At 31.9% G+C, this 70,073-nt stretch overlaps 4 protein-coding genes and 1 long non-coding RNA gene across 13 annotated transcripts in view; 3 read left to right on the forward strand and 2 right to left on the reverse strand.

Annotated features, from left to right (window-relative positions):
* Window positions 1-264: 264 nt before the first annotated feature.
* On the forward strand, window positions 265-19,015 carry LOC148629487 (leucine-rich repeat-containing protein 40-like). The gene is made up of 14 exons (XM_088552102.1): window positions 265-449; window positions 2,559-2,740; window positions 4,490-4,563; window positions 5,281-5,410; window positions 5,877-6,000; window positions 7,043-7,185; window positions 8,825-8,997; window positions 11,292-11,382; window positions 11,962-12,137; window positions 13,101-13,208; window positions 13,705-13,815; window positions 14,245-14,322; window positions 15,593-15,778; window positions 16,643-19,015. Exons 1-14 carry the CDS (start codon window positions 305-307, stop codon window positions 16,746-16,748), a joined length of 1,827 nt encoding a protein of 608 aa, XP_088408228.1. The 5' UTR covers window positions 265-304; the 3' UTR covers window positions 16,749-19,015.
* A 5,716-nt stretch (window positions 19,016-24,731) lies between these two features.
* On the reverse strand, window positions 24,732-35,933 carry LOC148629488 (adenosine 3'-phospho 5'-phosphosulfate transporter 2-like). Its single transcript, XM_088552116.1, has 10 exons — window positions 35,901-35,933; window positions 32,624-32,864; window positions 32,023-32,144; window positions 30,205-30,359; window positions 29,776-29,883; window positions 29,342-29,439; window positions 29,032-29,124; window positions 28,588-28,699; window positions 27,533-27,602; window positions 24,732-26,299 (listed from the first exon to the last, which is right to left on the reverse strand). The coding sequence occupies exons 2-10, from the start codon at window positions 32,858-32,860 to the stop codon at window positions 26,131-26,133; spliced, it is 1,164 nt and encodes a 387-aa protein (XP_088408242.1). The 5' UTR covers window positions 32,861-32,864; window positions 35,901-35,933; the 3' UTR covers window positions 24,732-26,130.
* A 30-nt stretch (window positions 35,934-35,963) lies between these two features.
* Window positions 35,964-55,818, forward strand: LOC148629489 (THO complex subunit 1-like). Its single transcript, XM_088552158.1, has 18 exons — window positions 35,964-36,037; window positions 41,068-41,141; window positions 42,097-42,157; window positions 43,759-43,825; window positions 44,167-44,285; window positions 45,965-46,013; window positions 46,325-46,420; window positions 46,641-46,714; window positions 47,407-47,456; window positions 48,590-48,698; window positions 49,108-49,239; window positions 49,603-49,703; window positions 50,416-50,533; window positions 51,305-51,405; window positions 52,664-52,879; window positions 53,353-53,621; window positions 54,055-54,242; window positions 55,043-55,818. Exons 1-18 carry the CDS (start codon window positions 35,987-35,989, stop codon window positions 55,139-55,141), a joined length of 1,974 nt encoding a protein of 657 aa, XP_088408284.1. The 5' UTR covers window positions 35,964-35,986; the 3' UTR covers window positions 55,142-55,818.
* A 6,288-nt stretch (window positions 55,819-62,106) lies between these two features.
* Window positions 62,107-65,726, reverse strand: LOC148629490 (uncharacterized). 2 transcript variants are annotated; one of them, XM_088552179.1, is made up of 6 exons: window positions 65,700-65,726; window positions 64,899-65,134; window positions 63,983-64,070; window positions 63,443-63,575; window positions 62,947-63,026; window positions 62,107-62,422 (listed from the first exon to the last, which is right to left on the reverse strand). In XM_088552179.1, the coding sequence occupies exons 2-6, from the start codon at window positions 65,117-65,119 to the stop codon at window positions 62,306-62,308; spliced, it is 639 nt and encodes a 212-aa protein (XP_088408305.1). In that variant the 5' UTR covers window positions 65,120-65,134; window positions 65,700-65,726; the 3' UTR covers window positions 62,107-62,305. The 2 variants fall into 2 exon arrangements, with proteins under 2 accessions (XP_088408305.1, XP_088408298.1); XM_088552172.1 differs by lacking the exon at window positions 65,700-65,726 and adding an exon at window positions 65,433-65,523.
* The window catches only part of LOC148629491 (uncharacterized), a 6,886-nt gene continuing 2,456 nt past the window's right edge, over window positions 65,644-70,073 (forward strand). Inside the window, exons 1-4 of one of the 8 annotated variants that reach the window (XR_015916459.1) lie at window positions 65,644-65,762; window positions 67,670-67,777; window positions 69,496-69,580; window positions 69,900-70,073. The exon at window positions 69,900-70,073 is cut by the window's right edge and continues 59 nt beyond it. This is a non-coding gene — a long non-coding RNA (uncharacterized LOC148629491). Of the gene's footprint in view, window positions 65,819-67,669; window positions 67,778-69,495; window positions 69,581-69,899 lie in introns of all 8 variants that reach the window. The other 7 variants (XR_015916467.1, XR_015916458.1, XR_015916463.1 and 4 more) reach the window with 7 other exon arrangements.

Below are 70,073 nucleotides of genomic sequence, written 5' to 3' on the forward strand. Positions count from 1 at the left end.
TTTTTTTTCTCCATGAGGAGGTATTTAAGATTATATTGAAAAGTGAAAATGTTAAAACTAATTTGCGCATTCTTGGTTTTCTAAAAATATTTGTAAAATATTTTGTTGTTATTGTCCCGCTCCCTAAATTATTGATTTTATTAAGGTTTTACAACATACTGCTATTTGTAAGTATATTTGATTAATGTCACGATCGTAATTGAAAGTACGGGAAAAGGAAAGCAACTCCAGATACTGCTTAATATTTTTGCGGAACACACCGGATTTTTTCCATTTACCGTATGTACAGATTGAGAGAATTGAGATGGCAACAAGAAGGCCTGTCAGAAATTCCAAATTTGGTTTCCAGAAAAATGCTGACAATGACCCCAAATCTGTTCACCCTACCATCTTGAAGCAAGCAAGGAAGAGTGGTCAACTAAATCTTTCGGGAAGATCTATGACCGAAGGTTTGGCCAAATTGTCGTTTGGACAATTATTTTACTGAATTTTCTGAAGTCACAGGAGTTTGAACAAACTATTCAAACTGATTTAACTGTAATAAGTCAGTATTAGGCAAATGTAATATTTTATGGCTGTTTAGAAATAAGCAGATTTTGAAGTATTTATAGCTCAAAACTGCACGTCCAGTTTTCATAACATACTTTCACTCTGTCATGTTTTTTGTCATGTTGTTGTTCGTGCTATGCTTTAAATGAGCCCTTTTAATTTGAAAAAAAAAATATTAGTGTTAGTATTAAAGTCATTGACAAGATTATAGAACTGTTAAACTATAGGCGATATTTAGTCAAATGGAATTGTCAAAAGTAATAGCACAGTCCTGAGCCTGAAACTGTCAATATATGCTGTAAATAGCTTCTAAACAAGGCACCCTGTCCTAAGGAGTTTCTCTTGTATAATAGGGTACTCTTGTTTTTAGGAATATTTACAATATTTATACAATTTATAATATTTCAGGCTTCTGAATAGATAATAGATAGTTTTGATTTATTGTTAAATTGTAGAAGTTCTACAATTTTTCTTGTATAAGCTTTAGCAGTTTTGTTTTATTACTCAGCAAAGAGTTTGGGAAAGATTTTTTTTGAATGCACATATTTTCATTAATTCAGCAGTAAGTTATAGAATTCTTAACGAGATTTTAAAGGTAAAATATCAGTAAAAATATATCATAACTACATTCAGAATCAAACTTTAATTGTTAAAACAACATGAGCATGAGTGAGGGTTTTTTTTTAACGACTACTTTACGGGTCCCACACAGACAGGAATAAAGCAACATAACCATGCCTTATACCTTGCTATTAAAAGTGTGCAAACCAGGACACAGCAAGATTTTCTAGAATCTTAATGTAAATAAGAAATAATCTTTTTTATAGGCCCATTTGTCTAGACATGAAATACATGGTATACCAGTGTCCATTCATCCGACTTGTTCACACTTTGCACAAACACTTGAAAATGCTGCCAGCTTTTGTAAAACCTTGATGAATTGTTTTTTTCTATTGATATGAGCTTCCTTTCAATGGCAACTTTGATAAAAAGGAAGGGTGTAACAGTTTTCACAGTATAACTTTTCCAAATATAATCACTTAAAAATCTAGGAGAATGTTGCATCCATTTTCGTTAAATTTTGGAAATTAGTTAACTACTATGGATGTTAGCTCCCCCTTCAATTATGACTTTTCATTTTCAAGTTTTTGTTCAAAATAACTTTAAGCAACTTTCATGTAACTTTGCTGAATTGATTTTGTTTTTTTTTTTTTTTATAATGTAAGATATATAAGCTTCTTTATATATTCTGGTCTATATATATGCCCCATCTGTTCAGGGTTCTGGTCTACGCCTCATCTGTTCAGGGTTCAACCTCTGCCAGCATATCTTTTGTCTATGTGAAGTATTTTATTTCCTAAAGATTCAGTTGTGCACACTACATCTGGTTGTTGATACACAATTTTGGGGTTACTGCCAAACCCGAAAAAATGCGGTTAAAAACTCTTTAATACCTGTTCACAGAGCTTTTCTTGTACCAGGAATGCAACAAGTTTTCTAACATGTTTTAAGTTCGTCATTACCTTTTGACAAATATTGGCTTAATTTCATCTCAATTATCCCTCTTACTAGAGACAAGTCAAATGAGAAGAAAATTGTAAAAAGTTGGAAACTGTGTACTTGTCCATTGTTTTTATAGTGTTTAAGGTATTGCCAAATTGTGTGTACAACAAAATGTCAATTTCATAAACAAATCTCTTCGATTTAAATGAATGACAAAGACAATTATTTGTTGTTTTTACATTACTTCTGTGCAGTTTTTACTCATTTTCTAAACTATCCCTCAAATAATTTGTAAAGAAAAGTCTGTTTTCATAACCAAAAAAAAAAACATCAAACATTTGCTTAATTGTAATTATGGGAAATATTGCATGATTTTAAATTAGATTGGAGAAACCCCCTGTATTCTGAGGTTCATAAGATTGCCCCAACTAAAATATTTTATGGCTTAAATATTGATCTACCAGGTGATAAAAGGCTGAATTTTGTTATGGTCCATTGTATTTCAGTACCCCCTGAAGTATGGAGGATAAATATAGATGTTCCAGAGGAGTCAAAAACTGTTTCTCTTGACAACACAGAAGACAGATGGTGGGAACAAACAGATTTGACCAAAATTATTCTAGCATCAAATTTGTTAACTGAACTCTCTGAAGATATAAAGGAGCTACCAGCTTTAACTGTTCTTGATGTAAGTGATAATGTAGTTGAAACAGTTTTAAAACTTTTATATTATTAGCTCACCTGAGCTATTGCCATCACTTGGCATCCGTCGTCGTTGTTGGTTGTTGTCATTAACAATTTCTTCAAACATCTTCTCCTCTTAAACTGCTGAATGGATTTGGATGAAACTTAAGATGATTGTTCCTTAGAGTATTCTGCACAAAATGACCATTTGGATTTCTGATCTGTTAAAAAATATGGCCACTGTTACTAAAAATAGAACATAGGGGGTCAGACAGCAGATTTTTGCATAAATCTCCAAAACTGTTAGGTTTAACCAAATTCTGACATGGGTAAAATTATTTAGCACGATGAGATCTATCTGTGGTCAAATTTTGGTGAAAATTTGCCCTTTTTGATGATTTATGCGGTTTTTTCATGTTATTACTTTCAAAAATCTTCTCCTCAGAAACTACTTCTTTGAAGTTGGTATTTTTGTTTTTACGGTATCCTTAGCAAAAAACATGGCCATCGTTACTAAGATAGAACATAGGGGTTAGACAGCAGATTTTTGCATATATCTCGAAACCATTAGATTTAACCAAATTCTGACATAGGTAAAAGTATTCAGCATGATGAGATCTATGAGTGGTCAAATTTAGGTGAAAATCTGTTTACCCATGTTGGAGTTATTGCCCTTTTTTGATGTTTTTATTAAAAATAGAACATAGGGGTCAGGCAGTAGTTTTTTGCATATATCTCCAAAACCATTAGGTTTAGCCAATATCTATCAATTGCTGAAATGATCATTATTGTAAGGCCTTCAAAAGTCTCCATGTAAGAGTTATTGCCCTTGAGAGGTGAAAAATGACTTTTTTTATTTACAGTTTTCAGCCAATATCTTAAAAACTATGATAGATAGAATGAAATTTTCAATTGCTGAAATTATTCTTATTATAAGGCCTACAACAGTTTGTGAGGATCAGTCGACTTTAATAAAATTTATTGTCTTTAAATTACGTTTTTAGCAGTTTTCAGCCAATATTTTGAAAACTTTGATAGATAGAATGAAACTTTCAGTTGATGAAATGATCCTTATGATAAGTCCTACCAAAGTCATCACACAGTCAAAATTGTCAGACAACTCCTTGTTAGAGTTATTGCCATTGAAAGGCAACAAATTTAACCAGGTGAGTGATTCAGGCTCCTGGGAGCCTCTTGTTTTATTTTTTTATGTTGTTTAGAAACATATAAAATAGGCCATACCTTAAAACAGATACAAAATCAAGTGGGAACAGAATGTCATCTAAAGAAGAGTGAATAATATAAAATACCTGTAGAAAGACTTCTTCACAATGTCAAGGACAACCTATTCATAATAAAATATTTGATAAAAGAACTCAGATGAAAAATTAAAATTCAATATGTAGTTTACAAAATATTGTTTTGAGATTTGGTGCATCTGTTCAGTAAACCTCCCATGTTTGACAATGTTCATTACACAAATATTTCCTAACTGAAAAAATTAGCTTCTTCATGTTGAGTATGTCTGAAATTATATTATCTAATTAGGATGATTTCCTCAGCTGTTGTGGTTTTAAGACTTGTAAGTGAATTTTATTGAATTTTGTGACTTTTATTTCATTTTCTATCTGAGATTTTAATGGTGTTACTAGTATCCTGTTACTATTTTATTTAAGTGTAAAAAGAAGACAAGCAGTAAAATCCTGACATTTTAATACATGTATCACATTGGGTTATTCTACTTGCTTAACAGGTGCATGACAACAGACTGGAAAGTCTACCACAGAATGTCAGTATTCTAGAGAATTTACTCAAACTTGATGTCAGGTAAGATTGTTTTGTTACACAGATTTATACATAATGAGAGAAACACTTTAGTTGTCTCTGGGTAGCATGCTTACCTTGAGTGAGGGAGGTCATGGGTTGGATCCTTGGCCAAGTCACACCAAAGACTTCAAAATTGGTAGTCACTGCCTCTTTACCAAGCCTGTAGTATTAAAGGGGATAGAGTTGTCGACTCAAAGAACAAAATAATATGTCCTTATAGAGTTGTATCCCTACCTGTGCCAGTGTTGGCCATTACTTCATTGAGATAGCACAAAAAAATCTGACTCAACATGTCAGACTAGTATGAAAGCAGGGTCTATTCAATTGGTCAATTATTCTTGTTCTGGCATGAAATATCTGTCATATGACATTAAACCATAATCAATCAATCAATATATTATGAGCATGTGTGATAAATGAAATGATGATGTCAAGTCTTTTTAAGATTACACCAAATCAAAAGTAAATATGTTACAAATTATCATAATATGAAAACAATACTGTACTACTCAGTGAGACCAGTAGGTAATGAAATTACTTGATTACATATGTTTTATTTCAATACAAATATCACTTTTAAGTTTTTGTATAACCTTAGAACATTATTATATAGAAGCTCATATTCTGTTAAAATGTTTTTTTTCTATTTGAAGTGCTTGTAAAGGTTATGTAGATGATTTATGATGATATTATGATGTTTGTGTTTGTATTTTTTAGTCGAAATAAATTGAAGGAATTCCCCTTATGTATCTGTCAATGTAGAAATTTAGTGAGCCTTCATGTGGAGTATAATGAGATAAAAGTTATAAGTCAAGAAATAGGATCTTTGAGAAAATTAGAAGAATTGGTATGTATAATATTAAACAGCCATCTACACTTAAGTAAATAAATATGGAAAGCATATCTGAAGTTTAAAAGGGAAGACAACTCAAAATTTTGCTAGTTTTTGACCTTATTTTTTGCTAAGTGCTATAGTTAAGATTATTGTGTGTTCAAATGAATGACAAGGAAAACCATACCATACCTAATAAAGCCATATAAAACTTGCTGGAATCACAAAAAATTGAGATGAATCATGTTCTTGTCAGACTACTGGGTTCACATGACTGATAGATAGTCGGTTTAGAATGCATATATGTGATTAGGTGCCTATTGGGCCTTACCCTGAAATGCATATTATCCATAGTTTTTTTTAATCATTTCTGGATTGAAGTAGATAATGTCCAAAATGAGTAGACTGCTTCCACTAGCCAAAATATATGTACTGTAGAGTTAAGTCAGAATAAATTCAATGGTTTATATTTTATCTTTAGGATATATCTAATAACCAGCTTACAGATTTACCAACACATATAGGTCACCTGACTAAAGTTAGTAAACTCAATATTTCTAACAACAAACTTCAACAGTTGCCACCAGAAATAGGCTGTATGGATGGTGAGTATAAATAATCAAAGCGCTGATGGCGTTGAACCTCAGAAGTCATGAGATATTTATAAATATTTTAAAATCTTTAAAATCCACAGATGGTAATTTGTTTTTTCTTTATTTCCAAAAAAGATTAATTATTTACAACGGGATCAGTGCTTTCACTACTAATAGACCTACACATCGACACTAATCTGATGATTTGAAATTTCAATTTAAATTCCGTTTCCTCTTTTTTTTTTGGTCCCATTTGATTTCATTTTCATTTTGTTTCTAAATGTGTGATCTTGACAATCTATTTTTAGTTTTAAACACAGCCAATCACGTGGAATCCATATATAGATATCAAAGGCATTGATAAACTATAGTTCACACTTCTATATATGTATTTGATTTTTTCTTTGACAGTGAATTGTGTAAAATATAATTTCAGTGGAATACTGTAAAAACAGGCAATGTATTTATATGAAATAATCAATTTGATTCATTTTAATATTCATCCACCATATCTCATTCGCGGTGGAAGTACTTTTAAGGCAGTTATCAACCGGAAGTCGCTTTGATTGACATCAGATGGTTTTAAGACTCAGAAATCACATGACTTCCCAGTAAAAATCAGTATCATTTATTTTTTTCTCTTTTTACATTTACAAAACTTGAATAAGTCCTGTTGGAGTGTTTAAGAATAGTGATAAATAGAACACTGAAATGTATTTTTTTTTATTTCTATATTTCAACTGAATTTCACTCAAACATGTCACAATTCTTCATTAGTTAATATTACAAGTTTATGATCATCTTAAGGACAAAGTCAGTAATGTTATTGTTTCGATTCACAAAACTGATGTAATGGAAATTGGAACTAGTGGTGAGGTTATCTTTGATTTATACATTAATGTTATCACAGAGACTGATTTTTTAGTTGTATACATAGATAATCTGACATCATCTATAAACTTACACCACTATGAAACACCAAAAAATTCCTGGACTAATTTGATTCAAACAAAATTGAAAGTATTTCCACATTAAATGTTGGTATTTTTTTCAGGTTTAAGGTACTTTGATGCTACACATAACCAGATATCAGTATTGCCATCAGACTTTGGTAACTTGATGTACCTAGAACAACTTTATCTAAGACACAATAAGCTACAATACCTACCTTTGTTGACTAAATGTCAGAGTTTAAAGGTAAACAACTGGCGTTTAGCAGACTATATGTTCATCTTGCTTACTATACCCCCTGAAAAGTGGTAGGTATATTGTGATCATGCTGTCCATCCATTCTTCCATCTGTTTATCAGTCTTCAGATCTATTATGTAACTCCTCTAAAACAAATGAATGGAATGTGATGAAATTTTCATAAACTCTTTGTTACATGATGCAATTGTGCATTCTGGGAGAAGAGTGCGGGTAGCACCAAGTGAGCTTTGCTCAAAGTTTTTGTAGTTTTTGTGTTTCATATCCTTTAACTCATAAACCTAAAAAGGATTATGATGAATATGGAAATATTATAGATATTCTTCAAAACAATAAGACAGATGGACAAACTGACATAACATTCATGGAAGTATTCCTCAGATTTCAGCTATAACTGGTAATCTCTAATGGTTACGTTTTTGAAATTTGATGGAAGCTTCAGTACAATAAACTGTGTTAGTGATTTTCTCCATAGTAACACACTCAGTTGTTGGTTATTTGAGGTCTGTCTGAATTATAATGATGTGTAAATTTTATCAGCTTAAAATTTAAAACATTGCATTGGGTTGATTTAAAATTTGGTATGCATGTTCAGCACATTTTGGTAACTGGGTTCTGTTTTCCAAATATCTTTGATAAAAACTAAGGGTTAGTTGGGCCATCCAAGCTCAATAGACACACATCTTTTACAAGAGATTGAACCTAATGCCAGACCTTGTTGAACTGGGGTAGCCCAAAGTAAAGCCAGTTTTACAAAGTGAACTCATATATTGAATTAGTAACAATAGACCTTAATCTTTGTGGTCATTTTAATAGACACCTTTACTCATGCAGTTAAACAGCTGAAGGTAGGAGATTTTTTCCTGCAATGTAGAAGATTTTTTCTTACAGGAAAAAAACTTAGAAACTTAGTGGTTGTCAACTTCCAAGGGTAAAGCTTGAGCTCTTCATAGTTTTGGGGATGAAAGTTGAGTAACATTGACTAAATGATGAATGATTAAAGCTGCATTTTTATTACTACTAAACATGATCATACTCAAATTAAACAAAGACTTGCATATCAAATTTACACTATATAATACAGAAAGAATTTAGGAAATGAACATAAGGTTATGTGAAAAAAAACTGTAAGCACATCTTTTATCATGTACATGCAGTATATTGCAAATTTGCAACAGGGTGGTCACATTATCCAGAGTGTATCACAACTTTTTTTCCTGTATAAAAATATGATAACATGTACAATTACATGTAATATAAACTTTTAGAGAACTTGTATTAAATGCAAAAGCAGTATTTTGTTATTTGAACACTGATTTCACTGGTACATGATTTTTTTATTCTATCACACTCCAATGGTCACCTACTGAAACTCATAAAATGTAAATTTTTTCCATGTAAAGGAAAACATCTTCGCCCTGCAGTTTAACTGCATGAGTGAAGGTGTCTATTGAAATAAAACAGAAATTAAGCTTCATTGTTACTAATTTAATTGAGGAGTTCACTTAGCAAAACTGGCATTTATCTTGGGCTACTCAGTTTCAACAAGGTCAGAGGTTAAGGTCAACCAGTTTTAATTCTATGATTCTCTGAAAGAGACCTCTGAACATAACATTGATTCATTTTCAGGAATTACATCTTGGTAACAATCAGCTGAAAGAGTTGACAGCTGAACATCTTAAACATCTAGAGACTCTGAGTGTGTTAGATATTAGAGATAATAAGGTTTCTGTCATACCTGATGAAATAGTGACGCTGATTAATCTGCAGAGATTGGATGTTACTAATAATGACCTTACTGGGTATGTATCTTTATCCTGATTGGTAGGCATTGAAATGGTACACTTTTGTGCCTCTATATCTGTTTATATGCCTCTTATGACTCCACTTTAAAGCCAGGATGTACTAAGTGATTAGTATGTCTGTCCTGTCATTCCAGTCCATCGCACACTGTATATACGTGCCTATAAGTCAGATTTATTGGACTAAATTTTTAACTGCTGGGAAGGGTACTGACTTATAGACAAGATCTACCTTATGAACTAAAATTTTCAGCTTGAAATTGTCAAAAGCTTGATTACTGACATAAGCATGACACCAACATTGAACAGCCTGACTGACACCGTTTACCCCATTTTTTAAATTGTGAATGTCGGTTTTAGGAAGTATGTTTTCATCTTCTATCTTTTACAGCTAAAATTTGATGCAGCTAAAGAAAATTAACTGTCTCATCTTTATTTTGCCACAGTACTGGCCTTTAATGATTTTATTAGTATTTCCCACTCCTCCATTTTGTGTATTGATTTTACCTGTGTAGACTCAAATAACCAAAAACCCAAAGGTGTAATAGAAACATGGCCCAGTAACGTACCATAATTAATGACAAAAGTAACCAATATTTAAGTTGGTTATAACATTATTTTAATGAATTTCTTTTTCCTTAAGGTAAAACCTCTTAATTTACTGACATCTTCAAAAATGAGTTGTTGGAGTATCATAAACTTTCTGTTTTATTCTTTATTATTCGCTATATTTATGATTTTAATTTGGTAGGGTCTGTACTGTGTAACCCATACCTGCACCTGTACCAACTTTTCCCCGTACCCAAATTATGTTTTGCTAAAATATTCATAATAATCTGATAACAAATTTTAGCAGAACTTAGAATTTTTCAGCATATGATATAAATGATACTGAAAATAACTGTTGTGGCTTCCTTTAATGAGATTAATTTCAAATTTAATTTTATGCAGTTGTATGTTGTAAATAATATTGGCTCCTTTTGATAGGAATGATTTGAAATTTTGTTTGCAGCTTCATATTAATGACTTCTTAAATTTTATTAGCCGTTTTTTGGAGATAACAACTCCACCAAACAGTAAAAGTAAAGAACTTTGTGTTAAGAACTTCTGCGGTTTATACAGATAAAAAGTCATTATTTAATTACATGTAGTACGTGTATAAGCCAAAATACAGTAAAGACATAAATGAAGATATGAGAAAGGTCTTCCTGATGAATGACATTTATTGTACAAACATCAAGAGTTAAATTAGAAATGGCTATCTTGTTTCATATGGAAGTCTGACTATCTACATGAAATTCTCAATTAATAAAGTATTAGTTAGTAATACATGTTGTTCCTTCATCAGGTTTAGAAATCTCAAACACAGTACTTCATAAAAGTAAACCTGTAATAGATTACAATCTCTAACTTGATGAGGTGAAAAAGCTTGATACAGAGTTATTAATCTGAATCAATTTTTGAGTTATCTGTTTCTTATGTAACCAAGTCTTGGACATGTTTATTTAACTTGGTTTACAGAAATACAGCATGATTTACAGAAATTTTTCAATATTTTTACGTTTTATTCATATTTTATTTGTATTAAGTTCCTTTTTACCTTTTAAATGTGGTTAATATTCACTAATTCTGATTTACAGAAATGCTGTATAAGGCTAAGTGCTATTATTTAAATCTTGTAGTGAGGCATGACTATGGTATTGCTTTTGTGATGTTGGTGTCCACAATACGATTTTATGTTTGTCAGTTTAATATGAACTACTTGTGTTAGGTCAATTATATTTAGTACACAGATGCATTAGCATTACTTAATCACAATTCCATATCCATTTCCTTCATATAAATTACAGTCACAGTCTACTAATTTTAAGATTTCATGTTAAGATTTGAATGTTAAGTTTTATGCTTAGGTTAGTTTAACATAAACTATTCATCCCAGGTCAATGGTATTTAGTGTACAGTTGCATTAGCATCACTAAATAACTTCCATATCTGTTTTATGCATATGCCCCCACTGTCACAATTAAATATAGAATATTGACCATGTATGACAGGCGAGGCATATCTCTGTGATAACAGTTTATTTTCTATATGTACACGTAGATAATAAAAGTTCAACTTGAATTTTACAATACAACATTTTGCCAATTACTAAACAACTGTAACTTAAAAAACTTACCTACATACATAGTCTGTTCAATCTCATCAATTTCTGAATATAAGCAGATTTGAAAAAAACAAAAATGATGATGTCAATATTGTTATATAATATACAAGTGGTTTTTGTATTGTAGCTTGCCTTATATCATGGGTACCATGACAGCTTTGAAATCTATAGTACTTGATGGTAACCCAATGAAGTCAATCAGGAGAGATATTATAATGGTAGCTTCATTTATTGTGTGTTTTAATATACACATGTACTATACAGAGATTAAAAAAACTTTATTAGCATAGAGTTTAATTGAGGAGACCTCATTATACCCCTTCAACAAGTTGGGGGTTTATAAGAGTCACCTTGTTTGTCTGTCCATCATTCTGTCACTCTGTTCGTCGGACAGTTTTGTCACAGAATTCTTGGCTCTCAGTAGACGGATTGAATTCAAATTTGGTATGTGGCTTTTTAAAATGGGTAAGCTATTTTGATTGCTTAATGCTATTAATTTCCTGTTTAAGTGGGGTATACCTAGCAACTAGATAGTGTGTGCAACTTCATGTTTTGTGATGCTGTACTATTTTATTATAGATTACTATAGATTTTAGAAGGAATTGTATTGTATGAGTCAAACCAAAGGAAAACTTATCAGTATAACAATATGAATTTAATAAAGATATAATTACCTTTTTGAAGAAGTAATGTCATTATACTTGCAATTTCAGTCACAAGTAATAGGACTAACTTTGTTCAATATTTAATATCATGGAATTAAAAAAATGCTGATATTTAACTCACTAAACTTTCAGCGTGGAACAATGGAGCTGAAGAAATACCTTGCTAGTAGAATGGAAGAACCTGATGGACCCGTCAACAACAATACTAAAGGTGTCCATTCTGGACAGGGGGAGTCAGGAATCATTGGGGGTACAGGTCAAGGAGTCAATGCACATGATGTCTTTCAGATGAAGTTATTAGACTACAGGTACAAATGTACATGCATGCATGATAAATTAGGGCCCCATAGTCCTATAGAAGTCAATCTTTCCATCCATAACAAATGGTGTCAAGGCTGTAACTTTTTTGACTTTTTATGTAGGTTTTTAATATTTTGCACCTGCATAGACCAACTCAAGACGATGTGTTGTGTACTATGTTTGGTGATCTTTTAACTTGAACTTTGACCTCAAAGTCAAATTAATGATTTTTGCATAACTGATTTGTGTAAGAAGTTCTCTGTGATAAATTGATCTAGTCGTGCATGGCTGATGTACAGGATTTTTACCACAGTGGCTCACAGCAATGAATTCCATCTCTATGATATCTAGTTAATAGCACCTTATCCATTTTATTACCTTTGTGTCATTTAATGCTCACCATATACCTGTACTCCATTGGTTTTTAAGGATAGTGAAATGTTGAAAAGGAATTCTTAATTAAACCCTTGCTGCAATGCAGGATGTAAACTGTTTTACCATTGTCTGCCAGTGTGCCTGTCTGTCCGTCTGTCTGCAGGTCATTTACCCTTTTTGTAAATGTTTTCTCTGCAAGTATTTGTCACAATCACCTCAATATTTTGAAGCAAGCTTAGGTGTGCTATATTGTGATATTTGATTTATGGCTTGTACAACTTTCTGTTTAATGACTCAGTGTATATTTTGAAGGTTTATTAAGTTGGGTTGTGGGGGTATCACTTATGGGCATTGGCTCACAGGTTTCTTGTCACACATGGTTAATTGGCATCATTTAGTACTGTTAAATGACAGGATAGGTAAACTTCTTGCTCACCATAAAATACATGATCAAGAAGTTTACCTATCCTGGCATCATTTAGTACTGTTAAATGCCAGGATAGGTAAACTTCTCGATCATGTATTTTATGGTGAGCTGTTAAATGAGGATTCAATGTTTGTATTGATTTATCATCAGTTATTTTATTCACGAACAGCAACAAGAAGACTTCTGAAATTCCTGAAGATGTATGGAGTGTTGCTCAAAAAGGGGAAGTAACTTCTGTTAATCTCAGTAAGAATACTTTCGTAGATATTCCTCAGAGGCAAGTTTACTAAAGTTAACTCTGTTGTTATAGACTTGTATACTATTTTACTTATTTATTTGTTTTAATTATATTACTTGTATGTCTGCTAAATAAAATAGTTATACATGCATAGTTTCTTTTATGTTGTGGTTTCAACACAATGAAATAAATATTATGCTATGAAATGTATTTTTTGTTTCTTTAAATAGTATACCTTTATGAATTTATAGGAATCTATAGTTTATTTCTTGAAAACTTAATCTTAACTTGTCATATGAAATTAAGTAACTCTTGAATAGGTTGATTATACATGCTTTTGTATTGTGAATATTATGAAAAATACAAGATTCTTTAAACTACCATGGTCTTAATCTTCTGTGAAATGTTGTTTTACAATAATCAATTATTATCATAAATTTTTGATGATTTGTGTTGTTACAAAAACATTTCCTAAATTTAAGAAGAAACTTATTTTTTACAGAGAGACTTAATTAACATTCTTTGATTTTTTTAGTATGATATGTTTATCTGAGTGCTTAAAGGAGTTGAACTTGGGAATGAACAAAATATCCACACTACATCCAGACATAGGATTGTACATAAAACTAACCATGTTAGATCTGAGGTAAGGATGTTTTACTGTAAACTGGAAAATGTTTGCCCTGTCTTTTTTGTGGTTTCTGTTAGCACTACTTTCATGCAGTTTTAAGTTGTATTATGATTGTCAAAAAATAAATTAACGATAGTTTGATTTTTGCATCAAGTTTTTAAAATGAAACAATGAAAATAAAACGGTAGCAAAAATTTCAGAGTTTATAGTAAGAATTTCCTATCTTTTTATAATTAGAATTTTCTGTTGATGACTATTCTTTAACAACAGGTTGTTGTACTAATATGAAGTTCTTCTGTTGATTTTTAATTTAGGACTGTCATGTGAAAGTAATGTTTGGAAGATAATAATCTCTTTCAAAATGACTGAATAACTTATAAATAAATTTGACATTATTGGAAAACTAGATATGTTTGCTGAATATGTTTTTAATACTTTTTGCAGAAATAATCAGCTGACTAGTCTTCCAAAAGAAATGTATTCACTGTATGAACTCCGAGAACTTTACATTTCATATAACAGGTTTGTGTAGCCATTGATTTCATAGTGAAAAAGACATTATTTTTTTCTATTCTAAACAGCAGACAATCATAACCTACATTTCCATTTTTTAGCTCACCTGGCCGAAGGCCATGTAAGCTATTGCCATTACTTGGTGTCTGCTGTCATTTTCGTTGTCGTCGTTGTCCATTGTCATAATCTGTCATTAACAATTTTTCAAAACTCTTCTCCTCTGACACTACTTGACCAATTGGAACCAAACTTAGTATGAATCTTTGTCAGGGTATCCTGCATAGAACTGAAGTGGGTATTTTTGATCCGTTTGAAAAACATGGCTGCTGTTAGTAAAAATAGAGTATAGCTGTCAGACAGTAGTTTTTCGCATATATGTCCAAAATTATTAATCTGGTAAGCCATGTTGGAGTTATTACTCTTTTTTGATGTTTTTTGGCTATTTTTAATGTTATTCCTTTCAAAAATCTTCTTCTCTGACACAACTTGACCTACTGGAACCAAACTTGGTATGAATGTTCCTTGGAGTATCCTGCATAGAACTGGTAAGAAAATTTTTGATTTGTTAAAAAACTTGGCCACATTACTAAAAATAGAACATAGGGGTCAGACAGTAGTTTTTTTGCAAATATCTCCAAAACCATATGGTTTAGCCAAATTCTTTTTATTGCTGAAATGATCTATATTATAAGGCCTACTAAAGTCTCCAGGGATCAGAGTTGTCAGACGTCTCTTTGTTAGAGTTATTGCCCTTGAAAGGTGAAAAATGATAATAGCTAGAATGAAACTTTCATGAAATGATGAAAAGTCCAACCAAAATTGTCGCACAGCTCCTTATTAGAGTGATTGTCCTTGTAAGACAAAAAATTAACCAGGTGAGCGATTCAGGCTCTTGGGAGCCCATGTATGCTTGCACATCAAATCTTTCCATTCTAAGATTTGAAATATATATGTAATTAGATAAGGTCAGTGCTTTTTCTGTTGTGATAATTTTCCTTTCAAATTAAATGGCTAAAACATTGTCATAATGCTTTACTTACCTAATGGACTCAATATGTAAGATTAGTTATCTTAATTTGGATCCACATATTTGTGCAACCTAATTTCTCTAAACAATGGAAATTACTGTAATACTAATGAATATAAGTGATTGTACAGTTGCCAAACTCAACAAACTTCTTGAAACTGTGCAAAAAAGGTAAGTGGTTCATATGATAGTTGCACATATACATCTGATTTAACGCCGACTTCAGCTTTGTGGTTTTATTTCTTTTATCAGATTTACAGTATTTCCCAGTGTTGTGTATGAACTGAAGAAGTTAGAGAATTTATTTGCTGATAGTAATAAAATAACATCAATAGATGCTGCGGGGATCAAAGGTCTCTCTGTATTAGCTACCTTAGATCTGCAGAACAATAATATCGACCAAGTACCACCAGAATTAGGCAACTGTACACAGATAAAGTATTATTATTATTATTTATTATTATTATTATTATTATTATTATTATTATTACAATTTTTCCATAGTGCTTAACCTAAAACAATATTATTTAAAATGCTTAACATCGCATCACATGTTTAAAAATATGCATACAAATAAAAATATAATTCATTAACACACAAAATATATCTGGGTAGTAAAACTTGTCTAGTTAGTAAAGTTAATAAAATGAAAATATTTACAAAAACAAGAATTAATTATAAATGAATCATAGTCAAATTGAGTGAAAATATTTTGAATAAATTTGGTAAAGAGTCTAAAAAAGTTTGCTATTTAAAAAAATTATCAAATAGAAGTTTAAAATTTGAAATTTTATGAAAAATTAACAATTACTAGTAAAAAAAATTGAAAAGAAATATATGTGCTACTAAAACATACAACGTACACATTATACGGAAACATATCACCAGTTAAAACAAAGGTTCAATAATCAAAAGCATGCAAACATCTATGACACTATGTATCACAAAAACGAAATTAAGGACTTAAAAATGCTTGTCGGAAAAAGTGAGTTTTTAACTTCTTTTATATAGTTATTGTTAACCTGAAAACAGTTGTTTAATAAGATTTTAATAAAAAATTCAGTAGTCACATAGAAGGTTGTCATGCTTTAAAGTTTTGTATGCATCAGATTAAAGAAAAAATAATAAATTGAATTTTAGGAATTTTTTTGTTTTTTATTCTGTTATCTGTTAGATTTGTTATCATTGGTTTAATGTATAAACTTATCCATCAGTCTTAAAAATATTTTTCTTTTGGAATGATATGTGTTGAAACATTTGTTTTCCTCATGTTTCATTTTTTATATTAAATTTTTATTTCAGGTCATTGCAGCTGAATGGAAATGCCTTCAGGAACCCAAGACCAGCCATATTGGCTAAAGGAACAAATGCATTGTTGGAATACCTGAGAAGCAGGATTGTATCATAATATTTAGTAGATGACATTTAGACTGCTTAGAACAAGAACTAGATAATATTTAATCATTCTAAGTCATTTCAACCATTGCTTTTATTAGAATATTGTTAAATTGATGATTTAAATGATAGTGCTTTTATTGATAAGTTTTGCAATCACTTTTTTTGACTTAAGAATTGTCCTTTTTGATGGATGTTCATCTGACTTCAAATATGCACAAAAGTATCACCAGCATGTTCTGGGTTTTATCATATTTATTGCTCCTTGCACTCTGATATGGTTTTTTTTTGTTTTTGATGTTTGTTTGTAACTTTAACTTTCAGTCAGTCATTTGTGTATTTAGCTTTGGTTTGGTTTACCTTAATAGATTCTCATTTAAATGTTAATCATTAGATCATAAGTCAAATACGTACATCGAACTAGAATTATTTTGGAAAGCTTATGTTTATATTATACAACAGGCATATCAAATATATGCAATGTAAAAAATCAGCAGTAGAAAGTTAAAGTGCTTGAAATATTATTTCTTATGGTGTTTTTTTTTTTCACCTTAAACAAGTGATTTTGATTTGTACTTTGAAATCAGTGGCAGATCTTAAAGAAATTAGGGGTTGTCTCAGATGATTGTAAATTAAGTTGAAAGGGCTTGAAACTACTTACGACATGAAAAATAATGATGACTTTTGACATCACCATGTAAGGCATGTGATGTACATGTATTATACTAAAACATTCTATGGTATGTAGGACCAACTATACAATCTTTAAAACAGTTTTTTTTTGTTTTTGTTTTTTTGGGAGGAGGAGTATTGTTTAGAGTGAAATGTTGCATTTCTAGGACAGTTTTGAAGAAAATGCCCCTTACTTAATGCAAAAGTCCAACAAAGCCTGAAAGTTTCCACTATTATCATGATTATCAATAACTTTCATGTCATTTTTATCTTAAAACATAATTTATTTCTCTCATTAAATAAACACATTTAACAACTGAAGACAAGATTTCATGATTTTTTTCTTCAACTTCTGTTTTTTTTTTTTTTTGTGTGTTGGATAAACTCCAATATCATCATTAGTATTACCCATTGCACCAAGAAAATTGAGTGCCTTTTTCATAGCAAGTTTTTGTATTTTTTGGGGTTCTTTACCATCTTTTCCAAAATGTTTTGTGAACCAGTTAGGTAATCCCCATTAATCTGTATTTTGTTTTCTTGACACCTCTGGGTATTGCAATTTAATCAGTTATTACAATGAAAAATTAAATTCAACTGAAATTATCCATGCATTGAGAACCTAGGACACCTTTGACAAATTGAGGTTTGGTAAGGGGGTGGTCCAGTGCCTCTCGAGATTAACCCCTGGATCTGCCACTGTGAAAATTTTTTTTTTTTTTTAATTTGGTACATGATTTTCATCCACTTTGATTCTCCAATATTTCTAATTGGAATACACAGCTAAAATAATTGAATAAAAGTTCAAAGGGGTATATTTGTTAGTGCCAGTTTTCGGCCTTGTTGTCTTGTGGAAACTTTAATCTTCTCATTAAAAAGGCTAACTAGTATTGGTATATTTTGGCATAAAAAGGGAGAAATACAGTAACACAGACAGTTGTTACATTTACTTGTCAAATTGATTTACAAAATACCATTTCTTTACAACTTAAAAAAATTCTTACAAAATTTGTTGGTTAACATATGATTTTTTCTTTCTGGATGTATTGGCTGCATGCTTTGACAAACTAAATTTTTTTTTTTTTTAAACTTGTTTTGATACAATAGTCTTTAATGGTTGGAATATTGAAGTTGTCAGCTCATGTGACCAAAATATTTTGTATAGAAAAATGTAATGAAATAAAGTGTGTTTTCTCCAATTTGGCAAAATTTACAAATTTTGGCTCCTTTTTATACTGTTTTCCAAGTTACGGATGGATGAATAAAGAAGATTTTGTTGTCAGAATACCATTAAGCAAACATTCCACTAAAGACTTAGCCTAATTCAAACTGATTTGATTCAGTTTATTTTCAAGGCTGAATTTTATCTTAACAGAACATACCCCTTTAAAGTCTTTCAAACTTTTACTTAAATATGCAAAGTGATACCTACAACATACATTTAACAAATGTATGTATAAATATATCTTTCACGGGACACTTTGTAGGTTGGAGATGTTAGGATGAATATGCAATAACTAGTATATTGAATCTTTATTGTGAACAAAAAGTAGTTATTTTTATAATGCAAATTGTTTGTTAATGAAATACACAATAAAGACATATATTGTGTGACAATGTTTTAATCTGGAAGGGAACATGACTTACAATTATTTCTGGGTTGAGCTAGACTTTTGAATGTTAGATGAACTAGTATCATCACAATTATTTCTGGGTTGAGCTAGACTTTTGAATGTTAGATGAACTAGGATCATCTTTAAGAAACAAGATTAACATGATATTTCACTACATTTTGATTGTATGAATCATCAGTGGTGCTTAAATAGCAGACATGAATTATGGAAAAGATCTGTCCCACCTATGTATTTAACGGCATACATAGTTTTAGTCTCTTGCCAACTGTTCATTTCTTGCTTTTCTGGTTAAGTTTTAAGTTAAAGACTTTTTTCTGAAATTCGAGTTAACATCACAAGCAAGCTTGTTACTCTTGTATGAAATGATACAAACTTGTAAATATATATGAAATATTATGACTATGACTGGAAAGTGGCCATTAGGGAATTCTGTATTTTCTATGTTCTTATGTTTATACCTTGCAACATATAGTGGGAGGGCAGTAGGTGATACTGTCAAGTATTCAAGTATATGTGTGTCTATCAGGTAGCTTCCAGATGTTAACTTAAGCTCTGGATCAAAGAAGGCCACATGAGCTATTGCCATCACTTAGCATCTGTCGTTGTTAACAATTTTTCGAAACTCTTCTCCTCTGACACTACTTGACCAATTGGGACCAAACTTGGTATGAATGTTCCTTGGGGTATTGTGCATAGAACTGAAGTGGGGATTTTGATCCGTTGAAAAACATGGCAGCCATTACTAAAAATAGAACATAGGCGTCAGACGGTAGTTTTTCGTATATATCTTGAAAACCATTAGGTTTAGTTAAATTCTTTTAATTGCTGAAATGATCTTTATTATAAGGCCTCCAAAAGCCTCTGAGATATCGAAGTTGTCAGGCCACTCCTTGTAAGAGTTATTGTCCTTGAAAGATGAAAATGATGTTTTTTTGTTTTTGTTTCTCTTTTTGACAGTTTTCAGCCAATATATTGAAAACTATATTAGATAACAAGAAACTTTCAATTGCTGAAATGATCCTTATGGTAAGTCCCACTAAAGTCTTCTGGAGTCAAAATTTTTGGACAACTACTTGTTAAATTTATTGCCCTTGGAAGACAAAATTGATCAAGGTGAACGATTCAGGCTCCTTGGAGCCTCTTGTTATGGTTTTGATTTTTCTTGTGCATAGTTTATTGTCCCAGGTGATTGAATGTTCCTATAAAAGGTGCCCTATTTTTCATTATGTGAAATAACTTTAAAGGATGTATCCCATTTCATTTTTTTCCAACAATGCAATTTGTTGCTAAAGCAAGTATTGGTAGCAATGATTAGGGAGATGTAAAGTAAGTTTAGAACCATATGTCAGTGAAAAGCTGGAAAGAATGTGGCCATGTGACAAAGATGTCCCTTTCATCCTTGCCATTCAGTGGAACATTATAAAGGAATTGGATGAAGCTGAAAATCTCGCACATAATGTGATCATCCAAATTGAAGCTTCAAACTATTTTTTTTTTAATTTAAATTTCACAGTTTCTATGAAAGATAGCTGAGATTTAGCAACAAAAAATTGTAAAACCCTTAAAAGCATCAAAACCTTTTCTGACAAACAGGAAGTTGATGCTTAAGTAAGGCGTAAAGCTTACACTTGGTAAAACTGATGAATATTTATGGAACAGGTGTATACACTTGCAGACAGCAGTAAAACGTATTGTCCTTAATTTGTAAAGGTTTGGGCATAAAAATCTGCTTTTTAGCTCAATTGGCCAAAGGCCAGGTGAGCTATTGCCATCACTTGGTGTCCTTTGTCGTCATCCGTCATTGTCATCTGTCGTCGTCATCCGCCATTAACAATTGTACAAAACTCTTCTCCTCTGAAACTACTTGACTAATTAGAACCAAACTTAGTATAAATGTTCCTTGGGATATCCTGCATAGAAAGGGTGTGGGGATTTTAGATTCATCAAAAAACATGGCCACTATTACTAAAAATAGAACATAGGGGTCAGACAGTAGTCACATATATCTCCTAAACCGTTAGGTTTAGCTAAATTCTGACACAGTTAGAAGTGTTCAGCATGATGAGATCTATCTCTGGTCAAATTTTGGTTTTAAACTGTTGAGTCATGTTGGAGATATTGCCCTTTTTCAACGATTTTTGCCATTTTTAATGTTATTTCTTTCAAAAATCTTCTCCTCTGAAACTACTTGACCAATTGAAACCAAACTATGAAGGTATGAATGTTCCTCAGGGTATCCTGCATAGAACTGATGAGGGGATTTTTGATTCATTGAAAAACATGGCCGCCATTACTAAAAATAGAACATAGGGGTCAGACAGCAGATTTTTGCATGTATCTCCAAAATCGTTAGGTTTTATCTAAAATTCTGACATGGACAAAACTGTTCATAATGATGAGATCTATATCTGGTCAAATTTTGGTTTTAAACTGTTGAGTCATGTTGGAGATATTGCCCTTTTCAATGATTTTGTTATTTTTAATATTATTTCTTTAAAAAATCTTCTACTCTGACATTATATGATCAATTGAAACCAAACTTGGTACAAATGTTCTTTGGTGTATCCTGCATAGAACTGTTGTGGGGATTTTTGATCCGTTAAAAAACATGGCTGCCATTACTAAAAATAGAACATAGGGGTCAGACGGTAGTTTTTCGCATATATCTCCAAAACCATTAGATTTAGCACAATTCTTTCATAGCTGAAATGATCCATATAATTAGGACTACAAAATGCTTCCGAGATAAAAGTTGTCAGATGACTCCTTGTAAGAGTTATTGCCCTTGAAAGGGGAAAAATGACTTTTTTTTCAACAGTTTTTAGTCAATATCTTGAAAACTATAATAGATTAAAAGAAACTTTCAGTTGTTGAAAAGGTCTTATGATAAGTCCTACCAAAGACTTCTTGTTAAATTAATTGCCTTCGAAAGGCAAAATTCAACCAGGTGAGCAATTCAGGCTCCTAGGAGCCTTTTGTTTATCCTGTACTTCTGAGATTTATTAAGTTCAACATGCTGATAAAATGCATGGTGCTACATTTGCATTATATAACAGAATTATATTCTGTTGATTTTTGTTTGATGTGTGATATACTTACAATGCTGAATTCCAAGGTTATTCAAGATAATAATGAAACAGTATCAAAGTTATAATAATTTTAATAAATAGCTGCAACCACAAACATAACGAAGAGATTCAGTATTTCCTTTCTGAAAAAATATGTTTTGGTTACTACTGTGAAAGTACTTTAATTCGTGGATACCAATTTTCGTGGATTAGGGAAGGAACACAAGTTTGTGGATTCTTAAATTCAGGGTTTTAAGGTTTTCAATATACACATCAATAGGATTCTCCTTTTCATTTGAGAATCAAAATTCATAGTTTGGTCTATCCCCGAAAATTGCAACCCAACGAACAATAGTGCTTTCACAGTATAATAAATACTGGTGGGTGAATATTAGTATAAGTTATAAAACTGACCAAAAAGGAAAAAAATTCAAATTTGAAGGGAGTGTGCACTGTGTTAAAAGCAATTTCTAATGAAGTAGATTCTTGTCAGCATTCAAAATATTTGAACATGGTGTAAGCCAAGATGTAGCTTCTCAAGAACTAAAAATATTGTTAATAGAAGAAGTTACAACATTCCCCCCCAAAATAGAATAATTTTCCATTTAAACTGGCAAACCATATATAAAAGTAAAAGCATTTATTTTATACTGCAGATGTATCTACTTAGAAACAGAAAATTTCTTGTTGGATATTTTCAAAGTGTTTTGTGAGGTAAAAGGTGAGAGAGAATAAATTTCAGTGAAAAGGGTCATCTTTGTCATGACTACAAATTAATGGGACCTTCAGGTTTGTCTTGATATGTAAAAAAGTAATATAATAACAATGCCATTATAAAATAAAAATACAAGATTTACCGACAAAACAAGAATCCCTTATAGAATAAACAAATGTGCATCAACAAAAACACATTGGCACAGTTGTAGCGTGTAAACATTATACATGCACAAACAAGACCATCACATTTTATATACACCAACAAAATGTAAATTCAGAAATCATTGCTTGTATAAATTGTTATGAGTTTTCTATTACTGACAAGAAAATTGTTTTGATTTTTGCTGCACTGAGAAAAAAACTCCAGAATCTTAACTAACTTGTAAAATGGAAATTCCATAATGCAAGTTGAGAGTAAAGCAAAGTGTGGTAACCCCTCCCCAAGTAATGATTACCAGTATATTTTCTTTAGATTTTGACTTAGGTTTGATAAACAAAATTATAGATATTCATTAGGCCTAAACATGTGCAGAGTTCAGTGAAAAAAGGAATGTAACCCTCACAGGAATCATAGAAGATGAATGGTACAGCTTCTATATCAATCAAGAATCATTGGCAAGGAGGTTATTATTAGTAAGATAAAGAAGCATCACATCACAATGTTTTCTTACAGCAATGAATTGTTTTTCTAGTTGCAGTGAAATAAATATGTGAGAAAAATACCCATGAAACAAAGACCCAAACTATACATACAATCAAACCACAAGCTTTAATTGACCCAAATATAATAAGGTAATGAAAGGAGTATGAGTACTTCAAACAATATTCCACACCATTATTCAGGGAACATTTCAGTTACTCACTGAAAGGACTTATTGTAATATTTTTCAGGTTACAAAAAAAGTTGAAACCTTCAAAAAAGATTTAGAATGGTTATAAATTCTTATGTTGTTAGTCGTCATATTTGACTTTATATAATAACTCTCGTATTATAGTTATATGTATTTAAAAAAATTTCTTTTGAAAATGAGAGGTTTACAAATGGTAATGTAACAATAGGCTCCCAGGAGCCTGAATCACTCACCTGATTAAAGTTTGTCTTTCAAGGGCAATAAATTTAACAAGGGGTTGTCCAACAATTTTGACTCAAGAAAACTTTGGTAGGACTATCATAAGGATCATTTCAGTGATAGAAAGTTTCTTTCTATCTATTATAGCTTTCAATAGATATTGGCTGAAAACTAAAAAAAACTGTCATTTTTCATCTTTCAAGGGCAATAACTCTTACAAGGAGTCATCTGACAACTATGATCCCTGAAAACTTTTGAAGGCCTTATAATGAGGGTCATTTCAGCTATACAAATAATTTGGTTAAACCTAACAGTTATGGAGATATATGCAAAAAACTACTGTCTGACCCCTATGTTCTATTTTTAGTAATGGCAGCCATGTTTTTTGACTGAATAAAAATCCCCCACAAAAGTTCTATGCAGGATACCCCAAGAAACATTCATACCAAGTTTGGTTCTAATTGGTCAAGTAGTGTCAGAGGAGAAGAGTTTTAAAAAATGATTGAAGACCGCGACTGATGACAACGGATGATGACGGACGCCAAGTGATGGCAACAGCTTCGGCCAGGTGAGCTAAAAATAGAATGTGAGCTTTCACAAACTAACTATTCGGTCAAAAGTAGTTGTAACACAATAGGTTTTCATAACTGAAATAATTAATTCAGTTATCCATGGATGTTATCAATATTACTGCATACAAATATTATCTGAATTTAGCAAAATTTATGAAATAACTCATTTTGCTTTATAATAGTCCTCTGTTTTTTTGTATTATGCATGCAAAAATTACAATAAAATTTTGTTTGCATAGTAAGGACACATTAAAAAAAAGTTCAAATTTATTTGAAATACTGTTTTTTTATTTAAAGAAACTTGATATAAACCAAACATATCCCTATCTATGGTAAAAGAAAACATGCAAAACTACAATGTACCACTGACTGTACTACCATAATATCTAGTCTTCCCAACCATACTTGTGGTACTCATTATGCAACATATTTTATACCCCACACAAACATTTATATTTCATAAATATTCCTCCATTTAGAAAATTATTGCACAGGGACAAAGCTTAATTTGGATCAATGATATATTTACAAAATTGATATTGTATATTTGAATCATCATGCCAGTGATACTGTGATACTAATGAAGTACTATTGTGAAATCAAGAGTAACAATAAAACTACAGGCTCCTAGGAGCCTGAATCACTCACCTGGTTAAAGTTCGTCTTTCAAGAGCAATAAATTTATTAAGGAGTTGTCCAACTATTTTGACTCAAAAAGACTTTAGTAGGACTATATTAAAGATCATTTCAGTGATTGAAAGTTTCTTTCTATCTATCATAGTTTTCAGGATATTGGCTAAAAACTATAAAAAAAGGCATTTTTCATCTTTCAAGGGCAATAACTCTCACAAGGAGTCGCCTGACAATTTTGATACCTGAAGACTTTTGAAGGCCTTATAATAAGGGTCATTTCAGCAAATGAAATAATTATGCTAAACCTAATTGTTTTGGAGATATATGCGAAAAACTACTGTCTAACCCCTATGTTCTATTTTTAGTAATGGTGGCCATGTTTTTTAACGGATCAAAAATCCCCACATCAGTTCTATGCAGGATTCCCAAGAAACAGTCATACCAAGTTTAATTCTAATTGGTCAAGTGGTGTTAGAGAAGAAGATTTTTGTAAGAAATAACATGTCGAAAAGGGCAATAACTACAACACGGCTTAACATATTACAATGAAAATTTAACCACAGATAGATCTCATCATGCTGAACACTTTTATCCCTGCAGAATTTGGCTAAACCTGACGGTTTTGGAGATATTTGTGAAAAACTACTTTCTGACCCCTATGTTCTATTTTTAGTAACGGTGTCCATGTCTTTCAATGGATCAAAAATCCCCACATCAATTCTATGTAGGATACCCCAAGGAATATTCATACCAACTTAAGTTCCAAATTGGTCAAATAGTGTCAGAGGAGAAGAGTTTTGAAAAATTGTTAACGACGACGGACGACAAGTGATGGCAATAACTCACTTGGCCTTTGGCCAGATGAGCTAAAAATAAATTTTACATACAATCTATTGTAATATTGCTTAGTAAAAAATGAATTTTCATAAACTTACATAATAAAAGAGAAATGCTGGATGAAGTCCAACAAGACACTAGTCAAAACAGTAACATAATTATCACAATTGTTTATAAACTCTTTAGTAATAGAGATCATACATTTGTTGTAAAACTAGAATACTTTTTATGTGTTGACCTTAGTCCAATAAGAGATTGGATTTGTACAAATTTTGCTGATAAATATCTGTCCCATGATTCTTTGTTTTTACTGTAGATATTAAGATATATTCCTAGCACCACTATAAGAGCTGACCATAGATATCTGAAAATAAAAAATAGAACATGAGTGTTTCTGATTCATGGATGTAAGTTATCTCTACCATAGAGGTTGTACATAATTTTGTTCAACCAAATTTTTGTTAACTACTTTTGTCTTTTGGGATGTGGAGTTCAATAGTTAAGAAATTGGACAGTATACATCACCTATTTACAAATATTGTGCAGGAGCTTACATTAACATACACATATACTGAGTTGAGTTCTGTAAAACCAAAGTGTCTCACAAGGTAACTCACCATGATAAAGCTAAATATGAAATATTGAAATATTATGCATCAAGTAAAATGTGTATACATATGACATATATTTCAAATGAAATATTGGAAATGTACTGTGTCAACATTCCTTCAAGCAGGAAGTCTGGGACAAATGGACTAGTAAAAGTACACATTTATACACCACAATTATGCTTAAAACTGTTTTATACATGTACATGCATATGTTTTATTGATGAAACCTTTAATCCTTAATATCAATACTGTAAATTCAGAAATTTTCTCCATTGTTTTATTCATGAAAGACATGGGATGGCTCACATATATAAAAACTCAAATTTTGAATGTCTACCCCCTGCCCTTGATTTATCTCCATTGGACAACAGGTGTTACAATTTTGTGATCACAATAATTAAAATAATTTTAAAGTCAGTTTTTTAAAAACTATTGTTGTTAAATTAAAGAAGTTTTAATAAAAAACACTTTGTTTTTACAAGTGTTTTGTTTGTACATTATGTAGTTATATTTGTCTTTTTTTTTTTTCACCACACATAAAAGTATACAACCATTCTAAATTACGTGACATTGTTTTCTTTACTTTTAAAATCCCCATTAACCACATTAACTTTAATTACCAGTACAAGACTTTTTACTTGTAGTTAGATCCCCATGGAAGGTTAAGGTAATAATTGACTGTAGATGTGTATTGCCTCCAAAGCAATGGTTAATTAACATTACTTTTTGACTTTATACTTTGATTTTGCTTGGTAAATATGAACTGCAAATACTGACAATACCTAATTATATTTTTTTCCATCCAACAGTCCAATCACAAAAAATTTATGCACCCAAATTTTTCTGATTTTACAGTAATTCCGTACCTTTCCTTATTAGATTTTCTTCTACTCAGCTCAATGCAATGCTTGCAGGGTATATTATATATATGTCTTGATTAAAATCAGTTATCTAATTCTATATATATATAATAATAAAAAACTTACTGAAATGTGAATGGCTTTGCAAAGAAAATGAAGGACAGTATAATAGTGATAGCTTTCCTACAGGTAGTCACTGAAATAAAGCAACATACACATATCAAACATGCTGCATTAAAAAATGTGAGGCAACCAAAGAAAAAATATCAATATTCAAGAGTATGAAAGTACACTGTATTTGTTGCATCAATTTGATAGATGTATGAATATTTTACCAGGAAGAAATACTTTGATTTAAAATTTTTGTCACAGACTATTTCACATTTTTATTGTACATTCCATCCTTTTTAATGCAAGTTGATAGTTCATAATGTTTTTTTTAAGTTCAGTAATTGTATACAGTGTCGATGACATCTTATTATCACTGTGAAAACTACTGGTCCTCTTCTTTATTGTCTGTCAATGACAAATAACACTCACTTACGGTACATAAGAAAATTTACTGAATATTTTCTGCATTAGTGATAAACAAGCCTGAATTGCTCACCTGGTTGAATTTTGCATTTCAAAGGCAATAAATGCAAAGTTGTCCAACAATTTTGACTCAAAAAGTCTTTGGAAGGACTTATCATAAGATCTTCTCAACAAATGAGTTTCTTTTACTCTATCATAGTTTTCAAGAAATTGACTGAAAACTGTTAAAAAAAGGAGTCATTTTTCCCCTTTCAAAGACAATAACTCTCACAAGAAGTCATCTGACAACTTTTATCCCTGAAGACTTTTGTAGTCCTAATAATATGGATCATTTCCGCTATTGAAGAATTTTGCTAAACCTAATGGTTTTGAAGATATATGCGTAATACTGTCTGACCCCTATGTTCTATTTTTAGTAATGGCAGCCATGTTTTTCAACAAATCAAATATCCCCATATCAGTTCTATGCAGGATACCCCATGAAACATTCATACCATGTTTGGTTTCAATTGGTCTAGTTTCAGAGGAGAAGAGTCTTGTATAATTGTTAACGACGGACGAGGACAACAACGGACAATGACGACGACAGATGCCAAGTGATGGCAATAGCTCACATGGCCTTTGGCCAGGTGAGCTAAAAACAGTACCTGTGACAGCTATTAATGCCCCTAGAGATTTGACTAGAGTTAGAACAACATTGACACCTAAGTATCCTGATGTTGAAAATATCACAGCATAACCATAGGTTTTCAATGGATACTGCAAAGAAAACAATAATACTGGTAATGCAGTGTCATAATATTAGTGACAAAAGAATAGCAAAATTTTTGAAAGGACTTAAAATATGCTAAGAAAATGTGTCAAACAATTCTCTATTGTATAAATCATTAAGAATAGCTAAGTACTGGCAAGTATGATAATGAACAGCGGCACAATGTAGCAGTTTATCATTTTAGAAGAATGGTAAATTGTTTTGGAACTGGTTTATTCTATTTTATACAAGATAAGCCATTGCAATTATCAAACTAAATAGAAATTATACAAAAAACCCCAATATATGTCAAATGTCTATTTTTTTCTAAATTACTTACATCTTTACAAAACTCAAATGCAGGTAAGAGTGTCCCAGAGAAAACTAAACCAACTAATATGTATAAAAATCCAATAGAATAGGAATACAAAACCTGAAATAAAAACATATATCGGTATATAATTCAAATTACTAGTAATCAATGCTTTAATCCTCAAGTATAATGTGACATCATTTCAAGTAAAATAACACAAATGTTAATTTAAAAATGTAATCTACATATATGTCAAATACCATAATAATTCAATAATGACTTAAACTTTATCAAAATTTAAATTGTGTGAGTATTACATTTTGTATGGGTAACATACCATTTCTGAGTTGGATGCTTGGTACTGTTTGAGAGCTTTCTCCTGAACATTACCAATAGCCCCATCAGCTAGTAATGCCAAAGAGATTAAAATAACACCTGTAATATCAAACAATAGATGAAAATCTTCAATTTTATTGCTCTCATGGTTTTATACACATTGCATCTGACTGTTGATTGTCAGATCAAAGGATACAGTTTTTCTAAGATGAGATATTTAACCTAATTAAAAGGAAAACATAAAGTTGCATTTGTTTTCATGATAGGTATATGATATCCCACTCGTTCAATTTGGGGTATAAAAAGGGACCATTAAAACAATGGTGTGAATAATTTTGGTATGTTACATTAACTTTAAACAATAAATATAATACCTACTTAATATGCACTTTACTATTGACTTGTACAATAGCACTAGTAACCCATGGTACATACCATAAGTATCGAAGCTAGGAGAAACACTGCTGTCAGCTAGGGTAAATAAAATTAATCCTACACACATACATAACATAGCTGTTACTTCTATACATGTGTACCTTTTACCTGCAAAAATAAAAATAAAATTCATAACAATTACCTGCTATTATTATTGGTTAATATGTATTTATCATAAGAAAAACTTGATATCATTAGATGGAATCCATCTCTGTTGGCTCCAATGTTATTTGTTAAGATGATCTGATGGTAGTCCATATGCCAAATCTCAAAGTCCTATTATCAAAGACTAGATATGATTTATAACATCAAGGGCCCTAATCAAAACTGTACATTATAACTAAACTTTATTTCAGATAGTACAGCACTATATTGGCTGTGGTAGTACAATGGGCTTTAAAAAATAAAATGCAAAGGGAGATTACTTACCCTGAATGAAAATGCCTCCAAGCATCACTGGTATAAGTTTACAACACTTGAATATAACTTGTGTAGGATAATTCAAGTAACCTACAGAGGTATTAGATAAACCCATAGTTGATACTGTCAAAAAAGCAATCACAATGTAAGATGACAGAGGTATCCTGAAATAAAGAGATATTTAGAAGGTAATCACAACGTAAGATGACAAATGTATCCTGAAATACAGAGATATTTAGGAGGTACCAATAATCACAATGTAAGATGACAGATGTATCCTGAAGTAAAGAGATATTTTGAAGGCAATCACAATGTAAGATAAAAGGTGTCAAGAAATAAAGAGATATTTAGAAGGCAATCACAATGTAAGATGACAGATGTATCCTGAAGTAAGAGATATTTTGAAGGCAACCACAATGTAAGATGAAAGGTGTCAAGAAATAAAGAGATATTTAGAAGGTAATCACAATGTAAGATGACAGAGGTATTCTGAAATAAAGAGATATTTTGAAGGCAATCACAATGTAAGATGAAAGGTGTCAAGAAATAAAAATATATTTAGAAAGTAATCACAATGTAAGATGACAGAGGTATTCTGAAATTAAGAGATATTTAGAAGGTAATCACAATGTAAGATGACAGAGGTATCCTGAAGTAAAGAGATATTTAGAAGGTAATAAAAATTTAAGATGACAGAGGTATCCTGAAATAAAGAGATATTTAGAAGGTAATCACAACATAAGATGAAAAGGTGTCAAGAAATAAATAGATAATCAGAAGGTAATCACAATGTAAGATGAAAAGGCATCAGGAAATAAAGAAGCAAATGCAATTTGTTCTACTTTAGATGATATAAAAAAGAAGTTTAAAGTGGTGCTGTAAAAAGTGACATAACTAATGATCACAATAAGAATTCTCTTTTCCAATTAATAAATAATATTTCGTGTAACAATATTTTCTTAAAATCAATCATCTTGTGATTATGGTTATGTTAAAAAACATTTTTTTTGCAAATTATCTCCCTTTGTAACATTAATTATTTATTATTTATTGTTTAAAGTATCCTTACTTTGTAGTCTGACTCATCATGTATCAGATTACTTTATCAAGGGAAAACATTGTATTATAATAAAGGCTTTTGTTTGCATTTTTTTCAGATAAAAAATCCTGAAGTATTCAAAATAAGTTATGTTTTTTGAATGCATGTACACTTTTCTTTAACTTTGCAAAAGATATGAAAAATATGCTGATGGTTTAATTATTATCATTCAATTCATGAAATGCTGAACTTGCTGGTACATGAACTAGACACTTAGTAGTACTAGCACTTTTGATATACATGTAAGAGAATTTTATGAGAGAGTATTATTAGTTACATAGTCACATAGTCATTTAGTTACCAGGAACAGAATTTACCCTGGTCAGTAGATTTTATACCGGGTGAGGTGTAACCGAGTCAGGTATAAAATCTACTGACCAGGGTAAATTACATACCCAGTCACTAAATGACTATGTAAAAAATTTACACTATTGATGACCTATATATAAATGATTGAAATAATCAACTCTTTGACACATTTCGTTTGATCGCCATTTTGTTCTGACTAGAAATGGTAAGGACAATAACTCAAGCATTGATGGGTAATCACTAAATAAGGCACCAGGTAAAATAAATACACTGCCTTCATGTGATGCTTATGCAGCGTGGGGATTGGCTGATTTTTTCAGAGGTGGGGTAATGAGAATTTCTTAATTTGGAATGAGCAGTTACAAGACCTGCTTTCACCATAGGTGACACAGGTAAAAAACACGTTCATCAAATTGTACCTTCTTGTTTTGTCTGCTTTAAATTGTAGTTCTGTGAGACCAAATAGTGTATACAAGGCAAACTGCACCAGGGTTAGGTACCAACCATAGGGTTTAAATCCATCCAACTTAAATATCAGTTCCTGAAGATATAATAACATTTGTATTGAATTTCAATTTGGATTATAAAAATGGTGCTTCTAAACAAAAAGTTACAACCTTTTTATAAGAACTTTTACTAGTTAAAAAGAAATAAATAATGATAACCAAATTGTTTTGTGATTTAAATCTGACAATTCTATTTTGTAATAGTGTATCAGTGATATGAAGAGAAAATCATGTGATGCATTGACTTCAGTAGTAAAACTATGTGTTAAAATTTCAGTAAGAGGGTACTGTGTAGCCTTCAAAAAGGCATTATAAAGAAAAGCTCTTGTAAAATTATTTATTTATTTGACAGATATTATGTAGGTTTAGAGAGTTATTTCAATAACCTACCACACTTCATGCATTATTTCAGCACTTTTGTATTACACTGATTTTCATGTTTATGACAAATACTTGCAATACCGGTAGCCTTTTCTTCTTATTTCAAGTATTTGTCCCATATATTCAAATTTACCTGCATGTAACCGTAGATTAAGTAGAAGAAAAATACAGCTGCAGTTAGAAGGAGAAACTGCACAGTTGGGGAAAATCCTGATATATCGAAACAAGCAATCTTTATATCTACTGCTTTTCTTGCAGGTTGTTCAGATCCAGGAACATTAATCACTGTTGAAGTACTATTTGTAGCAGACATGGCTGAATTGACTTTCTGTCTCAGTCCAACAGGAGGTGCATGTATCCTTGATGACATTGATCTAAGTTACAAATGGTACTAAATTATTACAAACAAATGCAGTTACAATGTGTAACAGAATACAATGACTTATGTTTTTGTGCTTTAATTACACTAGTAGGCTATGATAAAAAACTAGATGTGTAAATGCAACACAAATACATTTATTGCAACTGCAGAATGCTAAACAGCAGGATTGGTTTAAATTCTACAGTATTGGAATTTGATTCATGAGAACAGAAATAGCAAATAAACTTTGTTTTGAATTAAAAGAAGGAAGGACAATGATGAAAATATAAACCCCAGTCATTTTGTAATGTTAGGACATAAAAAGTTATACAAAAATTATCTATATTCTGAACTTTTTTAGAGCCAAAGTAGATTCAATCATTATTTTAAAATAATTTGTAAAATTGGTGGTTGAGTTTTCAAGGCTATGTCTGTTTATTTTTTTACTTTAATCCCATGCCCTCATAAAAATTGTATCTGTTGCAGTCATGTACATCACAGAAAACACATTCTAAGTGTCTAAATGCAACAAAAGAATAATCTTTCAATGTATATAGACATTATGTCTTTACCACAATCTACATGTACATTGTAATTGTAACATCAACCATTATCACAGGTTTTGCAAGCATATATTGGAGGTTTCTTTTACCTGCCTCTTACAATTAACACTGATGTATTACAAGGATCATATTTGTGTAAAGATTGATTTGAGAAATTTGGATTTTTAAAAAGAATGCACGTGTAAAAGTGTATAATGTGGAGAGATTTAAAAACAAGGAACTCCAGGAGCCTGAATTGCTCATCATTTCATTTTTTGTCTTTCAAGACCAATAACTCTAACAAGGAACTGTCCAACAACTTTGACTCAAGAAAACTTTGGTAGGACTTATCATAAGGATCATTTCATCAATTGAAAGTTAATTCTATCTATCATAGTTTTCAAAATATTGGCTGAAAACAGCTAAAACATAATTTTTTGCCATTCAAGGGCAATAACTCTAACAAAGAATCATCCACGAAGTTTGATTCTTGCAAACTTTTGTAGCTTGTATCATAAGGATCATTTCAGCAACTGAAAGTTTCATTCTATCTATCAAAGTTAACAAGATATTGGCTAAAAACTGTAAAAAAAAAAACAAAAAACAAAAAAAAACATCATTTTCACCTTTCAAGGGCAATAATTCTTACAAAGAGTTGTCTGACAACTTAGATCCCTGCAGACTTTTGTATGCCTTATAATAAGGATCGTTTCAGCAATAAAAGATTTGGCTAAAGCTAAAGTTTTTGGAGATATATGCAAAAAACTACTGTCTGACCTCTATGTTCTATTTTTTGTAATGACAGCCATGTTTTTTGACGAATCATGTTGCACATCAGCTCTATGCAGGATACCCCAAGAAACATTCATACCAAGTTTGGTTCCAGTTGGTTAAGTAGTGGCAGAGGAGATTTTTGGAAGAAATAACATTTAAAATAGCAAAAAAATGTCAAAAAGGCAATAACTCCAACATGGCTAAGCAGATTAACATAATTTCACCACATATAAATCTCATCATGCTGAAAACTTTTACCAATTTTAAAATTTGCCTTAACCTTACAGTTTTAGAGATCTATGCCATAAACTTCTGTCTGACCCCTTTGTTCTATTTTTAGTAACAGTGGCTATGTTTTTTGACGAATAAAAATCCTCACATCAGTTCTATGCAGGATACCCCAAGAAAATTCATACAAAGTTTGGTTCCAGTTTGTCAAGTAGTGTCAGAGAAGAAGAGTTTTTAAAAATTGTTAATGAAGACAGACAATGATGACGACGAGGAATGCCAAGTGATGGCAATAGCTCACATGGCCTTTGGCCAGGTGAGCTAAAAAGGTGCAGGATGCAAAAAATTAACAATATTGATAGGGACAAAACATCAGTAGTTTCTTATAGAAACTTTTATCATACATGTAGGTAAGTAATCACCAAATAGCAAACAGCTGATCAGGGATGATGTACAATGATGTCTCATTGGACCTACTACCATTTTATGGACAAACAATCATTTGTTCATGATAAATGTCTACTGCCCAGCTGATCTGACAAATCCTTTCAACTGAACAGGTCTTAATTTAGGGATTTCAACTGTGAGAATTATAGAGGCTTGGAAGAATTGTTAGGCTTAACTGACAATCATATCTTGCATGAACTGAATTTCTATGCTACAATCTTACTATTCAATTCCCATCAATTGATCCTAGTTTGCTACAAAAAAAAAAAAAACTTAAACTGACTATTCAAAAATAAAGGGTCTAATGAAAGTCAAGAAAAAATACTGTTGTACATTTAATGGCTGCTGTGTTGCCTCTTATCTAAACAGAGGTAGAGAGGTGTTTTCTCAGGTCAAAGTGGTGAGATGTGGTTATAGAAAGAAGATGAAGCAGATCACATTAAATAATATTTAAGATATTAGACTTAGTTGTACCAAGAAGTGTCATGAAGCTTCGTCAGATTATTTATTTTATAAACTAACCCCTATACTAACTCAGTGAAAATAGTAAAGTCTAAAAATGTATGACTGTAAACCTTACATGTACACACTTTAGTATTTCACTTAACATGCCCTTTTTGAAAATTCAACAGCATGCCAAAGTGCTCTTTTCCAGGACCTGCACCCTGCCCTTTTGAAATCCTAGCTGGAATATTGAATAGCAAGAGCACATAGCTCCGTCCCTCATAGTCATACTACGAGTCAAAGGCAAAGCCTTAAATCTTATTAAAATAAAATGTACATGTATAAATAAGTTTAACAAATCAAAATAGAATGGTTAAATACTGGATAACAACCCCACAAGAGGAGGGTTCAATAAGATCAGATATATTTACAATTACATATGTAAACTATACTAGCCTAAGTTATGGCTTAACTCATCAACTGAGAGAAAATTTTGACAACATTTTCTAAGGAAAACATCTTTTGAAGAACACCCATGAATTCATAGTCATACTTTTCTAATTTTTACAATAGAATAACATTTATCTTCTACGAGACAATACTCGTACAGACACCTCAACTGCTGACAGCTCAGCGGCTTGTTGAAAAACTTCACCGGAACTGTTTACTACGTCATCAATTGAAGAGCATAATTATCAAGATGGCAGCGCCCATGGAGTTTGATTTTTTGAGCGCTGTTCATAAATTTTCCGTAATTGGCTTAAGTTATTTAACCCTTTTGCAATATTTTATGATTACATGTACCCTTAGATCAAACTTGACGAAAGGCCCTGTAACATCGTGTTAGTTTAACAGGAGGGGTTTTCCGGTCTCACTCAGTCTCGCCTCTCGGTCATTGTCATAGACATTTTACTTTTACTGTACAAAATGTATAACCCGTACTGACCATACCAAATTTCCTCCAATCTCTAAGAATGTTTTGCAAAAGTTTCCATTAATATGGAATACTGAGTTAAGAAGAAAGTGTTTGAGATATATGCAAAAGAATATACACAAGGATTCAGATTTATAAGAATTGTTAATGAAAGGAGGATGGGTTCCCATATTTAAGCAAGATTGCTTACAGTGCACTGAATTGACTTAAAAATGATATGTGGATGAGGCTTAGAAAATGCATGGCAGTTCTGAGCATTTTCATAGGTTTGAGCCGAATTTGTATATCAAAGTTTTTGTCAAGTCAGTGCAGTGTTTCTGTGCAGTATAAAAGTGATTATATGCATTGTACACTGACCTTGGGGTCTCTGTGGTATATGAGTGAGAGAAGGAAAGAAACAAGTTTTGTACCACTTGCTTGGCATTTTACTTAAGCCTGGAAACTCATCATCAGGTTGATGCCTATTCAACAAGGTTATCAATATTTGTGGAAATTTGGCTGTTTTTAATGACGTCAACGATAATCCTGTATGGAAACGCCACTGTAGGTCTCACTTATTAGCGACAGTATCAAGAAGTGTAGAAAAATTGGCACTTCTTGTCCCTTCTTGACACTTTGAGTTTCCTGTTCAAATTTGACGTTTTTCTGTACATGCAGTGTTCAGCCCAGCATATTTTGGATAGCGCTGTATTCAGTGCTTGTGACACAACACTTGTAGATCCAGTGTCATATTGATCTGTGTATTCAAAATGTACTTTGCTGTTAATGTTTACATGAATTATTCATAGGTACCAGTTTGTACATGGTAAATATTTTACTAATGCACTTCATCTGCAGTAATTATAACTAAAATGCTGTTTTTCATTTTTCCTTTTTATATTTGAAAAACACAAAACATGTAAATGAAAAAGATATTCTATCAAATTATGATAAGTAATTCCTCTAATAAATACACACTCAGGTTTTTTCATTGATGAAAGTTTTACCTAGAAATTTTTGCTGACAGCAGACATCATTAATTGGAAATTTTAATGTTTCATTTTATTTTGGGCTTCTTTTGAATGTGGTTAAGAGCGTTCTCTATTAAACTCTTTTCTAGTCTTTATAATTTTCAATATATTTATATATTTAGAATTATCAAAGACCTTTAATTACAGGTCTATGCAATTATCTAATTAGGTATAAGCACTTGACTACTGTTGCCTTAAAATTCTTGTTGCCAATTTTCAGGAGGGCAAGAATGTGGAGCCAACATAGTTGGCCAGGGTTGAGTTGACATTGACCATAGTCAGTTTTGACTGGCTCATTGCACAGATATTTTATATGTGATAGGCACCTCCCTTAAAATTAATTTGTGACCAAGGTGGGGTGACTGATTAGGAATCTTATCAGCAATGTCATAATTATGATTGGCTTCATCTGTGTGGTCATGAGGTGATCAACAGACCATGGCATGTTTACTGCTGTCGGTTGAGCAGATTACTTTGTAGGATGTTGTAAATGACTTCGGTTCACACAGGTTTCCTGTCATATTGATTTTTACTCCTCATATTAAACTTTAGAGCTCAGTGCTCAACTCGATAGTGCTTTAAGGGCCTAGGGAGAACACTGGTTAATGTTTTGAAAGATTTGAAAGTTTTGTTGAAGTTTGAATTCTGAACCGTATCAAGTGTCAATGCCCTTGTCAGCAGAGTTCTCAGAAACAGGTCTGGATGGATCCCTGACACACAAAATTTAGTGCAGACCCAATTTTTTGTTTCAGTGCGGGTCTCTGGATGCTTACATTTTCTCAGCTGCATACACTTTAAATAACGCTAATTATTGATGGATATCAAATCCTTCATGGTTTGTTTAGCTGAATGAGATTAGCAGTAATTATCAATAAACTAGCTTTGGAACTGGTTCAGTTGATAAAAGTGACAAGTTTATTGCCTCAAGTATGAACTACAGTTCTCAGCAGGTGTCAAAGTTTTGTTTACACAATCATTACATGTAATCTAGTAATCAGGCATGTGCTCTTGACTACTCATGCATGGCTTCATTGGGCACTGTTTAAGGTCAATAAAGGTCAATACCCGATCTAAATTTTCTACTGGGAAAACTACTTTACTTCAAAATGGCAGTAAAACATTATTATAGATCTCCCACTTTGGTGGGGAGACATTGTTTTTGGCTTGTCCATCTGTCTGTCCGTCTGTCTGTGTGTCCATCACAAAATTTGTGTACACAACTTCTCTGAAACTACTGAATATGTCCCTTTGAACTTATAAATTTGCCAAAAATTCTCATAAATTACCTTGTCAGTGCAACTCTGAAACTACTGGACTGAATTTTACAAAACTTGATATGTAGAAAGAACATTATAATTTATTTTGTGCATATTACCAGGAAATTTTGATCCCCCAATTTATGTAGGAGTTATGTCCCTTTGAACTTATAGATTTGCCAAAAATTCTCATAAATTACCTTGTCAGTGCAACTCTGAAACTACTGGACTGAATTTTGTGGAACTTGATATGTAGAAAGAACATTATATTATATTTTGTGCATATTACCAGGAAATTTTGATCCCCCAATTTATGTAGGAGTTATGCCCCTTTGAACTTAGAAATTTGCCAAAAATCCTCATAAATTACCTTGTCTGCACTACTCCTCTTAAACTATTGAACCAAATTTTATGAAATGTGGTATGTAACAAGAACATCATATGTTATTGTGCTTATTACCGGGAAATTTTTATCCCCTAATTTTTGTGGAAGTTATGCCCCTTTGAACTTAGAAATTTGCGTGTCCTTTGAACTTAGAAAATCTCTGGACCTACTGAACCGGTTAGCGCAACTTCTCTGCAGCCTCTCAACATAACTTTATGAAGCTGTTCTATGGACTCGATGGATGCTGCAAGTGGATCCAGTTTGCAGGATGGGAGGGGGGACATATATACTTTAATTGTTTTTTATTTTTGTTCATTAAAGTTGTGTGCAAACTAAGTGTAGGTAATTGGTCACTTGTGCTACATTTCAATGTTGCTTATCAGCAACATTTATGATCTATAGACAATTATTTGATGTTTTTCTGTGTTTTTTTCTGATCAATTGATCAATTAGGGGGGAGTAAATGTATTTTGGACTTGAATCAAAGTTTGGGTGATTTTTTCAAACCATTATATTTGTACTTACTCAGACCACAGATCATGGCTTGTGATTTTTTTGCATTTATCAGTAATGAAACTATAAAACAAGTTGGAAATGTAGTTGATCATCATTCTTTCATGCACAAGTCAAAGCAGAAGATGACAATTCATTTTCTTTGAAAAAGAAGCTTTCATTTGGGTTGGTTAAACATATGGTTTGTAACATTGTCACGAATCTTCCAAACAACTATCAATAATCCTGGTGTCATCACATTTTTCATATGAATCACAAAGTATTTTTGGGACACACCATTTTCAAAAGTGATAAGCCCAGGAATTACCATCACAAAATCCTACTGAGAACAACCAGTTAAAAATGGAAAAGATGTTACATAGAAATGTCTCACAAACTGAAATTTATATTCAGTAATCATCTGTGAATATTTTGATATCTATATTGTTATTGAACAAAATTACAGATAACACAAATATTGTACTTTGATTTTAGTTTTGGAATTTCAGGTTACACATTATGTACCCATTAAAACAAAATCTAATTAAAAATCTAATTTTTGAAGAAAAAAATGAAACTTGTTGCTTCCAGCCAAGCCATCATGTCATTTTATAAATGTATACAAACTTTCAGCAGGAAATATCTAATATTATGGAATATTGAAGAAATCAGCAAAAAATATTTGGGTATAGGTTACACATTTTGTACATTTCCTATACTCATTTCTTAATTGCTCTTTAACAAAACAACATACAATGAAACAAAACCAAAAAAAATACTGATTTACTAAACTCAAGTCTGATATACATTGTATTATGTATTGAAGATGAAATGGTATTAATTTGATAGGTCTCTTCCTTCTCTACTTAGGTGGTCTCATATGTCGGGCATGGTAGCCTGTTTATATTGAGTTAGGAAGTCATGAGTTTGATCTTAACTATGTTATACCAAAACTGTTTAAGTTGCTAGTCATTGCTTGTTTGGTCAACATTGGGCATATACAATGTAGAAGATAGAAAGATAGAGTTCCTTGCAGCTTTTGAAAAAGGGAGGGTAATCCAATACTTTCTAGTTCTTTAGAGGCAATTTAGAAAATGTTTCTTTAGAGTATAGAAAAATGTGTGTTTTACACTGTAGAATACTGTATTTTATATATGGTAATTCTTAAACAGGTTGGGACCACTCTCTAAATCAATGTCTGACATTAAATAAATGTTGTCCTATTACCAGGACAAGGAAAGTTACCATTCAGACAAGTTCAATTATATTTGCCTAAAGGACAACTAAATTTTATGTGTTTTTTTTCAACTTGCATGAACTTAAGAACAACCTAGTTTTCCACTTGGGCAAGAAGAATTTTCATCAACTTGCCCAAGTGTTAGCCTTATACCCTTTCTATATTTTGTTGTGGATATAGTACTAGAGAGGAAATTTGATACATTTTTCAACTGCTAAAAATTAATATTGAATATGTATGTGTGTGTGTGTGTGTGTGTTACATAGATTGATTCTTTGTAAAAAGTGTGAAACATTACTTTGCACTTGAAAAATTTGGTTTTATATCCTGAATAGGACAGTAGTCCTAATTATTTAAAATTTCCAATTGCTATCTATAACAATTTTGTTTATTTAGATTGATATAAAGTCAACTTAATTTACTTCCTTCTTAGAATTACCAATAACTTTTTTGAAACTTTTTTTCAGACTGCATGTAAAGAATCAATAGAACACAGATCTTTAGAAGACTTTGTAACCGTCTACAAGTCATATAATGGCAGGTTGGTTACTTTAAAGAATTGATAGTGCTCTAGAATTTTAAAAATTCTCTGCCATTCATAGGAAAGCTTATTATAATTTTTTAAATTTCCCACTACAGAAATCAACAGTTTACAAATGTAAATTTCCCCAAACTAAATTGCACTGACTATGGGTAATTGGATTTATAAGTTAAATGCTACATTTTGCAGAAATTATTTTTGGTTACTGTAGTGGCCTACTGTGCTATCAACTGTACCTTATACTGGCCTCTTTCTGTTAGGCCAAGTAAACTTAAATGTTAGATTCTCAGCCAACCTTCACACAAAATATGGGGAGGATTTTATTTTTTATTTCTTACCAGATATTTGCTACACTAATTTGATAGCTATTTGAAGTATAGATATGTTCTAAATCCATAGCCACATCAGCTTCAGAGAAGAAACATCATTTTAGTCAACAAGAAATGAAAAATTTGTGTGTTATAGTATCTCAATATTATAAACTGATGTGAAAAAAATCCTAATTTTTGAAATTCCTGCCCCACTTTTTTAAAAATTTGCCATTTTTTAGGGGCAGGAGGTGTTGAGAATCTTCTAATTAGTTTTGTTTGGCTTTACAGGGCATACAACAATGATGTTCATAAATTGGTCTTCCATTGATTGAATAACAGTAGTGGCATTATTCACCTGAATAACTTCCTTAGATAGTTGACTGGACAATTGAGAAGGAGATTTATACTTATATTAGACAATTCAATAGATATTGATAGACAGTTTAAAATCTCCTTTTTCAATTGTTCAACCAAGGAAGTTTATCAGGTGATTTTGTCAGACCAACTTTATTTCCTGAACATTATCATTGTGTGGACTATACTGAGATTCTGAGAAACTTTGAAGACTTCTACTGAAATTTTGAACAAGTACTCCTGAACAAGTTTATTGTATAATTTACTATTTTTTGCTTTGAAACTTGCAGTGACACAGAAAAGAAATCAGCAATGGACCAGGCTTTACGAGATAATGTCAGAGAACTTGTGGTAAAATTAATAGTTGTGAAATATCATTAATTACTAGATATATAATCCTTTTAAGTATGAATGTAATAAGCAGAATAATTAGCTGTACTGTCATTCATTCTTATGTGACATCTCACAATAGCTATAGTAAAACTCCACAGTTCAAAATTACACATATTTTTGCACTTGTGGAAAAGAATAACTTAAGAAAATAAATCTATACTTGAAATGGGATTTTCTAATATTTAAAGGGGTAAATACATCATTATTCATATGTATTTGGAATAAACTGCATGTAAGAATAGATTTATGTATCACAGTATATTCTTAAAAATGTACAAAGTAGTTCATACTTGCAATAGTTTCTGGTAGATTTCTATACATTTTACATGATTTGATATTATATCAGTGTTAAGTCTTCTATAAATAGAAATTTAATGACTATCTCTTGGTATGCATTGGCATATTGAATTAAATTGACTTCTTTGTAGAATCAAAAGAATTTGTTGATGCAGTCTTCTGTGTTTGTTTTAACCTTGAAAGAACTGTATTTTATTGACAGGCCTCTCTAACCAATTCTAATGTACCCTTACTTTACATGTTAAGAAAGTAATTTTCAAAGTTTCATTGTGTATTACCAGGACAATTGACATCTTAATGTTGCATACCATTGTGAAACTTAAGGAAAATAAGGCTTCCAAAATTATTATGCTAATGATATGATGATTGTAAATTTTTTTACAAAATTGACTAGAATAAATAATACCGAAAATCTATATTTTTACTTTCTGCTAACTGACAGCATGGAGGCAAATGACTCACACATGTAATCAATATTCATACACTTTTATAGTAAATTACAAATATGATTTTATTAAAGTATACATTCTCAGCTTTATTTTGATTACTTTTTATCAGTATACACAGAAATTATGCACTTATAATGCATAGATCTAGGTTAGTGTGTTTTTGGTAAACATTAGATTTCAATGACAAATGATGGGAAGAAAAAAATTCTTAATTGAAATCAATACAGGCCAAGTATTTAAGAATATTAAAATGAAATAAAAGACATAAACATAAAAGGTTATGAATGACCTGAATGACCCATGTGCATGGCAAAGGTCAGCTTTCTCTGCTTATATGGAAATGTTCATATTATGTTTGATGGTATACATAAGAGATAAAGCTATGACTAGCATAACGAATCTCTTCATTAATTTTTTGGCAAATAAATTACATCTACACCAACGTAAGGTGTAATTCATAACCATTCCATTAGTATTGACATAAAATACTATATAAAGAATAAAAATGTTAACAAGCTTACTAGTTAAGGGTTTAAGTTTAAGTCTTTTTTTAAGTAAAATCGTAAAATTTCTTGATGTTTCAGACAAAAGCCAAGTTAAAACCTTAATTAAAAAAAGGCAGACCATTCAGTATCATATCTGTAACTTGAAATTGATAAATACACTAGTAAAAGAATTAACAAAATCTATGTGTTTATAAACCATCAGAGTGAATTGATATAATGAGTTAGTACTCCAGTCATAACCGAATGAAAAATAATTCATATTACATCAGAGAAACTGTCGTTTCTGAATTCACATTATTTTTTGTAGACATCTGAATCTGGTTGTGAAGTATACAAAGTTGTCCTTGAACATTCCATTGAACTAGCTAAACAAGGTAAGAATAACTGTTCAGGAAAACTGTTCAGGATAACTGTTCAGGATGACTGTTCAGGATAACTGTCCAGGATGACTGTTCAGGATAACTGTTCAGGATAACTGTTTGGTATCTATAGTAGTTTATGATTGTTAAAGAAATAGTGTGTATGTCCATATTGGTAAACCCCAAGTTGTAATTTTAGCAATTGATCACCACTTTAGTTTTTTCATTCTTTATAATAGGTAATAAACTATCCTGTGACTATTCTCATGTTTTCAGATAATTTAATTATTAATTATTTCTCTTTTTTATCCCTGATAGGTCTTTATCTAATTACATGTTATATCTTTATTTCATAGATGCTTGTTCTAACTCAGTGCCACTGGTCATGCTTGGAGATATATTTGATGTGATAACTATTGATCAGTGTGAGGAAGTCTTTAATTTGGTTGAACAGAAGCTTAGTGTTTGGAAATCTGTAAGTCAAAGTATTTCACAGGTCTGGGGAACTTGTTTACCCTTGTAACTTGCTCATCTGTATATTTTTATTGAGAATATTCTTTTTACAAAATTTAGTTGCCTCAGATTTGTTTGTATTTGAACATTTTGCAATGATGATTTAGTCCACTACATGGCCAATGTTATTAGTTTTGCCATGTACATTTACATTTTGTACTTGTTATATAGTTGTAACTCCTGGAACAAGACACTTAAAGGAACTTGGAGAAAAACTCCCAAAAAATCAAGAACCTCAAGTTTTAGTACTTATGTATCTTAACAACATTTTACCTATGAAGATTTCATTATGAAACTTTATGTACATGTACATTTTGTGGTGAACTTTTTGAATTTATTGTTATTAAATTGTTATAAACTATATTTTACTTTTCACTACAGTTATAGCAAATTGAAAAAGAGTGGTACCACTTTCAGTAGAGTACTTATTTTGCTTCATAGTGTATACCTAACTTTTCAAGTAGAATTCCCTTCAACATTATAGGGAGGTGTTTTTCTTTACAATTTAATGCATATATGATCTTTTAAGACTAGAGTGCAGTTGGGCCATGATCTCTTGTCCATCTTACAAAGCTTATTAAATTTGTACAGGTTGACTTGCATATTATGAACAAATTTGATATTTAGTTAAAAGATAAAAACAGATGTTCCATAGTAAATAGAGCTTTCATATTATGTTTAGCAGAATCTTTCCTGTTAAGCTATTTGAACCACTCTATTTGTCCAATGCAATATAAAGATTTAGAGATGCATGGTATCTGTCAGTCTCCCTTTTAAACACTCTTACACCTACATTTTACAAACAAATAAGGATAATATTTGTACCAAAGGTTGCTGCCATGAATATGTTTTACACCACCAAATGATGATTGATTGATTGATTGATTGTTGGGGTTTAACATCCGAGCAGCAATATTTCAGCTATATTCAGACGATGAACATGAAAATGATGATAAAATGAACATGAAATGATGATGAAATGAAAAACGGGATGGGACACAAGGACAGTAGGGTCGACAAATTTTGATTGCCACTAGAAAAAGGGAGGGATGGGTAAGGTCGGGCAATTTAGCCTCCTGTGGCGGAGCGCAAAGGTTCCTACTCCTATCGAATACCATAGCAGGGTTCTTTAACGTGCGAGGAACATGGCATCTTTCCCAACACGGTGCACCACTATGGTGTGCGGTGAGGTTTTCCGTATTATAGCCTGACAACCCCAGCATGTAACATGCCAGGGGTACCCCATTCCACCACCTGGGGCACACATCCCAGTTGCTCTGTGGGCAGAGCGCCTAGCCCCCGGCTAGGTTTCTGAGCACTATTTAGTCGCCTTTTACGACAAGCTTAGCGCTGCTGCAGGCCTATTCTTTTGACACCCGGACCTGCACGGGGCCCAAATGATGATAAAATTTACATTGAATATTTTGGATAACCGATATCCTTCTTCAGCATTAGTTTTATGCTGAAGAAGGATATCAGTTATAATATTCAAGGTAAATTTTACCATCATTTGGTGATATTAAACATATTATTTATTTTTGTTTTTTTGTTTTTTTTGTTTTTTTTGTTCCTGTGCTAATTTTGAAGACAGTAGCTACTAGTATCAATGTTTTTATTAACATTTTTTCTTGTCTTTTCTAGAAAATGTTTTATGATACTGGAAAGAATTATCTACTTAGAATGTGCAATGGTAAGATTATAATCAAAGTCTGTGTGTACTATTTCGTAAATGTTTTTTTTTCCTTTAGAACATATTTCATCACTTTTCAGAATTTTTTTTAGGAGAGAATTTAATCTTTTTCAAGATGTAGCTACTACAGGACAATTATGACACAATCTTTTGTTCATTATTGAATTTTTGTGCACCTATATGTAGAAAACATGCATTTTGTATCTGAATTGCAACTGTCCAGTAAAGAAATAACAAGTACATTGTATGTATAAGCTTCCAATCCATAATTTGATTTCTTAACCTGATTCATGAAAATGTTGTATTTACAGATATATTGAGAAGATTATCAAAATCACAGAACACTGTTTTCTGTGGAAGAATTCAGCTGTTCCTATCCAGGTTATTTCCCTTGTCAGAAAAGTCAGGTACATATTATTGTTTTTCTTAACTGAAGATATGAATTATGTGTTGTTAAACTTTCGAATGCAAAAAAAACCCTAAATTTTAGTGATTTTAGTGTAAAGAGAATGTTTATTAAAACTACATCTAGAAGAATGTGTAAATAAGTTAAATTTGTTTTAAAAACACTTGATTTGAAGTCAGAATTAGTTTATCCTGTTCATTCACAACCTTTCATTTTTGTAGCTCTTAATTTGATGAGTAATTTTAACCTTGAAAATGTGACAACTTTTATGGCAGATGGTGGAAAACTTAAAAAGGTGAGATAAGAAATATTACAAAATAAGCAGAAGTTTATATATATTTAGTATGAGAAAAGTTGGTTGAAGATATGAATAGTCAAACCTTGCTTAGGATTGCTGTCATCATATGTACTGACCTTGTGACCTTGTGAAGGCATCTCTTCTGAAACTTAGGTGCATTCCTTCAATGTTTAATGGGTTGTATTGTAATGAAGTGTAGATCAACATTTATATTCACCAAATTTTGCAAAGTTTTGGGACTACTTTTAGCATTTCCCAACAGTCAAAACTTTCTCTGAAACTGCTCAATGATTTGCTTTGTAAACTACCCATCATTGTGAACAACTTTATGAACTTAGGCAACTTCAAATCTCATCAGTGGCTATGTTATGTGTCATAAAGCTACATGTAGCAGTCATGCTGTATATAGTTTTGTTTTATTTTCATTTTGGTTATTGATGAACTCCTTTATTCAAATTATGAATTTTTAGCTGAATTTGACATAGTGAAAAGCGGGTTGTAGTATGATGAATGTTTGTTGGGAGGGCAGAGAAATTATTTTCGTAACACTTATTCAACAACTACTAATCACAGATTCTTGATATTTGATATCCAGCATAAGGTAGGAGTCCCATATTTTCAGGCCTTTTTTGTTTTTGACCCATTTTCTATTAAGAAATAAACTTTTTATCATTGGTAATGCTTTATAGGAATTTGGAGAAGACAAGATGGAAATTGAAGATGGAGAAACAGAAGATGGGTATGATCTAAACAGACATTATATTAAATGTTTTTACTTTGATATGAAATGACGAAGGTTAGAACAAGAATCAATAATTTCTCTTGTTTATATTAATATTGTAGAAGATGGTTAGAGACCATTTAATAAAGATATTTTATAATTACTATCAAGCAAAATTTGTAAATAGTGGGTAAATATAGGTCTTGAGAATAGTTTTTTAGTTCACCTGGCCAAAGGCCATATGAGGTATTGCCATCACTTGGCGTCCGTTTTCGTCCATCGTCGTCATTAACAATTATACAAATCTCTTCTCCTCTGAAACTACTTGACTAATTAGGACCAAACTTTGTATGAATGTTCCTTTGGGTATCCTGCATAGAACTGATGTGGGGATTTTTGATTCGTCGAAAAACATGACCGCCATTACTAAAAATAAAACATAGGGTCAGACAGTAGTTTTTAACATGTATCTCCTAAACTGTTAGGTTTAGCTGAATTCTGATATTGTTAAAAGTGTTCAGCATGATGAGATCTATTGCTGGTCAAATTAAGGAACAGAGATTTTGAAGTAGTTGGGGTCACCACTATTTTGTTTTCTTATGTGTATGCTTAATCCTTATAGAAAAATGTTGCTGAATAAAATAAACGTCAGATACAATGTGCAATTCCTTAGAGGAAATGCCAATGGGTATTGTATTATTGCACTCAATCCTTTTATCTCCCAAAATTTTTAGAACTAATGCTGTTATGCTTCAAATCATTCTGTCTTATCAATTTTCTAAGAATTGTTTAATACCCTGCCACATGAAGTGGCAAGGTATTGTGTGATATCCTTTGAAAAGATGTGTTTTGTCCATCTGTCCGTCCGTCCACCCCTGAGAATTTTGAGATGAAAAACTGGAGAACAGATAAATGGTCAAAGAAACTTGGCACATTTGTTTAGTACCATAAAATACAGGTTAAGTTAAATTTTCAGCAAAATCCAACATGCAGTTTTTTAATGAGGCCATTTTAAACATTTTGCCTTCCTTCTTTTTTACCATAATGTAGAGGAGTATCACTTAATGTTCCATTAATGGCTTATTTTTATATGCATACATTGTTATTTTAAGTGATTACTTTTAAAATATTTTATTTGTGTTTTTTTTTAGAACATCACCAGTAGATTACCATCTGTACAAAAGATTTTGGTCATTACAAGACATATTCAGGAAACCTAATCAGTGTTATGAGAAAGCTCCATGGAAACAGTTTGTTGCTGTAAATATCATTTCAGGGTTTTAATTTTATCTGTCATACAGAATCAGAGTATGAACTTCACCAGAGCCACCATTAAAAAAGTGCAACCAATATGTTGAAAAATCTGAATAAGGCCTGGCCAAATTTTCGTTAATGAAATGGTGAAGACTAGACTGGTTTTAAAGTAAACAACACCTATCAAAATTGTTGTTCACCCAAGTTTATAGGTTTTATAGTTATTAATTTTTAATCTGTTCTTAATTACAAAGATGCAATCTCCTTTAGTGAAGTTTTGGAGACTACTTTTGAAAATGACTTCTTATGACTGTAATCTTGCATGCTTAGAATGAGCCATCTGCTATAACGAATAAAGAAAATATTTAGTGGTGTATGCAAATAATATTTAGGTTTATCCATTATTTCATTATAGAATGCTGATGCAGTATTAAAGGCATTTGCAAGTGCAAAATTAGATGATATTAAGTCATCTCGGAGAAAACTTGAAAATCCAAGAATTTCAGGAACCAGTAGTTTCTTTGCAAAATATTTAACCAGTGAAAAGGTTTGTTTTATTAAATTTTAGGTGGTGTTCTTTATCTACTGAGTATCTGTTAACATAATGGTTCCATCTCATGGGCTTCTCATGAAATCATCTAAAATAAAAGCTATAAGAAAATTTTTACAAGCACTCTAGAAAACACTTATTTGATGAAACAAAATGTGAATGATTTACATGAATCCTTAATTTACACATGTCCCAATTTATTCTGCCTGATAGTATCTTGTCACTGTTACAACCTTAAAATATTGGCAGTTTTTAATTGCAGCATGATTCCATATTGTCTGTAACATTGATTGACTTCAGTTTTCATGTAGATTTCTTATTTTCTCATTATACTATATGTATTTTGTATTTTAATTTCAGTTGCTAGATTTACAATTAAATGACAGTAATTTCAGGCGATATGTACTCGTTCAGATGTTGATATTATTCCAGTACCTTACTGCTCAAGTTAAATTCAAAGGGTGAGGGCTAAAAAAAACCTATTCTAATTCAAACGAAAGTGAATAGCTTGTTTATCTTTTTTGTTTGTGTAGTTAACTGTATAAATTGAAATTTACTTAATGAGGTAATCTAGGGTTAGGGAAAAAACTCTTGAAATCAGTGATATGTTTGTATCATATTCAATTTCACCAAAGGCTATCAAGCTCACATTTGAAACAGAATGAAATCAATCCAAGTTACTTTGATGCTAGCATGAGATTGATGCAAAATGCAGAATACAAACATTCAGTGATTTGCAAGAGTTATGTCCCTTACTCTAAGTCTGCCTCCTTAAATGAAGTTAAGATTTTTGATGCCACTGATTTCTCTGAAATGTTGTGAAATGTTTTTCTTCTGCATGAAGTGATAACATTCATTTTTGTATAACTACTTTTTGGGGTTTGTAATTGTTCTGGACATATGTAACTAGTTTGTTGTCAAATATGAAACTTCAGAGTGTACATTACAGGAAAGTAGAAGATTATTATTATTAAATGGTTGAAAAATAAAGCTGAATATTAATTCCTCATACCATGTAAACAATTTAACAATAACATTATTTTCCTGTAGTGGTATTATCTTAAACTATTGAAGTTTTACAAAACTCAGATATGAAAAGGGCACCTGCGGTCTTCAAAAGAGAGTTCAAAGTGAACAACTAAGATTGACTTTTATAAAAACTGTTTTTTCCAGTGTGGGTCATACATTGGAGGAAAATAGCATGACTTGGACAAAAACTACCCAAGAAAAAGTTTATCAGCTTATTAGAGAAACTCCCCCAGATGGTGATAAGTTTGCCAAAACTGTAGAAGTAAGTATATTTGGAAAAAGCATTTGCTCTAATATTTGTTGCTTACCCTACCGGTGCACCTGGTCCATGCTCCCAGTTTTTAGTGGAGTCAGAGTTGCTCATTTATTTTTGTTACTTTGTACATATTATTTTAGTTACTTTATGTTCTTTTTTGTGTTTGTCTGTTTTCCATGTCTGGTCTATGCCCCTGGGTTGCATTCTTTTAATTTCTGCTAGAATCTTGGTTCCCTTGATTACTCTTTGGTAGCATTCTTTGTAATTACTTAAATTAAGAAATGCTGAAGAAAAGGAGAGGCAAGAGTAATAAATGTATCCTTGAAACAGAAGTATTTACTTTTCAGATTAACTTTGATTTATATGGATTTCCTCTTAATATCATGCAATAAAGATTGTGATTCTGAATACACAGCCGAAAGTGCAACATCTGATCATCATATGTAGCATGATTCATATGATAATCATATGGTTATGATTATCATATGACAATCATACAAGACACAATAATTGCAAGAGCCTGACTTTCATAGATAGTGGTACCATTAACATTGAAACCTCACCATTAGTGAGCAATATTCTTATTATCTCATCTAGTAAGTAAATCTTGCAGCTTTATCTGGGAAACTGATACTATCTGTTATATTCATGGTAATTTTACAAGCTCTTCTTGAGTGATGTACATATTTCCTATTTTTGAAACTTGTTTGTAGGAATATCTTTAATTTTTAATATTTCTTAGATAGACTTCAATCTAATGATACTGTTTCTTGACAGCACATTCTGGGTCGAGAAGAATTTTGGAATAAGTGGAAAAATGATGGTTGTCCAAGTTTTGAGAAAGAACCAGCAATAGATACACCAAAACATAAGACCAAGTTAGTTTTCTTAATAAAGAACCAGCAATAGATACACCAAAACATAAGGCCAAGTTAGTTTTCTTAATAAAGAACCAGCAATAGATACACCAAAACATAAGACCAAGTTAGTTTTCTTAATAAAGAACCAGGAATAGATACACCAAAACATAAGACCAAGTTAGTTTTCTTAATAAAGAACCAGGAATAGATACACCAAAATATAAGACCAAGTTAGTTTTCTTAATAAAAACATCTCTCTGTGTTCTTAAAAATAGCTTGTTTGACTTTTAAGTCATGATATATTTATAGCATAAATTGTAGCTTTTAGTTCTTGTATATCACCAATATTTTTGGTATTTGTAAAGGAGAAAGTTTGGTAAGGAACCCTTTTGACCTCATAATTTGGGCATTTTTGAAAATTTGGTTAAAGCTGATTTCTAGTAGAAGTAGTATGGTAAAATGGTCACAAGCACTGAATATTATATGTTTTTAACAAGATTCATGACGTTATTTCACAATAACAGTATGCATTCATGTAACTTTTACAAAAAAACCTTTAACTTTTAAGTTTTCTGCAATTTTTAAGATGGTTTTTGTGTGGACGTGGCCACACATCTGTTGAATCAAGATATTTTTATACAAGTTGTAACTGACAATTATACACAAAATGTATGAAGGATGAGAGTCAACATGCATGTGGCCATTGTGAAAAGAGTGAAAAACTATACAAAATTTGGTGATTCCCAGCCTTTTAAACAGATTTTCTCAGTCTCAGCCAGGTTTGAATGGTATATATGACCGTATATGTTCAAATTATTACCATAAACCAATCAAATCAAAACACATGAAAGAGAAATGACCTAAAATTTTCTTCATGTAGACTTTGTTTTTTAGGCCAAATTAAGCCCGTACCAAACAAACTTCTTTCTACATGAAGGAAAATTGTTCTGTAAATTATATACCTTCATAGAACACAATGTTTTATTACTTATTGCTGAAACAGTATATAAGTGAGCCTAATTTTTGCATAATATGATACTGGTTTTACTTTTTTATTCATGGCAGTCAGTCATTTGAATGAAATATTCCCAGTTACAATTAACAAATTTTTTAGTACATGTATCATATTGAAAGTCTTGACATTACAGAATGGAGGAGGATGTGCAAGTTGTGATAAGGCCTTTATAAAGATAACACAAGATCACCTCAATTTGAAAAATATAGCATTGACTTATTGGTATATTCTATGCAGTTCTATAAATGTAATGATTTACAGGGTAAAAAGACGTTGGGTAGGTGATGATTTACAGTCTAGTGGTGGAAAGTTTATAAAGATGGGTAGTGCTGAATTAACGAGGTTGTGGAATATAAATCCTGACAACATGGATGCTTGTATGGATGAGAAAAGGGTGTTTTTACCAACATTAGAGGACTTCTTTGGGGAAGCTATTGAACAGAATGACCCTGAAGCCATGATAGAAGATGAATACAAGTAAGATGTATTAATTATTAACAATTAGTTTTAAAGATCAGACTTTTAGAGGCTGTTAGGTATGTATGAAAGGACTTCTACCTGTGATCCACTTTAGGACTTCTACAAATGATCCACTATTACTTATGCACAGTTGAATGAGATGACAGCAAGAGGCCATTGTATATTTTAAATAGTCAATTTCAAAGTTCAACTCCTCTGAAAAAACAAGTTGCTTCGAAACTTGATGTTAATGCCTTCTACAAATAATCCTCCATTAGTGCCGCTTAGATTATGCCTTATAGGGTTTATGTCTATCAAAGTTGCCATTGAAACCACTAATTGCCAAAAATATCCGCAGTTATTTACCATAATTGAAATGATCTTTAAAAAGATAATATTTACACTGAAATGACTTTTTTTCTGTCTTATTCCTTGTAATTATAACTATGAAATGCATTTGTAATATAACAAGACACATGATCACATTTCAGACTTATAAATGATCAGATTTTCCAGTGGAAATCATTGCGATTGTTAGCAAGACGTAGCCCTCATTTCTTCACACATACAAACACTCCAGCTGTACCACAGAAAGAATATCTCACAACCATGTTAAATAGATTAGCTAAGGAAATCATGCCACAAACTGAGTCCTCTGATACAACAGAGAATCAGGAGGAAATGAAAACTGGAGTTGAGGAGGAGGAGGAAATCAAAGAATCTCATGATGAAAATGGTCTACAACAGTCTGAAGACCAAAGTAAGCTGATTTCACTCAGTGTTCATTGTAGAAATATTGTTAAAAGATTAGACATGAGCAAAATTGTAATAGGAAAGTAACATTTGAAGGTTTAATTTTGTCACATGTTTTCTGATGACTCATTAGGTTTACTAATGAACTGCCAAAGCTTCTAAATTTACAAATGTAAACTGGACTATGTATTATGCCTTTTTTATTGGCCGGGTTGTGCTCATGCAAATCAGCTCATAGAATGGTGAATGGCAGGCGAAAAAAATATTTTCATAACATTTGTCTCAGCAGCTATAAATTACAGTCATTAGGTACTGGTACTCATTTTTATTTCTATCTAACATCACATTTATTAATGATCACTTATTTCACACATAAAGCATTCATGTTCAGTGAAAACTATGTCAAGGTTAATGATGTAATTTTCTGTATTTGTTTTCAGGTAAAGAAGATGACAATAGTGAGGATGCTTTAACACCAGAGATAATAGAGAAAATATCTAAACATGCTGGTAAAATGTGGAAAAGATTGGCCATGGAACTCAATACACCAGAGGATGATATTGCATATTTTGAAAGTGAAAATGATAGTGACCAAAGCAGATCACTGAAGATGTTGACTGTTTGGGCTGTGAGTTCTCAGTTTTCCTATAGTTGAATATAAGTAATCATTTAAAATTTATGTTGCATAATTTTTATTAGGAAAATATTTAACTAGTTTATAATACCAACATGAAACTATACTCGACGTCACATACAGCACATTTTCGATTTGTAGCTTTATTTTTGAAACTGTCGGGACTTACTGCTAGAGTTGTCTCTCTTTTATTTAATCGAAAGATAGTTCGCATATATGCATGACTTGATAGTTTCAATGAGTCATTTATTGGCTGAAATTGTGCGTAACAAATCCTTACGGGAAAATCCTATACTAATATCCGCCATGTTGGTTTCTACGGGACGATTTGTTTACAAACGAAGTTCGTAAGTTCCCGTCGAACTACGGTGACAATCGTCTGCTAAATCAACTTCTTGGTGTTGTACGATGTTCGCGTAGAATAAATCCGAGATATCCGAATTAGCGCCAAAATGCATTCTGGGTTCTATGGTTTTTGGACAAACCATTTAAACGTAAACAACATCTCCTAGCAACCCGATCACTGTAAACATGGCCGACTTTTGACAATGTAAATATTGGGACCGAGAATTAAAATTTCACTGGAATTTAACGATTCGATGTTCAGGGAGAAGCCGTTTGGCTAAATGAATGAGCAAGTTATTTAAGACAATTTAAACGACGGTAGGTGTCAATAAAGACGTAGAAAATATTTTTATTCAAATTTTAACAGTATCTTATTTATGTGACGCCGAGTATAGAATGTATTTGTTTTTGTATATATTCATGACAAATTTTCTCTCTACTGATTGCAGGAGAGTGAACCAGAAAAAGCCACAATATCAACAATCAAGATGACAATGAAAGAGATTGGAATGACTGATGCTCTTGAGGCAGTGTTTGATGTGGCATGATTACTACAGTAACATTTCATTGGATATTGTCTCAAAGATAAAAAGTGGACAATAAAGAGGCTGTCCTACAATATCATTGTCACCATATTTAGTGAACATTTTTGTTCTAAACTGTTTAAAAGAACATTTCAGCCAGGCACCTATCTCTGGCATGATGAGTGACTATACACTGAACTGTTGTGATACAAGAGCTGTTCAAGATTGTTTTATTGAGTGTAGTGCAATGAATTTATGTATTTGTATCAGAATTATTTAGCAGTTATTGATCATTGGAAATATTTTTTTTAAAAAGCAGCAATGTTATAACACTACATTGATTTGACATGTTTATAAACTTTACAATGTTATACCTAATGGAGATCTTTCCACCATTGTTCTTTTCCGTACTTGCTTTCTGCTGTCTCTAATACTGCTGAGAGGACACATTAATTGGTATGACCTATCAGCAGTTATCTTTATATTGTAGTTATATATAACATTCATATTATTCTCTGATTAAAAACTTCAATTAAAAGATATAATTGCATTTTATATTGGTATGGAAATTCATCAGCACTGAATGTTTTGAAGTTATGGATGAAACTTTGTCAGTACAAAGTACTGTTAAGCAATGAATTAATGTGACAAGTTAAATGTTAAGTTTATACTTTTTTGATAAATAAATATTATGAATTTTACATGTTTTCTATTTGACTTATTATGTTACATCTTATGAAAGCTTTGTGCAGTAGTTTTGTTCATTTCTAAGGTGACATTATATGTTGGTCAAAATCAGTAAAAACTATAAATCCATATCTTTGTCACATCAACGAAATGGTCACATTCATTTTCAGAAAGGTAATGTTATAGGTCAGTGATAGAACAACTTTCATCAACAGTGATTGTCACACACTGCCATATTTTGAAATAAAATGACAATACAATTATTTAAGCATTGGGCAGTTTACACTTCATAAACCTTGAAGCAGTTTATGAACAAGAGTAAGTTCCCCCAAAGTTGACAATGCAAACATAACTTACTTAAAATTTAAAAGCAGTCCTTATTTAATTCCTAATTAATTCTAGTGCAAACGAAGATTTGATCTGTTATCAAAATGTATTTAGTTCTGCATTTTATTTGAATTTCAAGCTGTGGACAATTTGACATTTATGATGTCACAATATCAAATTAGTTTAGACAAAATAACCTGTGATTGCCCCAAGAGACTGAGCCAATGAAAACCAAATTATTACCTTATAAATATGTAAGTATTGTGATTTAACAACATTACATTTATACACATTACCAATTGCAATAAGACCTTTACTCATCATTTACATCTTAATGTGTATGGCAAGATTTAAATAGTGCATCTACAGCTCATATAATGATGTTTAGGGGGATAGAATCTGTCTTCCTCTGATTAAATTATTGCTTCAGATAGTTAACTGGACATTTGAGATGAAGATTTACACATAGATTCAAATACCATTGAAATTAATCAATAGGTGAATTATAAGACAGAAAGTTTAAATCTCCCTCTTAATTATCCAGTTGACTACCTAAAGAACTTCATCAGGTCATTGCCAGTTCATTGGGGGAATATAGAATTAGAACCAACATTCTGACAGGAATCTTTCCATCTTTCTACATAACATATACTATTTTTTATTTTATGTGTCTGATTCAGCAATTATTTATTATTTTGTTGAATTTTAGTTTATTTTGCTGTCTTGAATAATTAATTATACTATCAATTTTATGAAATTTTTGTTTATATTACATAAAAAAAGTTTGGCTCATTTAATTTTATGGCAATGTTGATAGCATTGACATCATTCTCAGTAGACATTTGGTTTCCTGACAACAATATGATTTTTGTATTGCACTAGAACTCTAACAAATAGGCTCCTGGAACAGGGTTATGTTGCTACAAGATTGAAGTCATCACTACAGAAGTTTTATGGTCGTCATCATGAACTCATGGATCGTTATGGTGTATCCATCTGCACCATGAAAACTGATTTATTCAATGGGTCATAGTTTTCCTTTCCTCGTTTGTATACCCCGGACTTGACTTTTTATGAGCAACTGGGCGGGTGTTTCTAAAAAAGCAGAGGATACTTACCCTACCGGTGCACCTGGTTCATGCTCCCAGTTTTTAGTGGAGTCCGAGTTGCTCATTTGCTTTTGTTACTTTGTATGTATGATTTTAGTTACTTTATGTTCTTTGTTGTGTATGTCTGTTTTCCATGTCAGGTCTTTGTCCCTGGATTGCATTCTTTTGGTTGCCGCTGTAGCCTTGGTTCTCTTGATTACTCTTTTAAATGAATGAATATGGGTTGTGGTCTCATCAATTAAGGAATGAACTGAAAGTTGGTTAGTGGACATATTGTTTTACCCTCTTCCTTCTGTCTTTCCCAAAAGTGTTCATACATTAACTCAAAAATTCTTACACGATTTAAATTGAAACTTTGAGAGAATGAATGTATCCATAGTAGGATGCTTCCTGTTTCAGAAAAATTCCAAGTTATTGAAATTTATTTAAAAAAAGTTGGCATCCAGTTTTTTGCACAATAACTCAAAAATGCTTACACCAATTAGCATAGAACTTTGGGGAAGTGTAAATATCCTCGATAGTGGTAATCTCCCTTCATATTTTTTTTTTGGAAAAATTCCAATTTCATTTGAAAACACTTGCAGCAACTTGTGTGATACTGCAGAATTTGTAATGATACTAGTATTTGACCAAATCTGCTTGGTGAACCAATCATTATTTTTGAGTGCAAGACTTAAAAAATTTTCATCTATATGTGTTCTTCATATATATGTTTATAGAGGACTGGGAGAAAATCTACTGAGCAGCTTAGTGATTCAGTGAAAACTTGTGTATTTATTATATTACCTGATAGTCAACAGACATCTCTTGCATGTGTAGGGGTGTCGTCTGTGGCTCCCAGTCAAACATGTCTCTAGGGTAGTCCTTCTTTGATTGCCAATATTGTGTGTTGAGGTATCACTTTGGCTAGTTATCATTTTCAATTAGGCTTAATTTAGGTATCAATGTTCATTTTATTGAAAAAGTTGATGGGGAAACTGGTTTTAATGTAGAAATACACAGTATAGATGCAGCATATTTAAAAAGAAACTTTGTTCTTCAAAATGCCTTGCTGTATTCAGGTTTTTCAATATAATGCCCTATTTTTTAGAATGACCCACTGACCACATCAAGGTCCTAAAAGTAAAAAATGGGGATTTCGTTGATATGCATAATCTGTTTTTCATGTGTATTTGTTGAAGTATGATGCCCATTTTGCTGAATCTGATTCCAGGTGTTCATTTAGGGGCCAAAGACTACCTTAAGTATTTTTTTTTCAGTTTGGTTGTACCTTAGACACATGCCCAATTTCCACTTTTTGGACTCTTTCAGTATTTTTTTGACTAGAATATTTGCATATCAAATTTTCGTATTCTATGACCACATTTATTCCCTTTCAGAATTTGATATTGCAACAATTATTTAATCTCTTTCCAAATTCAAATTGAATGTAATGTTCATTCTTGCCCCAAATGTTTTGGATTTGACCTTTGTGTGTGCATCAAGCTGTGCCCTGCAGAATTTTTTATTTAATTCATACTGTGTCAGAATCATAAGCTGCATATAACATTTCACAATATATATTCAGAGTTGCACCAAGCTTGAATGAGGTGTCCCTAACTAACCCACCTGCCTCAGCAAAGTGTGTCTTTTGAAAATTAAGCATTATCAATATTTCTGTACAGTAAAATTGTTTTTATTACTTCCATTGACATTACACGCTTTAACAAGTAATGGTACGATACCGCTATAACCTTGGTTCCCTTGATTACTCTTTGTATTTTGTTTGGTCTACCAGTATGTACCATTCCACTCCCCCGCATTCATATTCACTCTTTTTTTTTTCTTTTTTTGTTTTGTTTTTTTTGTCTTGTTTTGTTTTTGTTTTTTGGTTTTGAAATATTCCGGTGATTCAAACTGTATTGTTAGTTGTTAATGGTAAACAGATGAAATCAGTGAGTCATATATTTTTTTCGTGTATTCATGATTGAGTGGTGGCAGTTGGAGGCGAAGAAAAGTTTTTTTTTCTCATTAGAACACTATACTAAATAAACATTAACACTTAGGTGGGCAAAAACTAAGCATGTGTCAACATATCAAAAGTGTTATTCCCTCAGTGAAATACCTGATTTATTCCATTCCAAAATATAGGTAAATCTTACTATCTAAATAATAATTATTATAAATGCCAGCTCCCCATGTTACTTACGTTTACTCACTCACCTGAGACCTTCTATGTTTATATTCAGGTCCTGGTATACTCACTCACCTGAGATCTTAGTTTATATTCAGGTCCTGGTATACTCACTCACCTGAGACCTTAGTTTATATTCAGGTTCTGGTATACTCACTCACCGGAGACCTTCTTAGTTTATATTCAGGTCCTGTTATACTCACTTACCTGAGACCTTCCTTGTTTATATTCAGGTCCCGGTATCTGTGAATACTCCTGCTTTATATACCTTTAAACAGAAGTCTTTGTAAAATGATGTAAGAGTTAGAATTACAATTATTGATCAATTTCTTATTTATTTCTTTGCCATTATAATATGTCCATTGAATCGCAAGGTAGTGTTTATTACTTCTAGGGTAGAACTAGTCTATTTATGGTTCGTTTGAATCTAGGTTCCCTTTATATCAATGTTACACCACACTAACTGTAATAGAAATGTAGTGACTTGTGCACACTATATGGTTTTAAAGAGATTTTGGAAGAAGTACAAGTACGAATTATTGTAGTACAAATTATATGCGACTAAGCTCATTAAATGAGGAAAATCTGCAGACTTGCCAGCTTCAGGTCTTCCAAAAACAGCCATGTCTATATCTTGGAAGTAATGTTTGTCATCAGATCCGTCCTCCACAGTATAATGTTCCACAGTGTCCATTATCCACTCCTTCATTGTATCCACTTCTTGTTGATTCTTGGAAAAGAATAATATGCTTTCAATATAAACGAGAGCGTCTTTCCACTAAAGATTTAATCTGTGAAATCTGCTGTCTGTAGTTTCATATGTGTTTCCAAGTCAGATTTTGGTATGAATTTGCAGTACTCAAATAACATTATATTTATAGTACATGTACTTGAAAGGTCTTCGGATAACTAGATATTCGTTTGCTCGTATATACATACTTGTACATGTATGCATACTGTGCCGATAAAAAACTTACCAACGTAGACGATGTCTCTTTAATGTAATGAACAAATTCGTCTACACTTCGCTCTTCGTTGTCCTTCCGTGTTGGATCGTAAATAATGCTAGAAAACAGACTGGTTTCTATATTTTCGGCATTTATATAGAAAATAACTAATTTGGTGAAGACAAAAGGTGTTCGTTTTATCACGATTGTTGTTCTGTTTGTGTATTTGTGTACATATAAATGCAGCACTATCTTTTGTACCAATTTTTTAAAGGAAATTCTGCAACGTATAGTTTGACGCAAAAACCTTATTATGAGATTGAGTGATTGCACTTTTTTTTTTCCACTGTCAAGTACCGAATTACACGCCAATTTTACTTCTAATAGTTACAATAATGATCCAGAGGTCAAAGTATATAGAAATGTTATCGCAAAAAAAAAAACTTAATCGTGAAAATATATTGCTATCATGACAAGATCTGGTTTATTCAGTTTGTGTTCATGTTGATCGAAGTGCTGGAACATTTCTATGAGGTGGTTTATACTATGCTACTGTCTTGCACTCTCCATGTAACGTGACTGGATTTCTTTCCACCAAGTCGATGTATGCTCATCGGATACCCCAGTCGAATATTTAGGTCATTCCAACGCTTCTCAAGGTTTTCCATTTTCCGACTCTTTCAACAGATATACAACAAAGGATATATATATATATATATATATAAATTGAATTAGTTAAATCTTCCTTCTTTCCTTTATAATCGATTTTTTTTCAACTTCATTTTGAAAATAAAGTAGAAATGAAAGCAAACAAAAGCAGAACGGTAATATAATGGGTTCAATGTGTTTACCCATATGAAGGATGCAATTTCTTGTAAGTTATCAATAATTGCGCACAACTTTTAAATCGTTTTTTAACTTACCACTTGAGCTGCTATTTCCAGGAAATAAGGCAACACCATTGTCATCGGTAAGAATAGAATGAATTAAACATGTATAATCAATAGGTTATATACGCATGATTTACCAAAATGAATATTGAGTTTTGAGTACATAATGTGTGATTAATATTATACAATTTTATAAAGAACTTCTAATATGGTAATAATTTAGATTCAAATACTAAGGTCTAGAGATTTTTCTCAATTCTCCTTGGAGATATCCCTCGAGATAAGCCATATATACTGTAGAACAACCTAATGAACAACTTCTGTGAAATCATCATGAAAAATCCGTTACCCCACCCCACCCACCCCCCTCACCCAAAGAAAAAAGAAAAAACAATCAAAATCTGACATATCAATATCCAAATAAAAAGAGGAGAGTTGCTGGGTCGATCAAAGGAAATTCAGAGTAATATATTTATGTGTAAAAAAAAAAACAGTACATGTACCTTACAATGGGGAGGGGGTCCTAGAATATTTATCTGTATGAAGTTCTATATGTTATATCATTAATGGTATGATTTGCTTACTAGTACCGTTTGTCTTTGAAACTGGACATATTCGGCGCTGTTTTTATTTTTTACTTGGTACACATGGCATTTCAGAACAGGTTACTTACATTTATTCGTCTCAGTTTTACTTCCTGTAGTATAGGAGGAATTGTTTTTAAAGAACAAATCCATTTACATACTTTCAGATAAAATCCAAATTAAACTGCAGTGTATAACTGAATATCAAATTCCGGGATTAAATTACATTTCAAACTACTTTGTTTACATGTTACAGAAAATCACAAAAGTAATACTGCAAAATTATTTATTCTGGGTATAACAAAGATTTCACGTGGTACGACAAATATTGGCTGTGAACAAGTCTGATGAGTTTTATGCTCTGAACAGAGTTACAATGGCATCGCAAGATCACATACAGAGGTAAACCAGAGGCAATGCTTGGTAAATTCAGTTGCAATTTTTCTTTATATTCAATTTAATCACATTGCCTCACTGTTTTAGGACATCAATTTCCTTCATTATATTTTCTTTGGCTCTAACGCTTAGTTTTTCGTGGAATTCTTTAGTAGAGTATAATCTTCCCCTCCGGCTAAAATTGGTCAATACCTGAAATAATTCATCAAAATAAAAATTTAGACAACATGCAACAGGAACTGTTAGGAGGAATGGTATGAACACCATCTTCATATTTATAAATGGGCTATATTGGCAGGTGCAATTCAAGTCTCAACTCATTTAAAAGCTGCAGTCTGATACGAAATATTGACAAAATAGCTATTATACTAGTATGTAAAAACAATAAATATATTTCTTATGATTGTATCATTTTCGATCACACACCTGAGAAGAACTAGTTTTAAAAGGTCACTTGTATATTTAAAGTCTAGACGTAAAACCAACTCACATCACAACGTTTCATGAGCTCATGTGGAAATATATTGCACCTAAATTTTACACAGCTTTATTATTTGAGTAAGAAATATTATTTATTTATATACCTATGCAAGTAGGGTCTGTGAGATGTATATATGCTTTCTCTGGGGAAATATATTGCTATACAATAAACAATATTTACAAATCGTCTGATAATTAAATAACAATAAATGAATCCAATATACCCGAGGACTTACTTGGGTCCGTCCTATTTTGTACTCCGGGTCTGGGATGTAGGAATATTCTTTTTTAATTTGCTCGGCATAGTTCTTGTACTCTGGAAAGTAATTTTACAATTCAATGATCTTGTTTTACATTATCGAAAATCGTTTACGAAAAATCTGATTCAGTCAAGTTTGAATAAGTTAATTCTTGGTTTCAATGGTTGCAAAAATGATTTTGAGTTTTCTATATCTGGTTCTACCGTGAATTTTGAGTTTTCTATATCTGGTTCTACCGTGGTCTATTTGTTTCGCATGCACATTGAAGAGCGGGGAAACAAATATGATGGGGCATCAGTCCGCTCAAAGCTTGTAAAACTCTCAGTTCCTCTCCAAATGTTCATAAATTAAGATTTCACCGAGTGCAACATCAAGTTTTACAAAGAGCGTGATGTTTGTACCTCTATACAAATAATGTTGCATTGGGCTACCAAATTGTTTTTCATCGAATCTTGTTATTTAACCTGCACACCTTTCTCAGGCCTTCCCAAAACAGCCATGTCTATATCCAGGAAATAATGATAGTCATCAGAACCTTCGGTTGTTGCTATGTGGTTCTTTGTTAAAAGGATCCATTCCTTCACTGTACTGCAATCGGACTCGGTCTGTAATCAGCGGATTGCATTTATCGTTACGTAAAGTAGTATTAACTGAACAGTCATTCTTATCCAAGCTATATTACTACAGACATGATAAAGAATACGTCCACTTTTTTTATGAATACAATATACATGTATCAGAATGATTGATACAGCTCTGTTATTGTGCTATATTGAGAATTGAAATTAGGTGACAACATATCTTATCACATGAAGCAATAACTAATAACATCAAAAATACAAATATAATGTGAACAATTTTGCCAATGAATATATAAAGACTGGTAGCGTTATTCTACAGATGACATTTTTATGTGAATGTGAAATCTATCCCAAACTACAGTATAAAAACTACACTGTATGTGGTAGAATATTGTAATAAAATATCCACTTAATTTTTCTTTTAGTTATACCAATTTAGCTGAAGTCTCGTGGGAAAAGCGGACGAATTCCTGTGCGCTTTGTTCCTCGTTGTCTTTTTGGGTTGGATCATATATTAGACTGAAATAAAATTTAAAAAAAAATATATTGTTACGCCTGAAATATTTCATTCATTTGACTACCATGTACATGAGGTGCATATTAAAATAGCTATCAAAAAATAATGACAATAAATACGCATATTTCAATTTGGATATTGCGACAAGTTTAACCGAATCTGCATGAATTTTTATAGTGTTCCAATCTGGTTAAACAGCTACATGAATAATAAATATCTGACTACTAAAGCCGACGAAGATTCTGATGTAAAATAGGTATAAATACTACTGGCTATACCAAAATAAAATAAGGAAAATAAGCATGCGCTGATAATGCTTTGGTACTGATACAGGCGCGTAGCTGAGGCCAAATTGAAGTGTAGGCAAAATTACGGCAGGGGGTCTAGGGGGGGGGGCGAACCCCCCCCCCCGAAGCTCCGCGGAGATAGCGTTTTAGAGCATCATTTATGCCTCTCCTGGATGTATTTTATCTTAAAAAAAATGGCAAAATTAAGTGCAGGCAAATGGCAAATGCTTTTTTGCCTAATGATATATACAAAACAGTAACAGTTCGCTTGTTTCGGCCTTATAAACAGAATCTCGACTAAAAGTTTCTATAAACTAACCAAAGAGCTTTTGTTATCGGTCATCTAGTACAACTTAAACGGTATCAGTATGTACTACACACATAATACTGGATGACTGTGATAGTGGGCGCTGAAGTCCTTTGTTAAATTCGTATTAACTCGTCTTTCTAATTCCTATCTAGTCTACGTGTATATCAATAAGTAAATTGGTGCTTTAAAATTGACGATAAGACAATCGATCTAGTAACTTTGAAATAACTTACTCATGAAAGAAAATAGCTAATGATACAAGTTCAGGTTGTTTAAGTCTGAATGCATGTTCATCATAGTGTCGGAACATTTCAGTGAGGTGGTCCAATGTATGGTAATATCTCTGCTTCTCACTATAACGTCCCCGTATAATATTCCACCAGTCTTGAGTATGATTCCCGTCAACTTGCAAATTATCACTCAAATCCCACCATCTTTCTTCTAGACTCTTCATTGCTAGATTAACGTCCTGATTAATATTGATACACAACTTTGTATGAAGATATTTCGGGAGGTATTTAACTATAATGTTGTTTTCTTTTAATTATTATTGGATTTGAGAAGGTCACATAAATACATTTCTGATAAAGTTTTCTGGTAAAACAAATCATGATGCAAGAGGAGGCAACTATTGGTTAATTCTGGATAAATTAACGTACACCTACCACATTTAGATTAAATTAGAATATTATTTTTTTTTAATTTCGTCACATTACTGACACAATTCAACAATTTATTGAATTCTAAGACAGAGAGGTAGGACTTACACCAACTGTACAATCCTGTAATATGGGCACTTGTGAATATATAGGATATATCACACTTTTCGAAGTCATCTATTATTCAAGGCTATTTATAGAAAGAGTAATCAAGGTAATCCAGGGGCAAAACAAAGAACAGACACACTCAACAAAGAACATAAAAAATCAGCTATGTATCTTTGCCCTGAACTAGTGGTATTCACAACTAGACAGTCGAGTAACGATGTGAAACAGAAGGAAAGTATACGAACTAAGACGTGGTGAATTTCTCACCGTTTGGTAATATAGGCTGAATCCAGTTACCGGAAGTCAAGAGTATAAATAGCATATGAAGAGGTATACAACTTATATCAAGAGACTTACAAGATAATTTAGATCTACAAATTGAAGAGGTGAGTCCGTTTTCGGTTGATACAAATCAGGTAGTGTAATAAACAGTCCCCGTGTGAAAGAAGAAATATGAACTGGTCACTGACTCCCAGTGCCTAGGTTAATAGTCTGGTTTGATTTGTAAGAGCCTTAGAGGGTAAACTTTTAAGCTAGAGGGGCCTAATTGATGACCGCCTAGGTTCTAGTAGACTTGGGATAACTTATCTGTTGGAAGAGTTATTCCATATGTTAAACATGTGTAAAATGAAAAGAAAGGTCAACTGCTAAAGTACACCAGAAACAAAAAAATGTATCCGAATTTAAGTAACTAACCATAATGGCATATATATTTTTTTTTTTGTGAAGGTACAAAACTAAATTACTCCCAAAGAGTTCTGTAGGATGTTTCTTCCTGTCTGACTGAAATCATGCTTTGATGACTTTTAATGTTTTATCTGAAATTTGTATTTATTACTGTTATGAGGATTTTGTACTACATAAAATTAAATTTGCTAAGTCCACATAGCAGTAAAAGAGATTTACAGTTCGTGATAAAAAAATACAAATAATATAGATGATACAGAACCATTCTTTGAGACCTTGAGACAATGAATTATCATGAATTACTTACTACCTGCTTACTAGCCCTTGTAATACTGAATTATCATGCATTACTTAGTACATTATGTACCTACATGTACTTAGTACTACTGTTGCATCATGCACTAAGATGGCACTAAATTTTATTAGCGTGCTTTTTTTTTTTTTATCTTTTTTTTCTGTTTATGTCAAGCAATAACCATTTATGATAAATGTGTTTGTGCTAATAAATAATGTCTGATATATCACCTAAACTAGAATTATATTAATTATCACAGTAGGGTTGTTTATAATCCAAAGAGGTATTAGAGTGTCGAGCATTTCAATCTCAGCATGCATCAAAGTTTCTATGCACCTACATGTACATCAGCAATTAACAGGGGTATAAGTTAACTAAAGGAGTTAGTTCGGTAAGGGCAAAATTTTGCCTCAAAATCAAAGTCTACCTGAATAAAATTTAATGATGTTTCTCCTACTCTTTATTGTGTTTTATAGTTGATTCGATTGGTTTAAGACATTCATTTGAGCATAAACGGTCATATATGCCCTTCAAACTTGGCTGAAGTTGGAAAAATCTGTTAAAAAGGCTGGAAAACACCAGAATTTGTGCAGTTTTCACTTTTTTAAACAATGGCCGCATGCATGTTTGTTCTCATGCTTCATATATTTTGTTTTATAATTGTCAGTTACAACTCATATAAAAATATATTGGGTGAATACTTGTGTGGATGCATCCGTTCCACTCAAAAACCATGTTAAAATTTGCAGAAATATTATAAGTTTACGGTTCTTGTAAAAGTTACATAAATGCATACTGTCATTTTTGGAATGTCATCATATTTCTTGTAAAAAAAACAGCTTGTATTCAGTGTTTGTGACCATTTTACTTTACTACTACTACTACCGAGAAATCGGCTTTAATCAAATTTTTAAAAATGCACAAATTATGAGGCCAAAAGGGGTCCTAACTGAACTTTCTTCTTTGTTCCTAGATATCACTTTTCACTTCTGCAGGCTTAGCTACCATTCAAGAGATCTGTACATTTTTTCATGGGTAATTTTAGGGTTTCATAACTTTATAGAATACAAACATGCATTAGTTGGAGATATAAGAAAGAAATCCTGATTGGTTAAATCATATATTGCCACTCAAAACATTTTAAATTTTAAATAAAATTTTCAGGTTGAAAAAAAAATTCTACTGTTGTGCATTGAAGTAGACTGATATGTAAGCATGTGAACTGTATTCTGAATGCATTATGTACATTTTGTAGGTAATAGCCTGTCAATCTTTTTTTGATAGTGAAGAACAGAGTTTCTGTGTCATTACTGAAGGTCCACAAGAGGCATTAGATGGTGCAACTGAAGTCTACCATGTAATGGTAACCTGAATGTCAATAATAGCAAACATTCACTATTGTTTACCATGTGTAATCTGACTGAGACATCTCAACTTGATTTTCAGTTAACCAGGCACATTGTTATCATTGCTGATTGATTGTCATACATGATATTAAATACACAAATGGAATAACACCAAAATAATTTTTGAAGCAGTATTTTCTGTATTGGACATGATGAGTACATTAATAGGATTAATTCAAATCATTACTTACATTTTTGGATTGGTAGGAAATGCTTTTGAATCCCTGTTTTTTAGAACAATGTTTGTTATGGGAAGTATTGGTCTGTGTCATACATGATGGATTGATGGTATAAAGTCTAGATTTAATACTATCATGTATCTTTTGATAGCCCCAATCATTATAGGGATAATTCATCATTCTGGCTGTCCAAATTTCTTCACAATTATCCAGACTCCTAATGGATGGATTGATTTAAACTTTGGTGTGATGCTTTATAAAGATGGCATACCTTGTAAGCAATTTTGGATGCTCTGTCATATTAACATTTAGTTTTGTGGGACTTTACCTTTTTTCAATATATAGAATTATAAAGATGGATGGATTGATTTCAAGTTTGGTGTATGGCATCATATAGATGGGACATATTGCTGTAACTGATTTTTGGTGCTGTCTGATATCAACTTTCTTTATGTGTGGGAGTACACATAGCATAACTAAGCATGCAACTTCATGTTATATTTGTTATATAATGATTTAAAAGGTCATACTTTTGTATGAAAAAAAAACTAGATTAAGTACAATGAACATTTTCTTGTTTCTTAGTGAACACATTTGTAATCAAGGATTATGTTTGTTTGTTTGTTGGGGTTTAATGTCCGAGTAGCAATATTTCAGCTATATTCAGACGATGAACATGAAATTGATGATAAAATGAACATGAAATGATGATGAAATGAATAAGGGATGGGCACAAGGACAATGGGGTTGATAAATTTTGATTGCCACTGGAAATAAGGAGAGTTGGGTAGGGTCAGGCAATTTAGCCTCCTGTGGCGGAGCCCTATGGTTCCTATTGCGGGAGAATACCACAGTAGGGTTCTTTAACGTGCGAAGAACGTGGCATCTTTCCCAACATGTTGCACCACTATGGTTTGCGGTTAGGTTTTCCGTATTATAGCCTGACAATCCCAACATGTAACACGCCAGAGGTACCCCATTCCACCACCTGGGGCACACATCCCAGTTGCTCTGTGGGCAGAGTGCCCTAGCCCCCGGCTAGGGTTCTGAGCACTATTTAGTCGCCTTTTACGACAAGCTTAGCGCTGCTGCAGGCCTATTCTTTTAACACCTGGACCTGCATGGGGCTAATCAAGGATTAGAATACTAAATTATTGCAAAATTTTGAAGTGAAGCACCCATGGTGGTTAACTAAACTTCATTATCAGAACTACCTAGCCATTTCCCCATCACTGAAATAATCTCAGATGCAGAATGGAGAACTTCTTCTTGAATTATTTGCTGTAATTGTAGTAAAACAAAAGAGTTCCATGTATCAAGTTGCACTACAGATTTTTTCAAGATAATTCTTCTGTGTAACGAGAAAGGCTTAGTAGTTTAGATTGCCTAACTTCAGTGTTTATGGTTATCTCAATTCAAAACATGATAATTTTTAAAGGTCTAAATATAAACTATTCAAGTCCTGATATTTGAATTATTATGACTTTTCTTTTCAGTTAATGATACCTGTGAGATTTACAAATGAAGACATTTTAGTCAATATATGTATGCCATCAGATGACAACCCTACAGTGTTACTAGGTAAATGTATTTCAATTATTTGGACAAAATGTTTCTTGAGAAACTGATTGCAGTCATCTCTGTAGAAGAAAACTTAAAACATTTGTGTATCTAAACAATCTTATATTCAAGACTTCAAGATTCTAATAGAAAAACAACAACTTGAGCTAAATACCAAATTTCTTCACTGGCATTTTTAAAATTTCATTGATTTTGGCCAAACTATCTCAATTTTACAACTTCATGCAATAATTTTTTTGGTAAAAATAGATAAAGTTTCTGTGCTGATGATTATTAATGCAATAAACATGCAATCAATAATTTGATTCTCTCTTTGTAGATGACCTTCTTATTCAGAGCCATAGAATGAAATACCTATCTCCGTTAGAATTGTCAGCAACCTTACCTCCAAAATACCCATCTGAAAGTCCTCCTGTCTTCACTCTATGCCACATGGCTGAATTCTATGCAAATTACCTTCCATAGTGCCCAACTCATGTCATTATGGGAAGAA

This window comes from Perna viridis, chromosome 1 (genome assembly GCF_037379345.1).
Source record: "Perna viridis isolate PV_CMFRI_1.1 ecotype Kerala chromosome 1, ASM3737934v1, whole genome shotgun sequence".
In the NCBI taxonomy this organism is placed as follows: Eukaryota; Metazoa; Mollusca; class Bivalvia; order Mytilida; family Mytilidae; genus Perna; species Perna viridis.

Excerpts from the sequence above, each read along its gene's own strand:
- LOC148629487 (XM_088552102.1), top strand. The coding sequence starts at position 305 with ATGGCAACAAGAAGGCCTGTCAGAAATTCCAAATTTGGTTTCCAGAAA. Across the intron at positions 450-2,558 it reads GGGAAGATCTATGACCGAAG|TACCCCCTGAAGTATGGAGG; the intron begins GTTTGGCCAAAT and ends ATTGTATTTCAG. Across the intron at positions 15,779-16,642 it reads GGCAACTGTACACAGATAAA|GTCATTGCAGCTGAATGGAA; the intron begins GTATTATTATTA and ends TTTTTATTTCAG.
- LOC148629488 (XM_088552116.1), bottom strand. The coding sequence starts at position 32,860 with ATGTCATCAAGGATACATGCACCTCCTGTTGGACTGAGACAGAAAGTC. Across the intron at positions 30,360-32,022 it reads AAAGCAGACAAAACAAGAAG|GATACCTCTGTCATCTTACA; the intron begins GTACAATTTGAT and ends TCTTTATTTCAG. Across the intron at positions 29,440-29,775 it reads TCCTAGCTTCGATACTTATG|GTGTTATTTTAATCTCTTTG; the intron begins GTATGTACCATG and ends TTGATATTACAG.
- LOC148629489 (XM_088552158.1), top strand. The coding sequence starts at position 35,987 with ATGGCAGCGCCCATGGAGTTTGATTTTTTGAGCGCTGTTCATAAATTT. Across the intron at positions 36,038-41,067 it reads GCGCTGTTCATAAATTTTCC|ACTGCATGTAAAGAATCAAT; the intron begins GTAATTGGCTTA and ends ACTTTTTTTCAG. Across the intron at positions 49,704-50,415 it reads GCTCAAGTTAAATTCAAAGG|TGTGGGTCATACATTGGAGG; the intron begins GTGAGGGCTAAA and ends TGTTTTTTCCAG.
- LOC148629490 (XM_088552172.1), bottom strand. The coding sequence starts at position 65,501 with ATGACTTCGAAAAGTGTGATATATCCTATATATTCACAAGTGCCCATA. Across the intron at positions 64,071-64,898 it reads TTAGCTATTTTCTTTCATGA|TCTAATATATGATCCAACCC; the intron begins GTAAGTTATTTC and ends ATTTTATTTCAG. Across the intron at positions 62,423-62,946 it reads ACAAAATAGGACGGACCCAA|GTATTGACCAATTTTAGCCG; the intron begins GTAAGTCCTCGG and ends GAATTATTTCAG.